The following is a 63,351-nucleotide window of genomic DNA, read 5'->3' on the forward strand; positions in this document are numbered from 1 at the left end:
ATTTTTAAAGTAGTTGAAATGACTCTTACATTTAATTGATAATTAATGTTATAACCATTCATTATTGTATTTAAGTAAAGCAAATTAATGATAATTAAATTACGTTACTCAAGAATGAAGTTACAAAATCATTTATTCTTATTACAAGTAAAACAATAACCTAATCAAATTCCAACCTCGATGAAATCACATTTATAAATAGATCATTGGATTCGTAAATCAAATAATACAAAAGAACAACATTGAACAATTAGGTATAGACATGCATGGAATTATGGAAGAATTCACACTAGAGCGTTCTTTTTAAGATTTCTTTCTTTTTTAGCATCTTATTAGCTTGCCACCACCTAATCGGTAGAAAACTACAAAGAAAAAGATAAGCATGGAGGAGATGGAAAAGGAAAATTTATAAGGTATACTCTCTTATTTCCTAACTTTTCTCTTTTTCATCATAAGGAAGGTAAACATTAAAATGATATTTTGTTAATTTATGCTTTTCAATTCCAGCTAGAGCAAGGTGAAGAAGGGTTTAGGACCAAGAAGTGATCGATTATGATAAATTATGAATAGTTGAATGGCGCCAAATTTGAAAAAAGATGTCTTATGAGGTTGCAAAAAATGGTGAGTATGGAAGAGTTAGTAAAAAATAAAAAGATAAAAAAAAGGAAATTCTAATGTTTGAAATAAGCGATTCAAATCAAAATTTCAATTTGGTTGTTGCTGAAAGTTTGTTATGATGAAATTATTCATCTTTAAGATATGAAATATAGTGCATGATTTTAATTTACACATTTTCAAATTAACCACATTAGATTAGTTTGGTTGCTATATATGTTTTTTAATTATTAACTTAAATAACAAAGTCATCTAATAGTTAGAATGCATATGGAAGAAAGTTTGATGGCTAATATTATCTTGTTTGTGCTTACTTTCATGTTCATAGAAATTATATATGTTCTAATAATATGAGATCACACAATATGAGATTCTACTATATTTGAATATACAAATTCATATTATGCTATTTATACAAATCTTCTACTATATTTGAATATACAAATTCATACTATGCTATTTATACAAATCTCACTTTTTTATATACAAATTTCACGTACAATGGACGTGTTACAAACTATTTGAACTAAAAAAAAAGACAAATTTGTAATTGTTGAACAAGAAATTTTGGTCAATTAAATCGTGTCACGTCATCATATCAAAATTGTGATGATTATATTTTGCTTGGATTTGGGTAGTCAAATTTTCTCATATCCAATCCAATTCAAGTCCCTGATGAAAGATTGGACCAAAGAAATAATGGGCTCGAGCTCGAGCCCACCAAACGCATGGGCCCAAGCCCAACAAGCAAATGGGTCTAAGCCCAAGCCCAACAATCAAATGGGTCCAAACCCACCTAAAGCCTATGAAATTTGTCTATAAATAAAGACTTTTGCCATTCATTTTGAGATCCTTGGTTGAGGGAAGAACTGAAACTCTGAAGAATTAAAGCTCTGAAGAATCAAAGCTCCGAAGCTCTAAAGAACTGAAGATTCAAATTTAAAAAAAGTTCTCAAGAAGTGCAAGTTCCTATCAACATCGAGATCATCGTCTTCTGAAAGATTGAATGAAAGATTGAAGACTTGGAAGATCAAGCTTTCCTTGAATTCCAAAAGATTAAAGCTCGAATTAACTTTCAACTACAACTTTCTGAAGATCGAAGATTAAAAAGTTTTAAGTTTAAATTATATTTGAGAGAAAATATCAAAGGAGTAAATACTAGAGATTGTATATTCAGTGGGATCGTATCTACCTTTCATCTTTTTCTAGAGATTGTATATGCAAAGTTTAATTCCACGAATTACATTTATTCTGAAATCTCGTGTGAATAGTTTGGCATGTCCAGTGGGACCGTATCTACCTTTCATCTTCTTCTCTTTTTAAAGAACATTTGAAGAAATCATGACATCTAAAGGCAACATTTCCAAAGCTCCAAGCGACATTAGCATGCGGCCAAATACTCGCAGCCACTTAAGGGAGACTCAATCATATGAGGATATGTCACCCTTTGACGTCGCAAAGAATATTTGGGCACAATTGTCAGAGCTACCAAAATGTGGAATTATAATAAAAGAAAATCCTGTGATTGACACACAAAATTCGTCATCTGAACACTCAAGTGAGGAGACGCTTCATCTAAATATAATGTCAGTTATGGTAACTAACGTCGATACAAGTGAAAATAGAATGGCGGAGTTTGAAAAGAAGGTGAACATGTTCATGAAGGCGGTTGAAGAAAGGGATTATGAGATTGTATCTCTAAAGAATCACATTGAAAGTCGTGATGCTGCTGAATCAAGTCATGCACATATTATCAAGAATACTAACAAAGGGAAGGCAGTTATGCAATAAAGTCAACCACAAAATTCGACCTCAATTGCATCGTTGTCTGTTCAACAGTTGCAGAAGATAATTGCAAACTCCATATGTAGCGACCTATTTTGTTCGATCTAATTTTGATGCTAATTTTTCACTTATCTATTTATTTTCACTTATTTTTAGTATTATTATTGTTGTTGTTGTTTTAAATTGATAAATGATGGAAAGTTAGGAAGCAAAAAGTAAATATTTATATATTTTGAATTTTGAAAAAAAAATCCCTAACTTTCATTTCCCTCCATCGTTTAGCTCCTTTACTATTGGAGAAGGTTTTTCAAATTTAAGTAAAAGAAAAGAGCATACCCTTAAGGGGCAAAATTTTTTCCTTTATAAATAACTTGTTTTTACATGGTGGAGGGTGTCCTTTTCATTTTGTAAAAAAAAAAAGAAAGAGAGTGAGCCCTAAAACAAAAGAGAGAACCACAAATCTCATACCCTAAGAAATTATTTCAAATAGAGCTTCTTCTTCTTCTTTAGCTAATTTCTTGAAGTTGGAAAAAAAACCTCCAATTTGAGAAAAAGCTAACATTTTTCTTTTCTCCATAACTTTTATTTTTTAAATTTATAACAAAAAAAACAAAGGTAGTATATTTGTCTCATTAATGTTCATGTCTTTTTTTTTAGTATTATTATGTTTTAATATTCTTTTTACTTTATTGTGTTTTTCTTTATTTATTTTCTTTATATCTATGTATTTTACTTTATTATGCCTTTAGTTGTTCATTTTTTAATATTTTTATTTTATTATTATTATTTTTATGTTATGTATTTTCCTGTTTTTCATGTATTTATTTATTTGTTGCTTAATATTTTCTTTTTATTCTATTATATTTTATTGCTTTTTATATTTAAGTACTTCCTACATTTTTTATTTATTTATTGCTTAATATGTTTATTTATTTATTTGCCGTGTTTGTTGCCTTTATATTCATGTATTTTATTTACTTATTTATGTTTATTTTTTTACTTCATTCCTATTGATATTATATTTCACCTTATTTATTGCTTAAATATCTAATTTTTTTTACTTTATTTATTGTTTTTATATTTATGTCTTTTTATTTATTTATTTATTATGTCTTCATTTAATTATTGCATTATATATATATATATATTTATTTATTTATGTACCTATTTATTTATTTACTTATTTATTATTGTTATTATTGTTGTTGTTATTATTATTATTATGTTATTTGGGGAGGGAGAAACTGCCCACTGTACATTTTATTTTATTTTTCTTTCTTTTTTCTTCTTTCTTTTTTTTCTTTTTTCTTTTCTCATTTTCTATTATTATTATTTTTCCTGTTATATATATTTTTATTTTGTTCCATAACTTTAGTTGTTATTTTTTTATATATTATTATTATTATTATCATCATCATCATCATCATCATTATTATTATCATCATCATCATCACTATCATTTACATATGCTAAATTTAACTTTATCTAGTCTATTAATCTTAAGTTTCTCTTATTTGTTTTTCTTTGCTTTAATATCTACATTTTTTAATCATTTTTATTAATGCATATGATATTTTTCCTTAATAATGTCTCATTTTCCTCCATTTTCTTCTCTTTTTTTAAAAAAAAACGATGACGGAATCTAGGAAATTTGGGAGTCCGATTTTCTAGAATTCTTGAGGTGAGGAGATCATTTCTTTGGAAGTCCGAGATCGATCTCCAATAGGTTTTCCTTTATCAAAATCTCAATATGTTATTCTATAGTTTCTTAATTTATTGTGATTACTTCTTTACTCTTGTTCTACTTATTTAATGTTCTTATTAAACATCATTTTGTTTCCTATTTAAATTTGTAAGCCCTTTCTAATTAAAATTTTCAAATGTTTTAAAAATATTTCTAATTTAAAATTCTTTAAGTTTTAAGATTTTTCAAAAAAACACTTTTTCATCCTTTAGAAAATTTGTCTCCAATGTTATAATTTTATTTCATGCCTTTCAAACTTTCAATAAGACATCATTTAAAAAAAAATTCAAACAACATTTTCAATTCATACTTGAAGGAAAAAGAAAAAAAAAAGAATATTGGCCACCGTTAAAGGGTGCTAACACCTTTCCCTTACTCATTTAACTCCTGAACTTAATTTTAGTTTTCGCAGACTATTTTTTTTATGATTTTATTTAAAAAATTGTTTACTCTATTTTGGTGTCCAATCTAACCGTAAAAATATGATTGGTGGCGACTCCTATTTTATTTTAAAACAAACCATTTTAAGGAATTCGGTTGCTCCGCGTCGTCTCGGACACAAGGCGACACCATCAAAACTCAATATGGTGGATCTGCTCAAAATGTCGAATGGATTCCAGCCACCCAAGTTCCAATAGTTTGATGGAAAAGGCAACCCAAAACAACATGTTGCTCATTTCATTGAAACATGTGAATGTTGGTACACGAGAGGATTTGTTGGTAAAATAGTTCGTCCAAACTCTAAAAGGAAACGCCTTCGATTGGTACACCGATCTTGAACCTGAATCCATTGATAGTTGTGAGCAACTTGAGACGGACTTTCTCAACCGCTTATACAGCACTCAGCGTATTGTCAACATGATGGAGCTTACAAATATAAGAAAACGAAAGGGAGAGCCAGTCATCGACTACATCAATCGAGGGAGAGCTCTTAGTCTTGACTGTAAGGATCGACTCACCGAATTTTCTGCAGTGGAGATGTGCACCCAAGGCATGCATTGGAAATTTCTCTATATTCTACAAGAAATAAAATCCCAGACGTTTGAAGAGTTGACGACTCGTACCCATGATATGAAACTGAGTATTGTCAACAGGGGAGTAAAAGGTTTATTGGTTCAAAAAATGTAGGGGGACAAGAATGAAATCAATGACACTAAAAAGATCACAAATAATGTCATAAATAAGTCTATGGTTGTTCATGCAACTTCATTGAAATCTTTCTCCAAAGGAAAAGAAATAAAAATTGAAAGAAAGCATGATGGCGGTGAAAAACGATGCCCAACTCTTAAAGAAAAACAGGAAAAAGTTTATCCATTTCCAGACTCTGATGTTGCAGATATGTTAGAGCAGCTGCTAGATAACCAACTTATTCAACCGCCAGAATTCAAATGACGGGAACAAGCAAGAAAAATAGATGATCCTAACTACTGTAAGTACCATCAGATCATTAGTCACCATGTTGAAAAGCGTTTCATGTTGAATGAGTTAATTCTAAAATTGCCTCGTGAAAAGAAGATTAAGTTGGATATTGATGAAGTAGCTCAGACGAATCATGTTGCGGTCGAGATAACTTCAAGTGTTCCACCATCAACACAGTTTTATGATCAAAAGAAAAGCTTAATTCAATTTGGGACTTTCGAGCCTATAGTTGTCAAATTCCAACAAAGGATCATGGTGATAGACTCCCAAAACAAAGAAGAGCATGTTAAGGATGATGGCGATGGATGGATAGTCATAACTCGTCGAAAACTAAATTCCATTAAAAAAAGAGTTGTCATTCCATCAAAACCATGCAAAAGGAAGTAACTTCTATAAAAAGAAGGAAAAACGAAACAAAAAGATGTGGAAGCCTAAGCCAATCAAAAGAAAAGACGATGACTTCCTCCGACCTCGACGGTCGATAACTTTGACAAAATTCCTCCCAAAAAGCCTCCTTGATGATCATCTAGAAGAAGTATTAGAAGTCAGCGCATGTCATGCTGTCGGCATAGTAGAAGTTGACAAGAGTTATGCATCTTCTGAAGAAGTCGACAATTCAAACGACATTAAGCAAAGAACTTTTGTCTTTGGTCGTATCAAGCCTTCAACTACTCGATCTTCAGTCTTTCAAAGATTGAGTATGACCATTGGAAGAAGACTAAAACCAATGTCTAATGTCTACTTCCACTCAAACTTTAGCTTTCAAAAGGCTAAATAGTATCTCCACATCAAAGAAAGATCGACCTTCAACATTTGCTTTGAAGGGATGAAAACCCTTTACAGCGGAATAATTACAGAAACCCAATTTTAATTGGAACCTTAAAAATACCAATACATTGGCAAAAAATTACAAAAATAATTTTTAAGGTTAAATATGGATTGAATAAAAATACAGAGAAGAAAACTCACGCTCGTTGACGACTCTGAATCTACCAATCACCAATTTTGGCACCACCACTTGGAAACCTTCCTATTCTCTGATTGAGATGGTTTGTGGGAACCAAAATTGGAAGAAGGGAATTTTTCTCTAGGAGAGAATTTTTTTCAGACAGAATGGAGTCTTCTTCTTCGCAGAACTCATCCGTTGTGTTTGTTACGCAAAGAATTCCCACTTCTTCAGACGGAAGAAGTGGGAAGTTGGAGATAATAAATGGGAACGTGCAAAACCACCCACGTTCCCTATTAACTTAAAAATAATTATTAAATTAATATATATATTAAACCAATTAATTAATTTAATTTAATAATTAATTAATTTAATTTAATAATTAATTAATTTAATTTAATAATTAATTAATTTAATAATTAATCAAATCATATTTAATTAATATTTTCATTTAAATCATATTTAAATGAATATCTCTCGCATAACCTATAGTTTTACTTTAATTAATTTAATTAAATCAAATTTAATTAAATCAAATTAAACTAAACTATTAATTAATTCTCCAATTAATTAATTTCTAAATAGATATTTAATTTAATCCATAAAAATTTCTCTCATAACCTATAGTTTTAATATGTATCATATACACATTAAATTTTAACATATAGTTTTAATATGAATCTAATTCAAATTAAACTAATATTTGAACTTATTCAAATATTTTATTCTCTCGTAATTTAATTTTGAATCATATCCAAAATTAAATTTATATAATAAAGTCTAATTAAAATATAAACTTTATATTATAATGTATCAATATACATTATATTAATTCCCAAAGTAAATTTGAACATTTCAAATTACAACCAATATAAATAAATCTCATTACTCTTTATGAGCTAGGAAGGGGACCTAATGGACTTACAGATCAGAAGCTACAACGATATGAGATTAATTAGCTAAACTCACTAACTACATTAATCAATATTCGTTAACTGTGTGTACACTCCACCAAAGACTCACAGCTGAACTCTTCTCACTGTAGATACATTTCTGTGTCCATGGATATAGACCAATACCAGTAAGTTAGTCCTTCACAAGTGTTCGTAACACCAGCTGGGTTACCGTTTTACCCCTAGGTTACCTCTAGTCCTTAAATACCAGTGCTCCTCTAATGAACAACCTATTTATGGTCCAACCACTAAACAGAAATCCCTCTCGTGCCATAGAGAGGGTAGGGCCCTTTGTTCAAGTCCTGGAAACACCATTTAAGGGAACATTTATCGACTTACCCTAAAGGTGGGAAGGAGTGAATTCCATCTTGTGTGATTATGTTCCCAGCTCCCCACTCGGTCTTGTCCCAAAATGATAAGCATATTGAGTCGGCAATTTGGCCACTCTCACTCGTACAGATCAAAGGACAATCCCTCGCAAACAGGAGTTCATAATACACTCAGGATTAAGACTAAGTCACCTAGGTCATCCTAATGAAATAGAAATCAAACTAGTTAACGCAGTTACATCTAGTGATTACTATTTCGTGGTCCAGTCTTATGCAAACTCATTGCATAGGATACCCTCACTCGCATCTTGTATACATGAACACATTGGATCAATGTGTTTGTATCAAATACAAAGTAAACCGTATCCATAGTGTTAACATGATAAGGTACCCAACCTTAACCCTATACTATAGACCCTTTAAGCTGATCTTAAACATTGATCCCCGTATGTCTCTACATACTGTTCAAGACTCATCAAACAGCTTAGGATGTTAGTTTATTGGATTTAGGTTATTAAGACAAAACTAATAATATAATCAATAACACTTATTGAAATTATAATAATAAAACACTTTATTAATGGTAGTCAATTGATTATATTTACTATCTACGAGTTTTAGGACATAAAACCCAACAAAATCCCATTTGGACTAAAACTCTAGTCCTTATGGGATGTACATAATAAAGTAATCCTCAAATATTAGAAATGGTAAAATGTACAAGTATATTAAATAAAACGTATATGTACAAATATAATAAACTAGGGCATCATCATACCTATTACACATCTCCCACTTGCCCTAGGTTACCTAATGTACATATCTCGTAGACCTAAACTTTCTAGATGACCCTCGAACACATTAGTCGTGAGAGTTTTCGTAAATGGATCAGCAATGTTGTGCTCCGAAGCGATCTTGGTGACGATCGCATCCGCTCGTTGCACAATCTCCCGTATCAGGTGATACTTCCTCTCTATGTGTTTCCCTCGTTTATGGCTGCGAGGTTCTTTAGAATTGGCTACTGCCCCACTGTTATCACAATATAGAGTCATGGGCAAGTTCATGTTTGGAACAACTTCCAAATCATGTAGGAACTTCCTAAGCCAAACTGCTTCTTTTGTTGCTTCACAAGCAGCGACCTATTCAGCCTCCATTGTAGAGTCTGCAATGCATCCTTGCTTGATGCTATGCCATACTATAGCTCCCCCATTTAGGATGAACACTGATCTCGATGTAGATTTCCTAGAATCCTTATCGGTTTGGAAATCAGTGTATCCTGTAAGGATCAAATCCTTAGCTCCATACAAAAGCATGTAGTCTCTCGTTCTCCTAAGATACTTGAGAATAATTTTAACCGCCGTCCAGTGGTCTAACCCTGGATTGGACTGATACCTACTGACTATTCCCACTGCATAACAAATGTCTAGCCTAGTGCAGAGCATAGCATACATTAAGCTGCCCACAGCTGAGCTATAGGGAATACGTCTCATATTCTCAACTTCTTGAGGTGTCTTAGGACACTGTTCCTTAGACAAGTGAACCCCATGCCTGAAAGGTAATAAACCCTTCTTAGAGTCTGCATCGAATATCGAACCAATATTTTGTCGATATAGGTTGCTTGAGACAGTGCTAGCGTTTTGTTCTTACGATCCCTTATGATTTGGATCCCAAGAACATATTGTGTCTCTCATAAATCTTTCATTTGGAATTGGGCTGCTAGCCAAGCTTTAATGTCAGTAAGATATCCCACATCATTCCCAATGAGGAGGATATCATCCACATAAAGTACTAAGAAAGCTACTTTTCCTTTGTTGATTTTCTTATATACACAAGGTTCATCAACGTTTTGGTCAAAACCGTAGGATTTGATTGCAGTATCAAACCTAATGTTCCAAGATCTAGATGCTTGTTTCAACCCATAAATGGATCGATTTAGCTTGCAAACTTTTTGCTCTTGACCTTAGGTTATGAACCCCTCGTGCTGAGACATAAAGATACTCTCTTCAAGATTGTCATTCAGAAAAGCAGTCTTGACATCCATTTGCCATATTTCATAATCATAAAATGTGGCGATGGACAAGAGAATCCTGATAGACTTTAACATAGCAACAGGAGAAAAAGTTTCCTCATAGTCAACCCCTTCCCTTTGGGTATACCCTTTTGCTACAAATCTAGCTTTGAAGGTCTGTACCTTCCCAGCTGAATCTCTCTTTCTCTTATAGATCCATTTACACCCTATAGGTTTTACCTCTTCAGGTAGATCTACAATCTCCCATACTAAATTGAAGTACATAGACTCCATTTCAAGGTCCATGGCTTTGACCCATTAGTCCTTATCTACATCATTCATTGCCTGTTTATAGGACAATGGATCCTCAAAACCATCATTTGGTATGACAACCTGAGTTTCAGTTAAACCCAAATAACGGTTAGGTTGTGATACAATCCTCTCACTGCGTCAAGGCATTCTCAACGATTGAGAAGGATGAGATTGACCTGATGTGGTAGTTTCATCAACTCTTGATGAGGGACCAACTTCATCAACAACCCTTGTTGATTCATCAGTAGCTTCATTTAATACTAATTTGCTTCGTGGTTTATGATCTCTCATGTGATCTTCTTCCAAGAAAGTAGCATTTGTCGATACAAACACTCTATTTTCTTGTAGATCGAAGAATAGACCACCTCTCGTCTCTTTAGGGTAACCAACAAATTGGCATAACCTTGAACGAGGTTTCAACTTCTTGGGATTTGTCACTAACACATGTGTTGGACAACCGCAAATTCTAAAATGACTTAAACTAGGTTTACGTCCTCTCCATAACTCGAAAGGTGTTTCAGAAACACTCTTCGAGGAAACATTGTTCAAGATATGAACTGCAGTCTCTACTGCATACTCCCAAAACGAGCTAGGCAATTGAGTGTAACTCATCATTGAACGAACCATGTCTAACAAGGTTCTATTTCTCCTTTCTTATACACCATTTTGTTCATGTGTACCAGGTGCTGAGAGTTGAGATTGGATTCCATGTTCTATCATATAGTCCTGGAATCTCAAATCCATGTACTCTCCACCTCGATCAGATCAAAGTATTTTAATCTTTTTACTTAATAGATTTTCAACTTCAGCCTTATACTCCTTGAACTTTTCAAGAGCTTCAGACTTATGCTCCATTAAGTATAAATAACCATACCTTGAATAATCATCTATAAAAGAGATGAAGTATTCAAAACACCCTCTAGCTTTTACATTCATCAGACCACAGAGGTCTGAATGTATAAGTTCTAAAGGCTCTTTGGCTCTATAACCTTTTCCAGTAAAAGGTCTCTTTGTCATTTTTCCTTCAAGATAAGATTCACATGGAGGTAATGAATCATCTTCTAACTTGTTTAGAAGTACATTCTTTACCAATCTCCCAATCCGATCGAGATTTATGTGACCTAATCTTAAATCCCAAAGATAGATATTGTTATTTGGAGAAATTCTTTGCCTTTTATTTTGAGTATTAGCAGTTCTAAACATCTCATGATTTAAAACTGCTTTTGCTTCATTAGATCTTAATACATACAAGTTGTTTTCAAGCTTAGCCGAACAAATATGTACACCATTCTTAGAAATGAACGCTTCATTCATAGAAAAATTAATTGAGTACATATGTTCAATAAGACAAGAAACGGAAATTAAGTTCCTTTTAATTTTAGGAACTATGTACAAGTTTTCCAAAAACATGAATTTATTTCCGAAAAACAACTTAGCATCTCCCAATGCACGAGCTGAAATGACATCTCCCGTTCCAACCTTGAGTGTCATCTCACTCTCCTCAAGCTGCTTGAAGGAACTAGTTTCTTGTAAAGAAGAACAAACATGGTTAGTGGCCCCTTAATCAAGTATCCAGGCATTTTGGTCATTTTTCACTAAACATGTTTCCAAGACAAGTAAATCATATTTACCTTCCTTTTCTTTCTTCTTAACAAGGTACTTAGAGCAATTTGTTTTCCAATGCTCATCAACATTGCAATGGAAACATTTCCCCTTAATGACTACCTTAGTCTTCCCTTTGCCCTCAACAGCAATAGTAGGACCTTTCCCCTTCCCTTCTTTCCTCTTCTGAATTTTCTCAGATCCAGAAGATGAAGGTGCAAACCTCCTAAAATGGGCAACATTTGCCTCTTATTTGATCTGAATGGATAGTTGCCCAAACATCTCTCTAAGAGAGTCCATGATCTGACGTGCAGTGACCATGATCTCATGTTTCTTGCTCAATATGTCAGACATACTAGCCAAGATGTGGAGGCGAGCCTCGTCATTGGCCTTTGTCCAGCGGTCATATGCATCTCTAACACTTTGGGATGCATATTTAGTGGAGAAAGGAGGACATTTCTCTATTAAGACGAAGCGTAGATCAGCGATAACTAGAATCATATTCAGTTTCGATTTCCACATCGCATAATTTTCACCGGTTAATTGATCTTTTTTAAGCAATGCAATAATTGAGGAAGACATGCTGGAATAGCAAACAATTGACCGTATTAGTTATCTTTGTCTTAACCCATTACATAAAACAATCCAATCAATTCAGCAAAAACAAACAATCAAAGAACCCTAATAAAACTAATGATTTAGTTTTTGCAACGATACTTCAGAAGTTTAGAGCAACAATCACCGAAGGGTGATCAATTACTCCTCTTCTGAATTGAGACAATCTCAACTAATTACTAATACCAGAATAACTCTTATTCCTATAGTTCTTAGCTATCGTTGTTCGGTCAAGGATTCATTAACTAACTTAATTCATCCCGTAAGTGTAACCCGACCATTTTCAGATCCCAGAGGTACGCTTCAACAGGCTACCATTAGAAAAGACAACTGTAAGTGTAATCCGACCATTTTCAGATCCCAGAGGTACGCTTCAACAGGCTACCGTTAGAAAAGACAACTGTTGAAGATTAACCTAAGAAATCCTATCCATTTCTGGAGTTTGCGATGTTCCGACTTATATGATCAAGCCCTCTGAAGGGATGGTCGCTCGAGGACGACACGCAGGCGGATCATAGAAATCTCACCGTACAACCTAATGGAGGAGACCGTAGGATACGTTGACACGCGTCCTTCTCCCACTTACTATGAACATTTCCCTTATTCACCTTGTTATTGACCCGTACAAACACTTTTCAAAGGGAGGCCACGTCCAGGGCGACACGAAGCCGAGTATGGATCTCACGTGTGAACTCTTAGGGACGTGAGAGCAAAAAAAATGATATATCATATATACCATTTTTCTCCCACTAAAATGTTCTATTAATTTAGGGTTTAGTTGCACTTAGCTAAATTCCGGCTAAATGAATCTAACTAAGTCTATTCTTATTATAACACTTATAATAAAATTTTACACTAAAGTTTCTAGGTGTATTAAACCATTTAATTTACCTAGTGACATCTTATGCTAATAGGAATAAGATTAATTCAACACTGGTTCCGGGTCAGTTCCCAGGTAGGAGGTGTTCCGTAAACCGTCAACTTAAGTACCCCCAGCCTTAGACAGAACTTTACCGGTGGAGTTCCCTTATAACCTTAAATCCTATTTGTCCTATTTAGTTTCACTAAACTAAAAATAAGACTTAATTCTAATCCTATTAGAATTAATGTGATCTTAGGTCTATTTAATTTTAAACAATTTAAAATTAAATCAAATTAATCCTAAGATCCTATGTTTGCATGCAACTCTTTATTATAGGTTGACGGTTTCTAATAATCAAATTGTATAAATATTATAAAATTAGTTAATTAGCCATATAATCATGCATACTATGGTTTAAATAATTAAAATCAAATTATAATTAAATAAAATCATATTACATGCATACATTATATTAATATAACAATTATATTAAACTATGGATGTAATATGCACAATGCAAATTAATTTTCATCTTTATTAATATAACAATTATATTAAATAAAATATGAAAATCAATCAAGCATACACAAGACATCAATTTAAATATTACAAATTATATTTAACTAAGTAATGTCATGCATCATGCTTATTCAATTTCATATATTTAAAATATCAACATATTTTAAATTACTCATGAAATTCACAATCATGCATTAAAACCATACATTATAACATTTATAACATATAAAAATGCATGAACATGCTTAACCTAAGGTGGGATTTATCTAATGACATCAATAAAGCATTTAAATAACAATTGAACCTATAAAATTGGCCCCTAGGATAAAATAAAGCAATAATTACACTAATAAAGCCTTAAAATATCCTAATAGTGCTTTCAAAGCTCCAAAACCGGCCTCAAAACCTTCAAAAACCTTCAAATCGGACCCAAAAACCTTGAACTAGTCAAAAACCGCTCCAAACCGACCAAAAATTGGTTGAATCGACCCAAAATAAGAAGAACCGGCTCAAAAATAGCCTGAACCGGTGCCAGATGGTAAACCGAAGCCGACCGAGCCGAACCGAGCCAACCGTCACTAAACCAAGCCATCGAGCCGAGCCACCGAGCCGCTGAGCCGAGCCGCCGAGTCGAGCCGCGCCTATTCCAACAGTGGCTGCTGACGTCACGCTGATGCACTGTCGATGTCATGATGACGTCAGCATGACGTCATCCCTTCTTCAACCTTCAGCCGCGGTTTTTTTTTCACTTCGGTTTCCGTATAGAATCGAAAAAACTCTCGTTCATGGCCTTCTGGTTGTCCGTTTTGGGAAAATTTGGTGTCGAAAAACTCAGAAGAACACCCCAAATCCAAAAATTGGACTCTAAATTACAGATTTATAAATTAAAATGCCCAAAAACGCAGGGGCCTTTACATTTTGATCTTATCAAAACAGTAAATCTATGGCCAAAATTACAGAAACATTCAATTGCAAAAAATAGATTCATAATGCAGAGATCTCACCTAACCAATGCAAATTTTTAAAATTCTCAATTAAAATTAACCTGGCTCTGATACCAATTGAAGGGATGAAAACCCTTTACAGGGAAATAATTACAGAAACCCAATTTTAATTGGAACCTTAAAAATACCAATACATTGGCAAAAAATTACAAAAATAATTTGTATGGTTAAACATAGTTTGAATAAAAATACAGAGAAGAAAACTCACGCTCGTTGACGACTCTGAATCTACCAATCACCAATTTGGGCACCACCACTTGGAAACCTTCCTATTCTCTAATTGAGATGGTTTGTGGGAACCAAAATTGGAAGAAGGGAATTTTTCTCTAGGAGAGAATTTTTTTTCAGAGAGAATGGAGAGTCTTCTTCTTCACAGAACTCACCCGTTGTGTTTGTTACGCAAAGAATTCCCACTTCTTCGAACGGAAGAAGTGGGAAGTTGGAGATAATAAATGGGAACGTGGGAAAACCACCCACGTTCCCTGTTAACTTAAAAATAATTATTAAATTAATATATATTAAACCAATTAATTAATTGAATAATTAATCAAATCATATTTAATTAATATTTTTATTTAAATCATATTTAAATGAATATCTCTCGCATAACCTATAGTTTTACTTTAATTAATTTAATTAAATCAAATTAAACTAAACTATTAATTAATTCTCCAATTAATTAATTTCTAAATTAAATATCTTATATTTAATTTAATTCATAATTTGAATCATATTCAAATATAAATTTCTCTCATAACCTATAGTTTTAATATGTATCATATACACATTAAAATTTAACTTATAGTTTTAATATGAATCTAATTCAAATTAAACTAATATTTGAACTTATTCAAATATTTTATTCTCTCGTAATTTAATTTTGAATCATATCCAAAATTAAATTTATATAATAGAGTCTAATTAAAATATAAACTTTATATTATAATGTATCAATATACATTATATTAATTCTCAAAGTAAATTTGAACATTTTAAATTATAACCAATATAAATAAATCTCATTACTCTTTATGAGCTAGGAAGGGGACCTAATGGATCTACAGATCAGAAGCTACAACGATATGAGATTAATTAGCTAAACCCATTAACTACATTAATCAATATTCGTTAACTGTGTGTCCACTCCACTAAAGACTTACAGCTGAACTCTTCTCACTGTAGATATATTTCTGTGTCCACGGATATAGATCAATACCAGTAAGTTAGTCCTTCACAAGGGTTCGTAACACCAGCTGGGTCAAATTATCGTTTTACCCCTAGGTTACCTCTAGTCCTTCAATACCAGTGCTCTTCTAATGAACAACCTATTTATGGTCCAACCACTAAACAGAAACCCCTCTCGTGCATAGAGAGGGTAGGACCCTTTGTTCAAGTCCCGGAGACACCATTTAAGCGAACACTTATCTACTTACCCTAAAGGTAGGAATAAGTGAATTCCATCTTGTGTGATTATGTTCCCAGCTCCCCACTCGGTCTTGTCCCCAAAATGATAAGCATATTGAGTCGACAATTTGGCCACTCTCACCCGTGCAAATCAAAGGACAATCCCTCGCAAACATGAGTTCATAATACACTCAGGATTAAGACTAAGTCACCTAGGTCATCCTAATGAAATAGAAATTCAACTAGTTAACGGAGTTACATCTGATGATTACTATTTCGTGGTCCAGTCTTATGCAAACTCATTGCATAGGATACCCTCACTTGCATATCGTATACATGAACACATTGGATCAATGTGTTTGTATCAAATACAAAGTGAGCTGTATCCATAGTGTTAACAGGATGAGGTACCCAACCTTAACCCTATACTATAGACCCTTTAAGCTGATCTTGAACGTTGATCTCCGTATGTCTACATACTGTTCAAGACTCATCAAACAGCTTAGGATGTTTAGTTTATTAGATTTAGGTTATTAAGACAAAACTAATAATATAATCAATAACACTTATTGAAATTATAATAATAAAACACTTTACTAATGGCAGCCAATTGATTATATTTACTATCTACAAGTTTTAGGACATAAAACCCAACATGCTTTTGATCGTCTAAAGATGACAAACGATCAACAACAAAGAGAGATGAAAACTTTGAAGACAAAATCGTTTCATGAAGAAAACAATGACAATAAGATTCATAGTCGTGTCTTATCACAACAAGAAATCGAGATTCTCCCGACGGAAAGAAAGGCGCTAGTAGCAAATTCGTCGGGAATGACACAATATCCCAACGCACACTTTCACACGTCGGGATACACATTTTTTCCATGCTATGATATAGACATCGAAAACAGCGTCAGGAATAACATGTTATCCTGACGCGACATGTATGCGTCAGAAACAAACCATCGAATTTTAGATATCATTAATTTTGTCAGACATATATTTTCGACGCATGTTGCATGGCATCGGGGAATGCATCGGGAGTAAAGCGCTCTACCGATGCTATAATGGTGCATCGAGAATGGCATCGGGAGTAATGCAAAATTCCCGATGCCATTAGTTATTCGTCAAAAATGGCATTGGGAGAAAGGGGATCTCCCAACATTTTCGTGTTGCATCGGGAGTTCCCTATAAATTTGATGTTTAAATGAAGGAAAAAAAGAGTCAGCGATCGAAAAAGAAAAGAAGCCCTATCCGTCGAATTCCTCTCGTTCCCTCACCGTAGTCCTTCTCCCGTCATCTGTCGCTGCCACACATTGAGGTAAGTTTTAAAATCCTTAATTTTTAGGTTTATTTAGATAGTTTAGGGTTTTTTCAAAAAAAAAAAGTTATTTTAAAAAAAAAATTTAGGAATAAATTTTTGTTTGTGAAATGAAAATTTTGAATATGTGTTGAATTGAAATTTTGAGGGGGGGTTGAATGGAAAATTGAAGTAGGGGGTTGGTTGAATTTAAATTTTGAAGTGGGTGGAGGATGAATTAAAAATTTAAAGTGGGGGTGGGGGTGGACGGGTTGATTGAAATTTTGAAGGGGGTGGAAGGATGAATTGAAAATTTGAAATGGGTGAGGTTGAATAGAAATTTTGAAAGGGTAGGGGGTTTGAATTGAAAATTTGAGGGGGAAATGGAATTTGTTTGTATCAAAAATTCTGTAATTTGTGTTAAAAATTTGTTTTGGTTATCCTATAGTTATGGTAGTCTGTTTGTGTTGAATAACTTTGTTGTTGATTTAGGATGGCTATCGTACAGTTATGGTAGTCTGTTTGTATTGAATAACTTTGTGTTGTTAATTTGGGATGGCTATCCTGCAGTTATGGTAGCTCTTTTTGTTTTGAATTTGTTTGTATTTGTGAGGGTTTGAAGGGAGTGGTAGTAGGATAGCTTATAAGGTAGGGTTGTTGGAAGGGGTGGGTAGGATGCGAAGATTGAAGTATTTTGTTGTTAATAATTAGGTTGTGTTGGTTATCCTACAGTTATAATAGCCTCTGTAGTTTGAAGTTAGTTTTAATGAAAATTTTGAGAGATTGTATATTCAGGGGAGTAAGTTCAGGATGTGAGCGGAGAGGGATATGTTTCTGTTAGAATTAGTAGGGCTTTGCACTTAGAGTATTTTTGGAAAGAATAATATAGAAGATTTTATTTCCTAAATATTTCCTAGATCTTTTCCTTTATTACTCCTATTGTACTCTATTTATTCTCTCCCTTTGTACCTATTATATTTATTCATTAGAGAAATAATAAAAACTAAAGTATCATGGTTTTTCTCCCGATTCTCGAGTTTCCACGTAAGCCTCGGGTTGTTGTTAATTGCTTTCAATATGGTATCAAAGCAAAGCAATAATAAACCCTAGAAAATAACCTAGGAGAGACCTAGATCGAAATTGAACCCGTCACTGCCGCCGCCGCCGGGATCGCCGTCACCGCCACCATGGAGAAACTGCTCCAAAACCTACAGAAACCGTTGATCTACCCAACGGGAGTGGTTTTGCAACCGTACGTGCCATCATCTAACCAGAAGGCCTCACACGCCGCTCTTGTCCGGTGCGTGGACCTACATGTCGTCGCCTTTTCATTTCATCACCCACTAGCCATCTTCAGGGGGAGAGTATGAGTGAAGAGTCTAACAGCACCTTTGAATTTATTGAGCCTACTCCTGGTTCTGTATATGACGTTGATCCTCATCCCATAATCTTACCCACAAACCAAGTTCCCTGGAAAATATATTACAGGAGGAATCTCAGAAAGGAAGTTGGGTCCCCTACTAATCAATGGCCAGCGCCAGTCCAAGACTTCGAACCTCCTCGAGACCAAGGTATGGAAAATCCTACAGAACCTTGTACTAATAATACGATAAGTGAGAATGACAGGTCTGATGTTGCTGTTCTTGAAAATATGAAAGAAAAGAACCGTGGTAATGAGATTGAGGTTAGAATAGAAACCAGTAACGATGAAGTTGAATAGGGTCACACAAGGAAACTTGATGAGTATGATCCCTCTCTTGACATTCCCATTGCTTTGAGAAAATGTATCAGATCCTGCACTAAACATCTCATTTGCAACTATGTTTCCTATGATAATATTTCTCCACATTTTAAAGAGTTTACAGCAAGCTTTGACTCTACCATAATACCGAAAAATATCTACACTGCTCTACAGTGTCCTGAATGGAAGAATGTTGTTATGGAAGAGATGAAGACTCTTGAAAAGAATAGAACTTGGGAGATCTGTGCTCTACCCAAGGGACATAAAAATGTAGGATGCAAATGGGTGTTCTCTCTCAAATACAAAGCAGATGGTATGCTTGATAGACACAGGGCAAGGTTAGTTGCAAAAGGATTTACTTAGACCTATGGTATTGACTATTCAAAAATATTTTCTCCAGTTGCTAAGTTGAATATTGTTAGAGTCCTACTATCTGTTACTGTGAACAAAGATTGGCCTATATACCAGCTGGATGTTAAGAATGCTTTTTTGAATGGAGACCTTATAGAGGAAGTCTACATGAGCCCCCCGCCAGGATTTGAAGCCCAATTTGGTTAGCAAGTGTGTAAACTCCAGAAATCCCTATATGGTCTGAAACAGTCTTCGAGAGCATGGTTTGACAGTTTCATTATCTTTGTAAAGTCCTGAGGGTACAGTCAATGACACTCTGACCATACTTTATTTATAAAGGTTTCCAAGACAGGAAAGATTGCTATTCTAATAGTTTATATGGATGACATTGTTTTGACTGAAGATGATCAAACAGAAATCAGTCAACTAAAGCAGAGAATGGGTGATGAATTTGAAATCAAAGATTTGGGAAATCTGAAATATTTTCTTGGAATAGAGGTGGTCAGATCTAAAGAAGGTATCTCCGTGTCTCAAAGAAAATACACCATTGATTTGCTAACCAAGACAGGTATGTTAGGATGTCGTCCTACTGATACTCCTATTGAATTCAACTGTAAACTAGAAAACTCTGATGATCAAGTTCCAGTTGATAAAGAACAATATCAGCACCTTGTAGGTAACTTAATTTACTTATCCCATACTCGTTCTGATATTTTCTTTGTTGTGAGTGTTGTCAGCCAGTTTATACAGGCTCCCTATGAGAAACATATGGAAGATGTTAACAGAACCTTGAGATACTTGAAAAATACACTTGGTAAAGGGTTGATGTTTAGAAAAACAAATAGAAAGACCATTGAGGCATATACTGACTCGGATTGGGTAGGATCTATTATTGACAGAAAGTCTACCTCCAGTTATCGTACCTTTGTTTGGGGCAATCTTGTAACTTAGAGGAGTAAGAAGCAAAGTGTTGTGACCAGAAGCAGTGCTGAGGCTGAATACAGAGCTATGAGTCTGGGAATATGTGAGAAAATTTGGCTCTAGAAAGACTTGTCAGATCTTCATCAGGAATGTGAGACACCATTGAAGCTTTTTTGTGATAATAAAACCGGTATTAGTATTGCTAACAACCCAGTTCAACATGATAGAACTAAACATGTTAAGATTGATTGTCATTTCATCAAAGAAAGACTTGACAATGGAAGCATGTGCATTCTGTACATTCCTTCAAGCCAATAAGTTGCTGATGTTCTCACCAAGGAGCTTCTCAAACCACACTTCGACCTTTGTGTTAGCAAGCTGGGACTCATTGATATTTACTTCCCAATTTGAGGGGGAGTGTTAGAATTGATAGAACTTTGCCCTTAGAGTATTTTTGGAAAGAAAAATATAGAAGATTTTATTTCCTAAATATTTCCAAAATCTTTTCCTTTCTTACTCCTATTGTACTCTATTTATTCTTTCTTTGTGTACCTATTGCATTCATTCATAAGAGAAATAATAAAAACTAAAGTATTGTGGTTTTTCTCCCGGTTCTCAAGTTTCCACGTAAGCCTCGGGTTATTGATAATTGCTTTCAATAGTTTCTAATCAAACATATTTATGTTTTAGGGACTTAATCGATGGACAAGGGTTGGATGATGATGGATAGCATACTAACGCAGGGAAAAAAGATCATATTTTTCCCCAATTACAACTCAACTTAATTTAGTGATTAACATACATACTAAACACAACCCCAATTATATTAAATTAGGGTTAAAAGAAATACTTACCTTTGTAACTTCTAAAAGCTCCAAAACTTCTCCCGAACACGAATCGGACCACCAGTAGAATTGACCCACTATTCTTTAAATTTGGAACCGAGTTGTGTGATCCATTCAAAGTAGGAAATTTGAGAAAGAGATTGAATTTGGAAGTAGCTTTTGATGTGAGATTTGGGAGAATATGTTTATTTGTAATTCAAAATTACAAAAATTGCAAAAATCTTTTTTTTTTCAAGTTGAAAAATGCCCCTTAAATAGACTAATTACATGCAAAATTGCATGTAATTAGTTTATTAAATCTTAACATCTAGCATTCCACTAACATTTAGTGGAATTAATCACCATTCCATTATCTCGTAGTGGGTTTGGTGTCATCACCATAAGCTTCCACATAGCCCATTAAGAGTTAGTGGGATTATCCAACAAAATGTTGGATTTTCCCACTAACTTTAATCAAGAGGCAAAATGGTCATTTGACCATTATAGTCAAAGTCAAACTTTGACTTTTTTAAGTTAAAAGTCAATATTCTGACTTTTTACCATTTTGTCCATCTTGACTAATTTCGACCTCTCGAGTATGAATCCGCCTTCATTTTTCTGAAATTCAAATCACATTTGAATATAAAACCGATCAAAGTTTGACTCTTCAAAGTCAAAAAGTCAACATTTTGACTTTTCACAACTTTGACCATTTTCATCAATTTTGAGCTTCCTAATATGAATCCATATTCATATTTTTAACATTTAAATCACATTTAAACATAATGCCCTATAATCGACAGCTATATCACATATATTTATCGGTTTCTCTCTCTCTACCTAATTCAAACAATTCGAATTATTCCAATATATTGTTCTAAGTTAATTCTATATGAGCTAGCAGGGGAACCTAATGGACCTATAGATCGTGGGCTCCAACAATCCGAGATTAACTAGCTAAGCCCTTTTAGACCGAGCTAATCAACATTCGTTGACTAACGGGTCATTCCACTAAAATCTCATAATTGCACTCCCCTCACTATAGATATATTTGTGTCCATTTGATATAACCATGATCAGTAAGTTAATCCTTCACAGGTTGTTCGTAACCTCGGCTAGGTCAAAATACCATTTTACCCCTGAGACTACATCTTGTTCCTTAAGTCCCACTAATCCACTATTGAGCATTTGGTCTAAGGTCCAACCTATAAACCGAGTCCCTCTCGAGCCAATGAGAGGGCGGGATCCCTTGTTCAAGACTTGGATTCAGTCCTTAAGAGAACAACCTATCTACTAACCCTAAAGCGGGTAGGAGTGAATTACGTCTTGCACCCTATGTCTCTAGCCATCCATTCAGTCTTACCCCTGAAATGAGAGGCTTATTGAGCCAGCATCGTTGAGCTGCCCTCACCTATGCAGATCTAAAGATAATACCGTTTGAACAGAAGTTCATAGTTAGCTAAAGATTAAGATTAAGTTACCTAGGTCATTATAATCGAAATAGTCAGTCTATATAGTCAACGATGTTATAACTTAAAAGTTACTATTTCATGGTTTCAGTTTTATACAAACTCTTTACATAGGATGCCCCAACTCCCATGTCTCTACATAAACGATTTAGGATCACATCGTTTGTACTAACTACAGAGCGGGCCCCATTCATAGTGTTTCCAAAATAAGGTGTCCAACATTATTCATACACTATAGACCATTTGGGCTATAAACTCGAACTTGATCCATATTTATGTCTCTACATAAAGTTCAAGTTTACACTAGATAGCCTCGGGACCTTAGTTATTTGATTCAAGATTATAGTATTATATTTTCTCTAATAAGTCCTCAATAAACACTTTATTGAATAGAATGTAATTTTAAACTATAAACTACGAGTTTTAAGACATAAATTCCAACAGATGAAACTTAGGAATAAGTTTTCACTTGAGTGTAGAGAGGGAGTGACCCAGTTTTTAGAATTTGTCAAGTTTCACGTTGATGCCTACGAACAATTAAGGTGTCCATGTAACAGATGTATGAATTTAGATTGGAACTCACTAAAGGGTGTGGAACGACATTTACTGACTATTGGAATATTTCCCTACTACACATAATGGGTGTATCATGGAGAGTCATTAAGCTTTAGAAGTATAGAAAACTTTGAGGAAGGAACTAGTAGTAACCTTTTTAATGAAGGAACTAGTAGTAGGCAGTTTAATGAAGAAGATGATATGTTTGGTATGATGAATGATTTACAAGCCCCGATTGAACAGGAAGAGGAAACAGAGGAACGTCGTTTGGAAGATGAAATGCCGATGAATATTGGGGTAGATATAGATGAAGCACATAAAAAGTGGTACCCCGGTTGTTCTGAATTTTTGTCGTTGAATTTTTTGGTTAAGTTGATGTATGTAAAGGTTCTAAATGGTTGAAGTAACAAGTCGTTCAACATGTTGTTAGAACTCTTAAGAGCAGCGTTTCCAATGTGTAGTAGTACTATCCCTAGTTCATTTTATGAAGCAAAATGAAAACTTCGTGACTTGGGCTTAGCGTGCAAGTACGACTATGTATTGTATTGGAAAGAGTTTGCTAATTTGCAACATTGTCCTACATGTGATGAGGCTCGGTACAAGGTTAATCATAATAGAGAGAAAATTTTCGCATAAGGTATTGCGCCACTTTCCTTTGGTACCGAGATTACAACGCTGGTTTCTATCGTAGGAAGGGTCTGCTGACATGAGATGGCATAGGGATAAACGTGTTGAAACAGATGATGTGTTGAGACATCTAGTTGATGCAGAAGGATGGAAGCACTTTGATTCTGAATTTTCTGATTTTGCTTCTGATCCACGAAACGTGTGCTTGGGCTTGGCTTCAAATAGGTTTAGCCCATTTGGTAAAATGAGTACCTTGTATTGTATGTGGCATGTTGTGTTACTTCCTTACAATTTGCCACCATAGAAATACATGAAAGAGACAAATTTCTTCATGTCACTGCTCATACCTGCTCCTAGATCTCCTGGTAAAGAAATCGATGTATATCTCCAACCATTGATTTGAGGAACTGAAAGAGTTATGGACTTTCGGGATGTGTACATATGACTCTCTTACAAGTCAGTTCTTTCAACTACATGCAACCTTGTTTTGGACGATTAATGACTTCCCGACATATGGTGAACTATCAGGGTAGAGTACAAAGGGGTATTAGGCATGTCCTATAAGCATGGGTGATAGATCGTCGTTCGGGATACGAGGTAAAATATCTTTCATGGAACATAGACGCCATCTTCTAGAGAATCACATGTGGCGTAGAAGTAGGCTACACGATGGAAAGATCAAGCGTAAGGCTCCGGTGGTGATGAATAGGCAGGAAATCTTGGAACAGCTAGATCAGTTGGAGTTTCCAATTATGAGTAAACATCCTTCAATGAAGGATAAGAAAATAAAAATAGCTCTTAATTGGACAAAGAGAAGTATTTTTTTTAACTTCCTTATTGGTCGAGACTATTGTTACGTCACAAACTTGACGTCATGCATATTGAGAAGAATATTTATGACAATTTGGTTGGTACGTTGTTGAACATCGAAGGGAAAACCAAGAATACCACGAATGCTTTGTTGGACCTACAAGATTTGAAGATAAGAAAGGATTTACACCTTATAGAAGTTGGTAATCGATTGGTCAAGCCACACGTGAGCTACACGTTGACTAGCAGTGAACAAGTTGAGTTTTGTAAGTTCCTAAAATTATTTAAGTTTTTCGATGAATTTGTTTCCAACATATCGAGATGTGTGCATGAAAGAGAGAGAAAAATATTAGAACTTAAAATGCACGATTGTCATGTTTTATTACATTGACTGCTACCTATTGGTATTCGATCATTCTTACCAAAGAATGTGTACACTGCTATTACCAAATTATGTAATTTTTTTTTGTGAGTTGTACGCCAGAACGATAAGAGTAAGTGATTTGGACAGATTGCAAGCAAACATCATAATTATACTTTGTAAGTTAGAAAGAATATTTTCACCTACCTTCTTTAGCGTTATGGTACACGCAGCTATTCACTTACCATATGAAACAAAGGTTACTGGTCCGGTCTCTTACAGTTAGATGTATCCCATTGAAAGAAGTCTACGCACTTTAAAACAGTATGTTAGAAACAAAGCACATCTTGAGGGGTCAATTATAGAAGCTTATGTGATGAGTCAATTGCAGAAGCTTAGGTGTAACTACTTAATGATGAAGTGATTTAATGACTGAACCTAAACTGTCTAATCGACTATGCTTAGAGCCGAGACTGTTAATTGAGCTATATTGTGATGTGACTGTTGTAGACTGTTGAGACTGAATTTAGAGAATAATTGTTGGCCTTATCTATAGGGTAGCGTACTCTGCAGGCACGGTGTCCTATGGGATCACCCCATGTTGTGTATCCTTCAGGAGCACTAGACTGATATGTGTATCCTTCGAGAGCACTAGACTGATACGTGGATCCGACGGGGACATTAGACTGATATGTGTATCCCACGGGATCACAAGACTGTTATGTTGCAGGGTACCCTTAAGAGGAAGCTAATCGTTGTTTTCCTTAGTGGGACCAGTAATGGATCCCTTACTGGGTATATTTTTATACTCACCCTTTTGCTTAACTTTTCAGGTAAGGGTTATTGAAATTTATGTCCTAAAACTCGTACTTTGTTATTTAATTCAATAAAATTTATTATTGAATGCTATAATCTTAAAACCAATAAATTAAGGTCCCGGGGCTATTTTACTAAGTTTGTCAATACACTTGAACTTTATGTAGAGACATAAACATGGATTAAGTTCGAGTTAATAGCCTAAATAGTCTATAGTGTATGAATAAGGTTGGGCGCCTTATTTTTGAAAAACACTACTGATGTGGCCCGCTCCGTAGTTAGTACAAACAATGTAATCCTGAATCGTTCATGTGAAGACATAGGACTAGGGGTATCCTATGTAAATGGTTTGCATAAGACTGAACCATGAAATAATCACTTTTAGTTATAACATCGTAAACTATAAACTGACTATTTCAATTATGATGATCTAGGTAACTTGATCTTAATCCTAAGTTAACTATGAACTTCTATTCATTCGGTAGTATCTTTAGATCTGCATAGATGAGGGCAGCTCATCATCGCTGGCCCAATAAGCCTTCCATTTCATGGATAAGACCAAGTGGATAGCTAGGGACATAGGGTGCAAGATGGAATTCACTCCTACCTACTTCTAGGATAGTAGATAGGTTGTTTCCTTAAGGACTGAATCCAAGTCTTGAACAAAGGGCCCCACCTTCTCATTGCCCTGAGAAGGACTAAGGTTTATAGGTTGGACCTTAAACCAATTGTTCAATAGTGGATCAGTGGGTCTTAAGGAGCAAGATGTAATCTTGGGGGTAAAACGGTATTTTGATCCAGCCAAGATTACGAACAACCTGTGAAGGATCAACTTACTTATCATGGTTATATCAGGTGGACAGAAATATCTCTATAGTGAGAGGAGTGCAACTAAGAGTCTTTAGTGGAATGACTCTTTAGTTAACGAATGTTGATTAAGCTTGGTCTAAAAGAGTTTATCCAGTTAAATCTCGAATTGTTGGAGTCCATGATCTATAGGTCCATTAAGTTCCCCTACTAGCTCATATGGATTCAACTAAGAACAATATGTTGAAGTAACTCGAATTGTTCAAATTAGGAAAAGAGAGAGAAACTGACAAATATATAAGATATAAGTCGGTAGATATAAACTTTAAGCTTTGTGTTTAAATATGATTTAAATAAATATGAATATAGATTCATATTTAGAAGCTTGAAAAGTTTTGAAACGGTCAAAGTTGTAAAAGTCAACATGTTGACTTTTGACATTGAAAAACAAAACTTTACCGGAATTTATATTCAAATTTGTTTTGAATTTTAGAAAAATGAATGCGGATTCATACTCGGAGAGGTTAGAATTAGTCAAGACGGATAAAATAGCAAAAAGTCAAACAGTTGACTTTTGACTAAGAAAAGTCAAAGTTTGACTTTGACTTAATTGGTCAAATGACCAAATTGCCCTTTGACTAATTTCCTTATTTAACTAAATGTTAGTGCAAAATGTGGCAGCTTATAATGAATTAGAAGCCATTAATTTTATTAATAGTTAATGGATTAATTAGGTGTTGAGATTATATGAAATAAATTGCATGTATTTTGCATGTAATTTTTCTATATAAACTTCTCATTTCAGAATGAGAAGATGATGATGATTCTCATAAAATTATCTAAACGATACACCTACCTCCATCCTTCTCTCTAAAAGATTTACTTTACAAAAACGAGTCCCACAACTCGATTCTTGGTCCTGAGATTAGTAGGTCAATATAGTGGTTGTCATATGCTCGTGATCTACAGGCAGAGAAGTTTTTTGGAACGAAGAAGAAGTTGAGAACTACAAAAGTATGCTCATCTTTTACTTTTTACATTATTCGTTTAGGTCTATCGTTTAGTAGTTGCATGTTAATTTCTAAATCTTTTAGATGCATATAGAGTAAAGCATGATCCTTTTCTTTCGCTGTTGCATGCTCTCTATTGTTTTTCCCATCAAGGGCATTGTACAAGGCAGACCAACGTGGGGCAAGAAGATTTCATTTTGAGGATGTTAATTTATTATTATTTTCATTTTGAGGATTTTAAATTTAAGTTTTGGTTAGAACATTCATTCATTTGTTTCATTTGAAATTTCGTAGACTATGTTTTGAAACTTTTGAAACTGATTTGAAATAGGATCCGAAGATGATTTTTATTATATCTTGAGTTTTAATGAATTTTGAATAGGGTCTTTATTGAGTTTTTATGATTGGATGTCGTGTCTTAATAGTAAGTAATGACCTCAACTTAGACTGAAAAGTTGGGTCGTTACAGTACGACCCTTAGGTGCATCAAGTGTTCGTACTATATCACAGGATAAGAAACGCCTCTTCTATTGGTACATACTATACAATGTAAACGAAATATCGAAGTATCGCAAGTAAGCATTCCTCATTTTTGTAATTCTTAGATATAGTTGTTGATCAGTATTTGTTATACATTGTTATTTACATAAATTAAACTCATCCTCATCCCCGTCAGGAAATATTTAAGGCTAATATGCTGACATGCTCAAAATGCTATGGATCTGTATAAAAGATATGAACGGGCATTCCATAAATGGTTTTAAGCACAGGTATATAGTAAGTTTTAGTGTGACATGTATACACTAATGTACTTAAGCACGTGAAATGTCTATAATCGTAGTCACATTGATTTCAGGTGTTAGAACTGCGTGAGTCTGAAAATCTATCTCATGATTTCTTCTCACTTGCGATGAAACCATCATTTAACATTCGTTGTTACAATGGATGCATCGTGGATGGATTGAGATTTCACACGTCTCAACTGGATTCTCGATGCACTATACAAAACAGTGGACTTATGGTCATTAGTGAAAGCAATGTAAGTGAAAGTGGCGACAATAATTTCTACGGTGTTGTGGACGAAGTGTTGCATGTTCAATATCTGTTGGGAAGAAATGTATGGCTATTAAAGTGTCGGTGGTATGACACAGACGTAAACAAAAGTCAAAGAACTCACGTTGAACTAGGGTACAAATCTCTCAACACGTCTCGTATTTGGTATGCAGAGAAACCTGTAATTCTTGCGACTCAAGCACATCAAGTTTTTTACCTAGATAACCCAAAAAATGGTAGCAATTGAAAAGTTTTACAAGTCGTTCAAAATAAGCGTATATGGGACATGCCAAAAGTGGACGATATTGAGAATGAGCACCAATGTACTAGAAATCGTTGTGAGCTATCGAGTGGATGACCACATCGAGGATGACACTCTATACAAGACTGACATTGATCCTACAATTGTTGAAAGACTGGTTATGCATCATGTCACTAACGACTTCATTGACGATGTGGATGAACACTTGTCACATGCAAGCGACGATGACAAATTATAATGACGAACCACACACCCACATATTTATGTAGTTTATATATTTTGATTATAGCTATGTGTTCGTATTTGCTTGTTAAATGTTTGTTTTCTATGTCCACATGCATTATCTTGTCGTCATACCCACGCAATAATTTCTTCGAGATTGACGCTATGTTCCTCGAGTTTGCAGACCATTTAGATAACCTTTAGGGAGGGTTGTCGTCGGTGGATGACAATTCGGGTGAATATAATAATGGTATACATTTTAACATAGGATTATTTCATTTTTTTTTCTCTAACATTATATGTTCTTATAATTTATTGGCAGAGTCATCTTCTCAACCACCTGCGACTCTGACTCCTAGGAGACGTGCGCAGTCTCGACTCTTAGAGTTGGAGTGCTACGTTGCAACCAATGCGTGCATTCTGATGGCGATTTCCCTTGACACAAAGAAGTCTATTTCTCCATATGTCGTTCACTTCAACCAGGCAATAAGCGTGTGTGTGAAAGAAATTTTCCGTCTGCTGCCTTAAGTGGGCGAACATTGGCAGAAAATACATTGAGGTCGTCAAGGCTAACCTCCAGGTAATTAAGTTCACTACACATTTAGGATTTAATTTGAAACATATTTGAGTTAACAAAGAATGTGCTATTTTTGTAATGTGTAGTGGTTTTTTGTGTTTGATTTCAATGATCAAGCAATGAATAGGTTGATTGAGTATCAGATGCTCAGCACCTTTAAAGAGCTTCAGGATGACTGTCGCAGACAATTCAAAAAGTACACGACCCCAAGGAGGCTCGTGCCAACCCACCAAACCTACTGGTGGGACGTGATGAGGATTGACACTTCCTCTGTGACCACTACATCAACCGTGCATTCCATGTGAACAGTTGAACCATTTGTCATGGTTAATTATGATTTCAATTTTTAATATGTATAAGAAATAAACAACATAATTGTTTTCATGCAAGAGCAATCACGAACGAACAAGACTACTGGACAGAAGCAGCCTTACAACCATAGCAGCGAGTGAAAGTCGTTTCTACAACGACAGCACGAGCTCGCAGAGCAAAGAGAGGATTCTATCGATCGTGTGAAGTTGTTCCAAGAAACACATGTTCGATCTGGGATGTTCGTGTCGCAGGCCGTAGAGGATCTGCATGTAAGTTATCGAAGCAACATGTATGCCTTTATTAATTGTCCTCTTTGATAATATATTTTTGACTTACTAACTTAGTTTTTAAATTTGTTGCAGAATCAAATGTTGGAACTCCAGTCTCAGCCTACCCCAGAGGGTAGTCAACAACTCTCTGAGGATGAGATATGCGATCAGGTGTTGGATAGACAACCAGGCTACTAAAAAGGTCTTGGTTGGGGACCCAAGTCGAAAGCCCGCAAGACGACAAGTGCGAGCAGTTCCTTGATGTCATGTTCGCAGTCCACATAAAGAGAGATTCAATTACAAGCTAAGCTTGATAAAGCTTTGGAACAGATTGAACAGATTGAAGAGCAGATAAAAAAATCACCAAGTGTTAGCTTCATAAGTGGAATAAATGTGAAAGCAGATACAAGACATGACTGGGGCATAACAAGGACCACTACATGATCCCTAGCTTTGCGGTATGTATATATATTTCCATTATTCTTAAGTTTTTGAAATGACAGTAATGATATGGATATATATGTACTAAACTTATCCACTTTTGTATCATTGTAGGACTCGCAATGTAGAATGGCGTACGATCGTTAGAAGACATACAACTTTCTTTGCGCTTTTTTCTATTATGAACATTATATTTTTTGTATTATGAACGCTATTATATTTTTTGAACTTTTTTGTATTATCTAAATTATCAATATTTCGTAATTTACTAATTTATTTTGAATTTTCTTTGATTTAGTCCAAAACGAATGTGAATATTTTACAAAATAGAGACTTGATTCATTATAGTTTATCTTAGAAATAAAATAAAAAATACATATAAAAGGAATTTCCGACGCAACAAACGTCGGGAATACATTGCACACAACACGTCGGGATAGTGTTTTTTCTGACGCACTAATTGAAGGGATAAAAAGCCCTTTACAGCGAAAAATTACAGAGACCCAATTTTAATTGGAACCTTAAAAATATCAATATATTGGCAAAAATTACAAAACTAATTTTTTATGGTTAAACTTGCTTTGAAGAAAATACAGAAAAGAAGAACTTACTCTCGTTGACGACTCTGAATCTACCAAACAACAACTTGGGGCACCACCACTTGGAAACATTCCTATTCTCTAATTGAGATGGTTTGTGGAAACCAAATTAGATTGAGGAAATTTTTCTTTACATAGAAAATTTTTTTCAGAGAGAACGGGAGAGCAACTCAGTCTTCGCGGAACTCACCTCTCAAAATTTTTGTTACGCAAAAATTCCATATTCTTCAAACAGAATAAGTGGAAAGTTGAGAGAATATATGGGAACGTGGGAAAACCACCCACGTTCCCTATTAATTAATAAATAAATATTAAATTAATATATATTAAAATAATTAATTAATTAAATTAAATCATATTTCATTAATATTTCATTTAAATCATATTTAAAAATTAAACTAAACTATTAATTAATTATCCAATTAATTAATTTCTAAATTAAATATCTTATATTTAATTTAATCCATAATTTGAATCATATTCAAATATAAATTTCTCTCATAACCTATAGTTTTAATATGTATCACATATACATTAAATTTTAATCTAATTCACATTAAACTAATATTTGAACTCATTCAAATATTTTATTCTCTCGTAATTTAATTTTGAATCATATCCAAAGTTAAATTTATATGATAAAGTCTAATTAAAGTATAAACTTTATATTATAATGTATCAATATACATTATATTAATTCTCAAAGTAAATTTAAACATTTCAAATTACAACCAATATAAATAAATCTCATTACTCTTTATGAGCTAGGAAGGGGATCTAATGGACCTACAGATCAGAAGCTACAACGATATGAGATTAATTAGCTAAACTCATTAACCACATTAATCAATATTAGTTAACTGTGTATACACTCAGACTCACAGCTAAACTCTTCTCACTGTAGATATATTTTTGTGTCTAAGGATATAGACCAATACCATTAAGTTAGTCATTCACAAGTGTTCGTAACACTAGCTGGGTCAAATTACCGTTTTACCCCTGGGTTACTTCTAGTCCTTAAATACCAGTGCTCCTCTAATGAACAATCTGTTTATGGTCCAACCACTAAACAAAAACCTCTCTCGTGCATAGAGAGGGTAGGGCTCTCGTTCAAGTCACGGAGATACCATTTAAGGGAACACTTATCGACTTATCCTAAAGGTGGAAATGAGTGAATTTCATCTTGTGTGATTATGTTCCCAGCTTCCCACTCGGTCTTGTCCCCAAAATGATAAGCATATTGAATCGAAAATTTGGCCGCTCTCACCCGTACAAATCAAAGGACAATCACTCGCAAACAGGAGTTCATAATACACTCAAGATTAAGACTAAGTCACCTAGGTCATCCTAATGAAATAGAAATCCAACTAGTTAACGGAGTTACATCTAGTGATTACTATTTCGTGGTCCAGTTTTATGCAAACTCATTGCGCATAGGATACCCTCTCTTGCATGTCACATACATGAACGCATTGAATCAATGTGTTTGTATCAAATACAAAGTGTTAACAGGATGAGGTACCCAACCTTAACCCTATACTATAGACCCTTCAAGTTGATCTTGAACATTGATCCCCGTATATCTCTACATACTGTTCAAGACTCATCAAAAGCTTAGAATGTTAGTTTATTGGATTTAGGTTATTAAGACAAAACTAATAATATAATCAATAACACTTATTGAAATTATAATAATAAAACATTTTTTTAATAACGGTTAATTGATTATATTTACTATCTACGAGTTTTAAGAGATAAAACCCAACACTAATGATGTCAGATATCATGACGTCGGGAATAGGTATTTTCGATGCACAGGTGACATCGATAACGAGGACGTCGAGAATTACGTATTGTCGATGCATCGGTGGTGTCAGAAAGGTATACGTCGGGAGAAGGTTACTCTCGATCCCTTGTTCATGACGTGTCGAGAATTGTTCTCCCAACGCATTTCTTCCGATGATGTTTTTGACGTTGCCTTTTGCATCGGAAAATCGTATTCTGACGTTTTTAGCACTTCCGCCGATGATTATGTGCATTGGGAGTCCCCCCAATTCTTGTAGTGTATCACGCATGAAGAGGAAGTAATTTGTTGACATAAATACATAAGGTTAATTCCTTGACCGTGAAGTCAAGATTTATTATATTCACCAATCCTACAAACAAAAGAGATGAACAAATCCTTGATGAAAATAAGAGTTGATAGATATGCAACGCTTCTTATCGCAAGAGTCTAAACTGCATGATACTCCTAGCCCACAAGAGATTAAAAAATGGATGGCAAAAAAAAATTTTGAACTACGTTATGACTCGATCCCTATGTTATAAAAGAGGTACGTAGGCAGCTAAAAGTTACTTTAAGTTCAGTCGCACGCAAAAGAAAAATATATATGTTATGCTTCATTGTGATCTCATAGTAAAAAGTATGGAAGCAATACAAATGAAATTCAAGAGTAGTTACACCAAAATTAAAAAAAAAAATCATTATCATTCAACAAAAGTATTGCATTTACAAGAATTACAATAAAAAGAAAAAAAAGAATGGGGGCAAATGAGACAAAGTCAAAGCTTCCACTTGAAGTTCTTAAATTCTTCGCATGCAGTCTCCATACTCTTATGAACCATAGCTAAGGCTTCGGTGGCTTCTTACGCGATAGCAAGGGTGTTTAATGGTCTACCCTCTTAAGGTGCAACTTTGCCCCTTCTCTAAAATGTCGACCAGCGAACTCTACTCCTCTCTGATATGTTGCAAGTGAGGATCTTCATCTTCATCTTCTCACATGTGTCGCAACCGAGAGGATCTTCATCTTCATCTTTTCACAGGTGTTGCGACCGAGAGGATCTACATCTTCATCTTCTCACATGTGTTGCAGCTGAGAAAGTTATCATCTCAAATATGTGCAACTGAGAAGGTTGTCATCTCAAATATGTTGCAGCTAAGAAGTTCATCATCTCAAATATGTTGCAGCTAAGAAGGTTGTCATCTCAAATATGTTGCAGTCGAGAATGTCATCATCTCAAATATGTCACAGTTGAGAATGTCGTCGTCTCAAATATGTCTTAGTCGAGAAGGTCGTTGTCTCAAATATGTTGTAATCGAGAAGATTGTCATCTCAAATATGTTGCAGTCGAGAAGATCATCGTCTCAAATATTTTACATATGAGAAGATCGTCGTCTCAAATATGTTACAGCCTAGAGGATCGTCATTTCAAATATGTTGCAGCGAGAAGATCTTCACCTCCAATGTGTTGCATCAAGAGGATTATCATCTCAAATATGTTGCAGCTGAGTGAACAATCATCATTATCTTCAATGTGTTACAGCCAAGAGGATAATCATCATTATCTTCAATGGGTTGTAGTCGAAAGGATCTACATATTCATCTTAATTTTCTCACATGGGTTGTAGCCGAGAGGATCTTCATCTTCATCTTAATTTTCTCACATGTGTTATAGCCGAGAGGATCATCATCATCTCTTCAATGTGGCACGGTCGAGGCTATCATCGTCTTTATCTTTCAATGTTGCTGGGTGCAGGCGATCTTCATCCTTAATGCGGCGCGACACAGGCGATCATCATCTTTAATGCAGCGCAGGCGATCATCATCTTTAATGTGGTGAAACCGAGATGATCATCATATTCAATACGGCACATACGAGACGATCATCGTCTTTAATGTGGTGTAGTCGTAAGTTGATAGGATCATCCTCTTCCATGTGTTGTAATCGATATGTTGGTGTAGTCTCGCTTTTCCATCTTCAATCAAGCTTGGTGCAATCCATCTTCAAGTTTGCTCAAGTGGTGCCCCATCTTCAAGTTTGCTCAAGTGGCGCTCCATCTTCAAGTTTGCTTAAGCGACGCTTCATCTTCAAGTTTGCTCAAGCGACGCTCCATCTTCAAGTTTGCTCAAGTGCTTGCTCATGTAACACCCTAGGTAGGGTCACTCATATTGAAAAACATTAGATAAGTTAGTAGAAAAAAAGTGAGTGAAAAAGAAAAACTAGGGAAAAAAAGAAAAGTTAGAAAATGAAAATTAATTAAAAAGAAAAAATAGTTAAAAGAAAAAGAAAATAATTTGACATATTAACTGAGTCAAAGTCAAAAGCAAAGTCACTTGTATTTTTTGTTTCAGCTTATCGCTTTTTAGACTCACCCACCCATACACGTGCACGAATCTCGAAAAGAGGCATTTGTTGAACAAGAAATTTTGACAATTAAATCGTGTCATGTCATCACATCAAAATTTTGATGATTATATTTTGATTGGATTTAGGTAGTCAAATTTTCTCATATCCAACCCAATTCAAGCTCCCGACGAAAAATTGGGTTAAAGAAATAATGAGTTCAAACCCGCCAAGAAAGTGGGTCTGAGTCCCGGCCTACTAGGCGAATGGGCCCAAGCCCAAGCCCAACAAACAAATGGGTCCAAGCCCAAGCTCAACAATCAAATGAGCCGAAGCCCAAGCCCAACAGTCAAATGGGCTCAAGGCGCACCTAAAACCCATGAAATTTCTCTATAAATAAAGACCTTTGCCATTCATTTTGAGATCTTTAGTTGAGGGAAGAATTGAAGCTCTCAAAAAAGCTCTCAAGAAGTGCAAGTTCTTATCAACATCGGGATCATCTTTTTTGAAAGATTAAAGACTTGATAGATCAAACTTTCCTTGAATCCAATCTTTCAAACTTTACTTGAATTCCAAAAGATTAAAGCTTGAATTAACTTGCAACTATAACTTTCTGAAAATCGAATATCAAAAAGTTCTAAGTTTAAATTATATTTGAGAGAAAGCATAAAGGAATAAATACTTGAGACTATATTTCACATCACCATATAAATCAATATACAAAATTCAATTCCATGAATTACATTTTTCCTAAAATCTCGTGTGAATAATAATCTCTTTAAAAAAATAAGAGAGAAACAAAAAAAATGAAAAAAAAATAATAAAAAAATATATTTAGAGGCAAAGTTTTAAATGAAGCGTAAAATGGCGTAGTCTAATTTCATTAAAATTAAGAAAATATCGACAAAATGTTGATATCCAATAAATACTTTTCAAATATATTTAAATTAATAATAATAAAAAAAGGTATCTACACTTTTTAAAATAAGTTAAAATTTGTTAGCATTATAAAATATCTTGCTGATATTTTTGTCATATTTGCTAGACCTTTTTTATCCTACAAATTATGAATATAAGGAAATAGGGATGAAAAAGAGTCCATATATATACATACTTTTTATTAATACATCTATAAGTATTCTAACCAATAGGTTATCATATCTAGTTGTGTACATCTCTTCTTGCTATTAATCTAAAAAAAATACTAAAATATTTTTTAAAAGAAAGAGAAAACTAACTTATATCATATGACAATTTATAATTGAACAATTTAATAAGATGTACATAAATAAATAAACGATTTCAAAATGAAGCTGAATATTTTTCAAACTAATATTCGATATAGAAGGGATGAGAATTTTTAGCCAAAGGCGTCGCTATAGGCGGAAGCTACTACCCACCAACTCATAACTAATCAGTCCCATTTGAAAATTGGTAATTTATTTATTATTCACAATCAGTATTCCATTTCTCAATATTAAATAAATAAAAATTATTGTCATTTGTCAATTAACCTTTCAAACTAATTTTCCTTTGTCTTAGTCATGGGAAAGTCGTGATCCAAATTTTGGTTTCAGTATAAAAAAGTATCATCCACTTTTTCTTTTTTCTTTTTAATCTTTTGCCTATGTCCCATCTAACTCAAATTATCAAATGTCATAAATTTAATCAAATATAAATGTAACTACTAATAACAACACCCAAAACTAACTGAGAGAAGAACAACCTAATTATTAATCTAAATAAAAATTTTATAAATTTCATGACTTTTACAAATATCTGTTCATATTTTGATTTGGGTCCACTTTGCAATTATATGGAGGGAGTTGTTAGTAATGGTTTTTCTTTTCTTTTCTTTTCTTTTTCTAATTAATATTTTTGTTTAGCTTTTAGAAGAAGGAAAAAGAAAAGAGTGATGGAAAAAGAAGATAAATTGAGTGAGGCATCTACCTATCCATCTTCAATGGCGGATATTTCGAGATCGCTCGGGTCCAGATGGGTCGTATTCTTCTCCAATCTCTTCTTACTCGTAACCCATTTCTTTCTTTCTCATCCCTTCTTCTCTGAGCTTACAATGTTCTCTTCTTTCATCCTAACCTCTTCTCTCTAACCTCTTCTCTTCCCCCCCCCCCCCCCCCCCCTTCTATCTCCCATTCCCCTTTCTATTTCTCGCTTCTGCCTTCTTTCCTCTTCTTCCCAACCCTCCCCATGACTGTGGCTGTCGCTATGGCTTCTTGGACCTCTGGCCTTCACTCCACTTCCACCTCTTGGACTCTCAAATCTTCTGAACCCCGTTTTGTTAATGGGGTTTTCACCAAAACCTCCATTGCTTTTCACACCAAATGCTTCTGCCTCCACCAAGCGGGAAGGTATTCCTTTCAATTCCTTGAATTCCTCTGCTTTTCTGCTTAATTTTACATATCTTTTTGTCAATTTCGATTCAAGCTGAAGATTTTTTGGTTGTTGCTTCATTGCATGTAACAATTATACGTTTCTGAATTTCTTGCTATTTTATTAGTTTAACTTCTGGAATTGAACCAATACTTCTCTGTTAATTAACAAGTGGATGTGAAATCTGCTGAAGTAGATAAATTATGGGTATATTTTGAATATTCCTCCTCTTCCAGCTCCGATATTAATAGGATTTACGAAGCCCACTACGTGAATTGTTGATTTTAATCAAATGGGGGAGAAAATTACAAAATAAGGATTAGAACGCAGTAACTTCTGCTTTCGTACTATGTTAGTTTGTTATTAATACCAAATGCTTTAGCTAATTGGTTGTTAGCCATTGCATTTTCAGCTGTCAAGGGTTTTGAGGAGTTGAAGATTATTATGATTTCTTTCGCTTTGAGAAATGCATCTTGATTTCTTCATTGATTTATGCTAGAGGGTTTCTTTTATTTAGTTTGTGTGGATGCATTTCATTTTTGTGAAGATATGTTATTAAGTTTGCTACTAATCCTTCTTCAGATGGTCTTCTTCCAACATGAAGAGCATTCCACGAGCATCATCAGCTACAGCTGTTGAGGTACTAAAGGTATCGATGCATATGATTTGAGATTGTTGCATGCTTTGTTCTTAATTTTTGTTGGACCTCTCTCTCTCTTGGGAGTGGTTGCACAACAGGATGGAAGTAATGGTGATACTGATACAATTCCAACGCCCATAGTTATAATAGACCAGGACTCTGATCAAGATGCAACTGTGGTGGAGATAACCTTTGGTGATAGGCTTGGAGCTCTTCTGGACACGGTAAGAAGCTAATTGTTCTTATTACCAAAGTCACCGTTAGCATTTCATTCAGTAGAGCTTCTTTCTATGTTATGATACTGAAGGATAAAGCTTTCTGAGCTCTCTTGTTTCGTTGTCATTTCCTATAATCCCCATTAAAAATGCATTGGTTATAGATGAATGCTCTGAAAAACCTGGGGCTGAATGTTGTCAAGGCGAATGTCTTTTTGGATTCTTCTGGAAAACACAACAGATTTTCCATCACAAAAGCGTAAGTGTCGGCTTATTACGTTTGCATGCTTCATGACTATCTTTTACACTACTGAATGGAATGTTGTCATAGTTGTGGGTTACTAGCATTTTGGATATGGTCTAAAATTTTTATTAGAATAATAAAAACTCTTGCATTTGATCATTGATCTTTACTATATACATGGATATGCTAGTTGGTTTGAAGGTGAAGTTGGAACAATCTGTTAAAAAAATGATAAACACTCCTTAAATCTCTGTGTGCAAAACAGAACAGACCATGTTCAAGTAAAAGGTAGTAAAAATTTACTTTTTAAAATTCTTTGTAGTATATCAATATGATAGGGGAATGGTGCATCGGCCTAGGCAACCCTTCAGTTATATGGACCTTCCAAACATGAAAACTGATACTTCGGATTAGAGTTGGACTTGAAGTTGTTCCACGGTGATTTTGATTTTTTGGTTGCTTTGCTAATATACAGAGATACTGGAAGAAAAGTAGATGATCCAGAGTTGCTCGAGGCCATTCGTTTGACAATTATAAATAATTTGATTCAGTATCATCCGGTATGCTCTTATCAATATTCATTTCTGTATCTCTATTTAGAGACCTGTTTCGGTATGTCCCTAAATTTAAAGTTGGTGGCTCAGGAATCAAGTGCTCAGTTAGCAATGGGAGCAGCCTTTGGAGTCATGCCACCGCAACAACAGGTCTTGATTTTTCTACATACCACATCCAATGTTTCATGATAGTCTGATAGGACAGTGTGTAATCTGCTGAACATTTTCCCTTTGTGTCAGAAATAAGAATATGCTTTCCTGTTTCCTTCTCGATACTTTTCATATCACTTGATCTAACTATTCGCTTTAACGTTTAATATTCATCATTTTGTAGCTTTTGTATTTCTATTGTTACTTAATTGTGGATCCTTTTGATAGGTCACTTGATTGAAATGATGTTTGCTCCTCTGCCTGATTTATCATGTGTTATCATTTCTCAGGTTGATGTGGACATTGCCACACACATCAACATACAAGATGATGGTCCTGATCGAAGGTAATGCTCGTCTTGTCCGTTTCTTCTGTTAGCAACGGGGGAAAATAATTGGCATAATGTGAATGATTTTCACAAATTCACTTACAAACTCATCAATCCTACATTTATAAAGTGAGTGCAAACTTTCAACCCTTTTTCCTTTTTGCCTTTACAGCTTACTGTATGTAGAGACAGCTGATCGACCAGGATTATTGGTGGATCTTGTGAAGAGTATTACCGACATAAATGTTGCAGTTGAATCTGGAGAATTTGACACCGAGGTGACTATTTTCATTGTTGAATTTTCAGACCTTAAGAGTTACTTAATTTCCATGGTAATTGCAACTTTCTTTTGTCCTGGCTACAGGGATTGTTGGCTAAGGCCAAGTTTCATGTCAGCTATAGGGGCAAAGCCCTCATCAAGCCTCTTCAGCAGGTTGGTATACATTTAGATTACTAGTTATGATGTACAATATTGTTGGTTACTGAAACCAATGGAGGATTTACATCGGATTTTACAGGTTATTTCAAATAGTTTACGATATTTCTTGAGGCGACCTACAACAGAGGAGGCGAGTTTTTGAGCCAAGAGAGGTAAACCAAAACCAGGATAATTAAACTACAAGAAATATTGTCCATTCGTGGTGTACCATTTACACCCTGTTGTTGTTGTACCATATCTTACCATAATGCTCATTCATACTAGATTTGAACCTCAACATTAACATTGTGAATTCACAAGAATATTACGTTTGAGTTTGTTGTTCAATACTCGACCATGTCACGGTGAATTTGACTTCCATCTTTTGATACTTTCTCCGATCACATTGCAAGATAAATCTTAAAGCGTCTAGTTTTGAACTTGGAAATAAGGAACAAAAGTGTATGCTAAATCTTATACATGTGTGTGTGTGAAGCTTCCAAAAGATTACTTGTAACTTGTAAGATAGATTACTGTCATTACCGGCAGCCTAAACATATGCTGCTGAATAAAATCTTGATTAAACAGTTGCAATTTTTTTCTCTCAAGTAAATTCTTTTTCGTTTCTTTCTTCGAGTTAAATAAAAACTTCAGCTATAAGTTTTTAGAAACACATTTATATATTTTATTATTATGTTAGATGATCATTATTATTATCGGTCAACAAATTTCAATATAAATTAATATTGTGAAACTATATTCATGATTGAGATTTATTAATTAAAAGTAATTTAATTGTAATAGATCCAATACTTTAAATATGTGAATCTAGCAAGATGATTTATACAATTACCTACGGATCTAAAAATACAAAAGAAGAAAAAAATGTAAAAATAGTATTAGTGGGTAATTAATATACACATATACGAGTCGAAACTCGAAATAAGTCACCTTCTTTATATATTATGTATATATAGAGCTTGGTCTTTAGATAGTTGCATACAAGTACAACAAATTCCAATGTAAAATACAACTTTCTTGTTTTCCAAATGAACAAGTAAACAACAAGAGGGAAAATTAAAAATTAAAATTTAAAAAAAAAATGAAGAAGAAGAAGAACTTACATCATCATTAGCAGCATTGAGTGTGTGTGTGTGTGTTGTGAAATTAAGAAGAGAGAGAGAGAGTTAATTAGAATTTGGAAATGCAGCTGCCAACTTTGCCCTCAACTCCTTCCTCAAGATCTTTCCCGAGGGCGATTTGGGAATTGCGTCTATGAAAAACACCCGGTTTATCTTTTTGTAGAAAACTACCTGCACGTATTTTTTAATTTTAAATTCCTAATTAATATTCCACACACACAAAAAAAAAATATATATATATATATATATATAATTAATCTTTTAGCATAAATATTGCATTCTCCAACTAACATCAATTTGTAATATCTTAATTTTGCAAGAATGACTAGAAATATCAATAAAATGTGATGTCAATATAATTTCAGAAAAAATTATAAGAAGCAGTTAATAATTTTAAAAAATAGAATTCAAATTTGTTAAGGAAAAAAAAAACAGATACCTGTTTTGAAATAAATTGTTTAATTTCATCTTCAGTGGCTTCAGAATTCTTCAATTTCACAACGAACGCGACCGGAACTTCTCCAGCTTGTTCATCTTTCATTCTGCAATATCAATCCACACAAAATTAACCCAACAATCATCACCCAGCCGGAATCCAAATTCAATTCATTATTCTTACGGAACAACGGCGGCATCAGAGATGACCGGATGAGTCAACAACAGAGCTTCCAGTTCCGCCGGAGCCACTTGAAATCCCTTGTACTTAATCAGTTCCTTCAACCGATCCACAATGAACAGCTCGTCATCTTCGTCGATGAATCCGATATCCCCGGTGTGCAACCACCCATCCTTGTCGATTGTGGCCGCCGTTGCCTCCGGATTGTTGAGATAGCCTTTCATGATTTGATCGCCTCTGATGCAGATCTCTCCCGGCGTGTTACGAGGCAAGGAACTGCCGGTTTCGGTGTCGACGATCTTCATCTCGGCGTTTCTGACGACGGTGCCGCAGGCGCCTGGTTTCATCGGAAACGGTTCCTTTGCAAATGCTAATCCCATTGTTAGTACTGGACCCGCCTCCGTCATTCCGTATCCCTACAATCATCCAACGGTTATTATTGTTATGCCACGTGGGCAAATATATTTATCTTAATATTAAATATAAAGTTTAACACTCGGAAGTTTAATGTTGTAATTTTATGGAAAACGTAAGTTATTGTAAAGTTTTCGGTTATGATAGACAAATATTTACAACTAAATTTCATCTTCTAGGATACTTATTAGATACTATAAACTTTTCGGTTTATTACACTTATGATTTTTAAAAATTGTTTAATAAATTTATTTCATTTGATAATAATTTCGTATTTTGATCTGTTTTTTAAAATAGTAAACCACTTTGTTTCAAAATATAAGTAAAAAGTGGATATTAAGGGTGGTGATGGTGTTTGTATACTTAATTATATAAAAGTTAAAACTACAAGGAAAACTAAAATTCTAAATTTTTGTTTAATAATTTTTCCAAATGTTAAGATATTCTAGAAATTATATAATATATTAGATATAAATTTGAATTTTATGTTTAAAAGAAACCTAACCTTTTTTATTATTGTTGTTATTGTTATTATTATTATATAGGAGCCTCGTGAATTGTTAAAGATGTTAGAAAAACAGAAGAGATTTAAAGGGAGTGATCCTAGAATCTTATAAATTACTTTTATCATTGATAAAATTATTGTCAAAATGTTTTTCATCATTTAATCAATAGTGTAAAAAAAAAAGAAAAAAGTGTTTAAAAATATAAAAAATTGGTGAAAGGTTTTAGGTGAAAAGTTTACCAACTTGGTTTTGCGTTTTGTTGTTGGTGGGCTGTTGTTTAGGTGGACGAAACCTTTCAAAAACAAATTGGGAAATGAAAATAAATAATTCTTAATAATGAGAAATGAATTAAATTAATTTTTTCTTTAATAACTAAAGAATTACACGCAGACTTTTGCTTTGACTTCTGTGTCATTTCGTCTCCACTCAAAGACTTTCTTCACATCAAGAATTTTGACTAATTATCCTTCACATCTACAAAATCTTAATTACATTTAATAACACCACTAACCTCCACCCATTAAACCTTTAGATTTTTTCATCTATTATCTTGTTGCAACTCATTCTAAAACCTAAACAATTTAAAATATATATATTTAAAAGAAAATTAGTAGATTGTACAAGGATGAAAATCGGGTTTTTTGAAAATACCAAACGAAAATTGTTCTTTATATATACATATTTGTTTCTTATTGTTCTTTAACCAAACCAGTGATTAAAAATTGAGAGTATAACAAATTCAATATATATTTTTCTTACATTTACTGTTAAGATACCACATTATAATAGTTAAAATTCTTAATTATTATAATTCACCGTGATTGAAAATTTTCATTATTTATAATATTTACTATTTTGTAAACCTATCTAATATTTTCTGTAGTTTTTTCTTTTGTTTTTTGAAACTTGATTTTTAAAAACAAAAAAACCAAAGGGTTGTTGTTAAAGTTCTTAAAATTATAAATTTGTATCATGATGATATACCTGTCCAAGCACAGCCTTAGGAAACTTGGCTCTTACGGTATCTTCAAGCTCCTTCCCAAGCGGTGCACCGCCGGATTTAATAACTCTGATCGACGAAAGGTCATACTTCTCTAGCTCCGGCGACTTTGCAATAGCCAGAACGATGGGCGGCACGATGGGCGCCACGGTAACTCCATATTTCTCCACCAATTGCAAAAGCAAACCGATCTCAAATTTGGGCATAATCAAAATGGTACTTCCAGCTCTTAATCCACACAGCAAAACTGAATTCAAAGAATAAATATGAAACAACGGCAAAACACACAGAATCACATCCTCATTTCCATAATACAGATTTGGATTTTCCCCATCCACTTGCTGAGCCACACTCGTAACCAAACTTTTATGTGTAAGCATCACTCCCTTTGGCAATCCCGTCGTTCCCGACGAATACGGCAGCGCAACCACGTCATCTGGGTCGATTTCCACCCTCGGAATCTCTCTTTCGTCGGCTTTAATTAGATCACCGAACCATAAACAACCATCGTGAGGAGAATCGACGGTCATGATTTTAACCTCTGGCAATTCCTCTGTTATTTCCTTCAACTTTTCGTAGTAGAACGATTGCGTTATGATTAGTTTTGCTTTTGATCCTTTTGCTTGCTTTGCGATTTCTGCTGCCGTGAAGAAAGGGTTTGCGGCCGTCATGATTGCGCCGAGGTGGGAGGCCCCGAGGAAAGCGAAGACGAACTCCGGTGAATTTGGGAGGAGGAGCATGATTACGTCGCGTTTTGTAATGCCGAGTTTGTTTAATCCGGAGGCGACCTTGCGTGCAGTGAGATCGACGTCGTTGAAGGTGAAGGATTCGCCGGTAACGCCGTTGATTAAGCAAGTTCGGTGGCCTATTTTGGCGGCGTTTTCTTGTAGGCAGTAGGAATGCAGAGGAAGATGATTTGGGATGTAGATGTCCGGTAGTTTTGACCGGAAAATAACGTCATTCTCAACTGTTTCAATTCCCATTTCAACGCCGAATTGAAGAAGAAGAACAGATAACTTTCTTTTTTCTTGAAGGTTTATTGTTCTTCTGAGTTCGAAGAATGGAAATTTGAGTCGGAGATATAGGGAGTTGGATTGGGGATGGGACAAAAATTGGGGGTTGGTGAAGGGGCTAAACGGTAATTTTGAAAATTTTATTTATTGTTTTGTATTTTTAATCATTAGTTTTCAAAGTAATGGGCTGAGGCTCTAAAGATGCATGAAGAAAATTGCTTTAGTACCCATTCATTTCATACGTGTTTCACTCTAAGGGATTTCATTAATCATCAATTAATGTGTAATAATGCTAAAGATATTACGCATTATTTTTATTTTTATTTTTATTTCAATCATAGCGCTTGCCTTCTTTTAAATACTTACTAAATGTCTATATATAAGTAATTAAAAAAAAAAAAAAAAAAAAAAAAAAAAAAAAAAAAACATTGATCAATTTAAGAATTCTAAACTAACACATTAAATTTGACCGTTATTACATTTACTATGATTTACTTTTTTTTCTCCAAAATATGTCCAAGCAGAGGATTTATAGTTTATGTTCGTATTGGTATATTGTTTTAAATACTAAAGTTTTTAAAAAACACATACAATAAATACAAATATTTCAAGCATGTTTCAGTAATTAGCCATGACATCTCCTTTTTTGTAGAGATAAATGCAATCCATCTTAGTTGAGAAAAAATGTTATTTAATATGTAATACATTGAAAATATTAGTGCAATGAAAATGCAATAAAGATTGTAAAAAATAAAATAAGAGAAAGTGTGTATGGGGATAGAGGTGGAATTGTATATTAAAAAAATAGGATGATAAGTAAGAGAGAAAGTGCATGAGAAGCAATATTTGAATGAGAGTATAAAATATGTGAAGATAATCCATTAGAAAAATAAATTGAAAAGTGAGATCTTGGTAAGAAAAAAGTAGATTTAAGATCAGATATTAATGAGATAAAAAATATACTTTAAAATATTATTTCAGTAACTGTAGTTTAAAATTTGTTCAACAATTGCTTTTTATATTTTGATTTACATATAAGAATTGTTATCGATACAAAATAAAAAAACTATTTACGAAATATAACAAAAATAATTTAAAAAGACTATGAAAGATTTAATGAATTTTATTATATTTTATAAATAATTTCAATATTTTATTCTTTTTTAAAAAATTCATGTCTAAAAGAATTGTTACAAAAATATTTTATATATTTTTTTGCTTTAATCTATATACTTCAAAGAAAGCTTTTTATTTTACTGTATTTTAAATTATTTTATTATTATTATTATTATTAGCATTTTCATTCTAATTTTTTTAGAAAAATATTTCCATATTATATCATTTTTTACGATTGAAATTATAATTATTATATAGAAAATATTCATAAAAATAAATATGAAAAAGATTAAATTTAAGATTTATTGAAATTACAGTTAATAAAACTAAGCATTTAAAATAAACAATATTTTATCAAATAATAATTATTATTATTATTATAATAGTAGGGTGTTGTATAAGGAAAATAAAATGTGTGATACAAATTCCAAGGTGAAATATTTTAGGCAAATGTGAAAGAATTTAGGAGGAAGAGTACTTCCTTTTTCTCATATCCTTCTCCCAGATGAAATTTGTTTTCTTTTTTCTTTTTGTAAACCAAAATTAAAAATTTTATGACCTTACAGATGAAGGGTTAATTCAACCTCTCCCATTAAATAAATAAATGAACTAAATGTTAACTGGCATGACCTAAAGTTAAAACTGCAATTATGGTCGATCAACTTTTTGTTTTATTTTGAAATTTAATTTAATTTAAATAATGTTCTGCAAGTCCAAAAACATTTTTAGTTTTTCATCTAACAAGGTTTGAAAATGTCTAACATTGTCTTTAAAAATTGTACTTTTACTTGAGACTGATTTAAGAATATCTAATTCTTGATTTTTTTTAACCACAAACTTATTTAATAGTTTATAAAATTTTGTAAAAACACCACATGAAAATTTTGAGTTTATCATGTGGTTGGATTTAAAATAGTGTAAAAAAAATCTAGAGTTCTATTGAAGAGACTGTAATTTATAATAATTGGTCAAAATACCTCTTTCAATCTCATTTTACTACACCTACTCCCGAAATGTCCAAACCTGTAAATTTAATGAATTCATAAAAAAAATTAGTTCAATAATAATCTATTTTTAAAAAATAAGACGCAATATAGATTAATATATTTTCAAAATTTATGTATAAAAAAAAAAAAAAAGAACACTAATATCTACATATTTTATTTTTGAAAGATCAACAATAATTTAAATTCAAACACTATAATAAAATAGTTAATTGATATTTTTAAATTCTTTTAATTGATATTTTTAAATCTTGATAATCCTTAAGTTGTCATTTTTAGGAGCTTGTAAGTTCCATCAATGTTTCTAATTTTGTAAAAATAACTCATAATTTATTGGTTTATGCAGAGTGTTTTTTTTTTTTTTTTTTTTTTTTTTTTTTTGGTTCAACTTTTGTTCTCGAAAGAGATTGATGTATAGTGGTTGAGTTGGTGTGTCCGAGTTAAAAAAAAATTGAAGTTGAAAAAAAGAAGAAAATGGAAAGGATGGAAATTTGGAGTTGAAGAGGGGAAAATGTTTGGTGAGAAGATGGGGTTGGTGAGAGTGGGAGTTTTAGGTGATGGTGGGTCCAAATGGTTAGCCTATTGGTTGCCCAACTTTTTATCAAAGTGCGTTTAGCGAAACCCTTTAAACCCTACCCTTTCCTTTCTTTTCTTTTTTTTTTTTTTTTCCAAATATTTGATTTTAATTTCCTATACCAAATTCTTAGGCTTTATTATTATTATTATTATTATTATTATTATTATTTTTTTATAAAATATTAGTCCTAAAGAAAATAGGGAAAGGAAAAGAAAAAAAGAAGAAGAAGAAGAAGAAAAAGAAGTGGGGGTTCTTCATCTTCTACTTTATGTGGGTAAAGCTAAGAAATTATGAAGATCCATCCATTCCCATTTTACCTACTACCAAAGGTGGTTGGTCGTTGCCACGTGGCCCTCAATTCAATTTTCCTCTATTAAAAAAAAAGAAAGAAGAAAAAAGAAAAAAAGAAAATACACCATTTATCTCTATCTCATGTCTCTCCTACTTTTGTGGGCGTTTTTGGGGATTATAGTGTAATAATATTATTGTTGATTTGGGGGTGTTGGAAATTGGAATGCGTGAATTTTATAGCAAAATAAAAATAGGTATTGTAAAGTGTGAATAGTGAAAAAGAGAATAGAGTAATTTTGATATTACAAATCCAATCTAATACTCAATCTAAATATAAATTTAGGATTAAGTTATATTATAACCTTCATTTGTTAGAGGGTCTCCAAATATCTCATTTATGTCTTATTGAGATGTTTGAAGCATTGCCCTGAGTTGAAATAAAAGTTTGTGAAATTTGTATAAAACAACTGCTCCACCAAACTTCTCTATTGAAGACTATTTATTATTGATGTTTGGACACTTATTAAGAAATTGAGCCTTTACCTATTTTTCTTTTCCTCATTCCAATGTTTTAAATACCTTCTTTCCGATCATTATTGATTAAAAGTATAAATGGGTTGGGTTAGATTAAGTTAAAAAGAAATTTTTTGTTAGTTAAATTGACAATCCAAATAAGATTTTCAACTCAATTCAAAATTCAAGTCAGATTGGATTTGGTTGTCAGATTATTTATTTATTTTCTTATTTTAAATATATTTTTTTTATTAATTTAAAATATTTAAATTTGTTTACAACTTGTATTAATAACTAAAATTTCATAGAACTCTAGCATTAAATATTAAAATTCAACCTATCGATTATAAACTTCAAATAAGCTTTACAATAATATGTATAATTTATAATACTTATAAGTTATAATATATATTTTAATAATATTACAAATTTTTGGTTGGGTTGGATCAATCCGAATTTTAAAAATATAACTCGAATCCAATCCAATGCTGCAGAAAAAAAGAAGAAGAAGAAAAAAATCAATTCAAGCCAATTCAAAATGAAAACTAATCTAACTTAACCTCTATAATTTAGATTGGGTAGTCCAAATCATTCGGATGACCAACTTTAGGAATGGTTATCTTTGAGCAAGATGCTTGTGAGGACCACCATCAATGTCGAATTATGTTCAGATTTTGTGGTTGATGTTGCAGTTTCAATTAAGAAAAACAATTATATGTGGACAGCCGCGAATCTAAAATTTAATCTTAGAACTCAATAGTAAATGCAATTTATGTTTGTACTAAACATAAGAAAATTTACTTCTTTCTTTAGTCCTCAACCTCAAGCTTTCACAAATACGTGTGATGGGTTTTTACCCAAACTTTTAATCATTTCATCCCTAACATGTACGAATTTTAAGAATGAGTTTTTAAAAGATGCAACAATTATTGTAAATCACAAGTTTATTAGAAATATTTATGAAGTATCCTAAAATTTTATATTCCATTAACGATATAGACATTAATAGGCTTCAACAAGTGTCTATTAATATAAGATTTTATCAATTATAGAAGTCAGTTAGTTAGTGATATATTTGAAATTTTACTATATTTTGTAAATATTTTAGTTCATCTGGTTATATTTTAAAATATCATTTTTTATATATTTCAAATAATTGTTGGCCTCTTAAGAAAGAAAAATAAAATTTGAAGTTTTTTTAGGGACACCGTCAAACATATCATAATGATTCAAAATATTTACAAAATATAGCAAAAATTTTACTATATTTTATAAATATTTTTTAGCAATTTTTTTTTATTTACAATCATTTTCCATTTTTTAATCTCTTCTACTTCTAGATCTTTAATTCACGTTATCATCGGTTAATTTTAGAGGAAGAAATGAATAAATGAGAAAGAGAGGAACTATATATATTTTTTTTAAAATTTGATTATTGAGCTTAAATTATAGACTTACTATGTTGCATTTTAAAAAAAAAAACCATCTTCAGTTAACCACTAAATGATTTGAATTAGAAATGCATGATTTGTAAAAGAAAAAGAAGGGTTTGGCAAAAAGAAGACAAATAAAAGAAGTTACAAACTTGATTCATATTCCAAAGCATAAATACTGTTCTAAACCTAAAGCTCTTTGTTTCACCTACTTTGGAAGTTATGACATCAAAGCTAAGTAATTATATTGCTTTTTAGCCAAAAATGAGTGGTTAATCAACTTCACCATCTTTGTCAATTTATTTATTTTTCCCCCCTCTCTTTTCTTCTTATTCTTTTATGTGTTATGAACTCATCTTCTTACATAGAAGAGGAGATGTGACAAAAAGAAAGAAAATGGGAAAATAGAAGATACTTAAAGTTTTTATTTTTCATTTTTCAAATTTATAATGCTATATCATTATTCAAAAATGCAAAATAGGAAACTTACTTTAAAAGTATTTTAAATATATTATTAAAATACCATGGACTAAATGTATATATAATTTGAAAGTATATAAATTAAATACACCCGTTCTTATATTTTAAAACATAAAAGACTAAATACATGTGTTCCTCAAAATATAGAAATAATAAGGACAAATTTCTATAGTTATAATTTTCTCAAAATGGAAAGGCACAGCTTCAAAATGAGATAAAAGAGAGATGAGAAACACAATAAAAAAATATATATATATATATATATATATATATATATATAATATAATATAATATAATATAAAATGCTAACTCATCTTGCCATATAATCATGTTGCCATCTCAGCATTTAGTTAATGAAATTTAATGATTTTATTAATATATAAACTTTGTAAATCTATTCTTAAACTAAAATGACAAATTTGAAACATTTAAAGGTCGTTTGACCTAATGGTTAATTTTGTAAATCATTGTTTGGATGAAATGTCATGTTTTAAGGTTATCATAATCTCACTTCCCTCTCTCTCCTTCTTAATTTTTGTTCAACTCCTCCATAGTTTTATTATTTCCTTTATTTTTTAAATTATACTCTTTTATTTATCAAATATTAATTTTTAATTTATTTTTTTTACGAAATTAATTTTAATTAGATATTAATTGTAAGTAGTTTATGCATTTAACCCTCATATTTAACTTTTTTTATTTTATTTTATTATTTCATGTCTTTTATTTGTCTTTATTTGTTTTTCACTTTTTTAAATATTTTATTTCAAAACTAAGTATATCTAAACTATTTTTGATAAATTTAAGTTAAATGATTTCTAGAAAAATGAATTTTATTAAATTTATAAAAAAATCAAAACAAAATCAGATCCGACGATTTAATATTAAATTAAATACTTTTTTAATCATGGAATAACCTAAAAAAATATATAACAAATATTTTAAAAAGTATTTAAACTTTTCATCTATAAGAATTTTCATTTAAAAAAATCAATTAAACGGCGAGATTTGATTTAAGATTTATTTCAATTAAATTTTGAATCTAAAACTTTTACCAAATTATGCTCATACTTTTCCAAAAGGGGTCTTTTCAAAAATATAAAAAAAAAATACCAAAATATTTACACTCTATAGAACAATTTCAAAAACGAAAAAAGTCCAAAGGCCCACCGTGTAAAATATCAAAAATGTCCCGTCAATCACGTCAATAACATGTACGTAATATATTTGTGATCGTTTAAATTTGGTCATTGTTTGATACGCGATCGTTTAGATATGGCTACAATTTATACGCGATCGTTTAGATATGCTATAATTTATACGCGATTGTTTAGATATGGCTATAACTTATACGCTATTGTTTAGATATGACTAAAATTTATACGCGATCGTTTATCGTTTAATTTTTTGGTACACGATCGTTTAGATTTGAGGACCCAAATCTAAATGATTTTTTTAAAAAAAATTTGGTACACGATTTTTTTTTAATTTTTTGGTACACGATCGTTTAGATTTATTTACACGATCGTTTACATTTGCCTATTCCAATTTAAATGAATTTTTTAAAGATTTTTTATACATGATATTTTATTTTTTTTACACGATCATTTATATTTGACTACTCTAATCTAAATGATTTTTTTTTTAAGATTCTTTAAACACAATCTTTTATTTTTTTTTATTTACATTTGGCTACTCCAATCTAAATGATTTTTTTTCAAAATTCGTTCTTTTAGATTTTGCTATTTTGTTGTACACAATTGTTTAGATTTGGTTACCCAAATGTAAACGCGTAAAAAAAAAAAAGACGATGGAAAGAAATCGCAGCGAAAGAAAAAGAGAAAAAGTAGAAAGACGATGGAATGAAATCGAAGCGAAAAAAAACGAAGAGGAAAAGAAGAAAAATGGAAGGGCAAACTTGGAATATTTAAAAAATGGTTAATTTTTTGGGCTTTGTTACGGGTCGTAAATAGTTTACACCTTTGTTACATTTATGTAAGTTTCCCTTTCCAAAATGTAGTATTTTCTCTTTTTTTCTTCCTTATTTTAATATCTTCATTAATTGATTATTATTTTGTTATTTTTTTTTAAAAGCAGTAATTTATTCAACTGTAATGATTACTCAAAAAGAAAGTTGAAAATTTCATGTCGTATTTAAAAAAATTAAGGCAAATTGTTTTACGAAAACTAGGATGATTTGTTAAATTAAATATACAAAATTCGTGTACTAAATTTAGAATATGAATTCTTTTAAAAAATTATTATCGCGTAACGATTACTTAAAAACGATTTGGCAAATTGTTTTATAAAAACTAAGACGGTTTCGTAAATTAAATATGCAAAATTTGTGTTTTGGAATTAGAATATGAATTTTAAAAAAAATTAATAATTTATTCGCACGTAACGTTCATGTAAAAAACGTTGAAAATAGACGTCACAATTAAATAAATTACTAATTTTTTAATAAAAATAGGACAATTTAGTAAATTAAATATACGAAACTTGTGGGTTGGATTTAAAATACGAATTTTTGAAAAATGCATAAAAAATTAACACTACCTATGCAATTCTTCCCCAAACACATCTTATTATAACACTACCTACATAACCTTTCATTCAAACATATACTATCATAACTCTAACCTTCCATAACCCAATCCTTCCTCCAAACGGCCCTTAGGGTATTCCTAAATTTTTTTTTTTAAAAAAAGTTTCTTTTCCGTAATTTTCCAACCCCCCCCCCCCCCCATTGTACTAAAAAGGAAACTCTATTTATTAGTCTAATAACGAAATGTAAATTCGCAAAAATGTTGCATGGGCCGTACTTAAGCCTGGCCCTTTTCGTGAATCAATTGGCCCACGTTTCAGTATTGGGCCTACAACTGGGACCATGCAGACACTTCTTTTTTCAAGAAGTTATTAGCAGAGTATCTAATTAAAGAAAAAAAAATAAAACTTTAATTATCTGCCTATGTTTTAATCATTTTGTTTTTTTAATTTTTTTAATTTTTTAATTTTATTCCCTTCATTAAAATAATTTGCAATTTGCAATTTTAGATAAAATGATGGAATTATTAATCAAATTCCAAAAACAAAAATAATTTATAAAGTTACTTTTTTTAGTTTTTAAAATTTGAGTTAATTTTTTAAACTATAGATTAAAAAGAAAGAAAAGAAAAAATAGAGGTAGAAGACTTAATTTTGAAAAAATATATTATCAAAATTAATCTAATTTTTATGTTCCACTATACTCTTGAAGGAATAATGAAATATTAAAATGAAGAAAAGCCACTTTCTTTTGAACCCATTTTAGAGGTTTATATAATCATGAGAACCTACACCAATTTTTTGACCCTCTAGCCATCCATCACTAACAACTTAGGAGAACCTTTTCATTTCCGGATGCTACTTTTTTTTTTTTTTTTTTCTTTTTTAATCATCAATGCAAATAGGGTTTGGTTTCAAGAGAATGGTGATGGCATTTTTAGGCTTATAGGCGTTTGATATTTGAATTTTAAAAAGTTGGTAATAAATTCATAACTTAGAGTTTATTATAATAGTGGGTGATTATACTAATTAATTTATAGGTTAATAATAAATTGTGTTTGATATTCTAACTATCTTAATCTAGGTAGAAAATAGTAAACAATTTTAAAAATCGAAAAAAAGACGATGGATCGAAAGTAATAAATAGTGTTACGAAGAATTTGAAATAGTTATATTGTAACCGATAGTAAATCAACTATTATAATTTAAGACTCAAACATGATAATTCACTCCACTTGAAGTAAGAGGCCAAAAATTAGAAAGTCCATTGTTTCCAATATTTGATAAGATTTTGAAGTTTTATTTTTGTCTAATGGGTATTTCATCTATTTGGCATTCACAAACTAATTGACATAAAATTCAAAGTTTTGTATTAGGCTAAAAACTTGAATTTTATGTCTAATAGATTCTTTAAATTTTAAAATTATGAAATATATTGGAGATCTCAGAAATTAAAAGTTTAGGAGCGTATTTAATATTTTTTTTAAAAAATAAGAATTTAGAATATTAGACACAAAATAAAAAATTCAGAAATGTATTAGATATCTTGTAAAGTTCAAAAATCTATAAAATACAAATATGAAAGGTCATATACTGAATCGTACTCGACTATTTCCCTTTTGGATGGGAAAAAAAGGTAGTTTGACCGTATGATATTAATTTATTTTTTAATTAAAGAATTAGGAGTCTTTTCAAAAATATAACAAAGCGAAAAATTAAAATATTTACACTGAACAATTTCGAAAATGGAAAAACCCCCAGGACCACAGTGGAAAATATCAAAAATGTCACATCAACCATGCCGTCAATAACACACGTAATATATTTGGTACACAATCGTTTAAACTTGACTATTGTTTGGTCCACGATCGTTTAATTTGGTTATACGTTTAATTTTGTTACACGATCATTTAAATTTGGTTACGTTTAGATTTGGCTACCCAAATCTAAAACGATTTTTTTTCAAAATTTGGTACACGATCGTTTAGATTTGGCTAAAGGATTTTTTTCAAGATTCTTTTGGTACACGATCGTTTAATTTTTTAAGATTATTTGGTACACGATCGTTTAGATTTGACTAAGATTTTTTTAAAAATTCTTTTAGTACATGATCGTTTAGATTTGACTATTCCAATCTAAATCATTTTTTTTCATAATTCTTTATACACGAATTCTTTATACTTAACTATTTTTTTTTATATATGATCATTTAGATTTGGTTCCAAGGAAAGAAATAAAGAGAGAAGGAAAAAAAGAAAGACGATAGAAAGAAATCGCAACAAAGAGAAAAAAGACATAAGGGTAAATCAGTAATATTTAAAAAATGACTAACTTTATGGATTTTGTTACACGGACGATAAATATTTTAGTAGTTTGTTATATTTATAAAAATTAACCAAACAATTATATTTGTAAAAAAAAAAAAAAAAACATAAGCTCAAAAATAGTTGATAGTTACACGAACTATAGTTATTCAAATTTAGGTTTTTCTTAATTAAAGTTTTGATCTTAAATACTACCGTGTAAAAGAGATGAGAATTTAATTATTTCGTACTTTCCTTTCATAACATAAATTTGTCTAATTTTATTTCTGTTTGCTCTGACCTTTTTTAAAGTTATTTGCAAAAAAAAAAAAAAAGTTTCTAAAAATTTATTCCATCTTTAATTAAGTTTGATTTAAAATCATCCACTATAGTTTTTCTCTTGACTTTTTGTCCATTATTAATTTTGAAAATAATTAGAGGGTGAATTAATCAAATTGAAGAAAACTCATTTAAATCAAAATGTTTAGAATTAAGAAACAATCCAAGTAATATATATTTCCTCTTGTTTGAAGATCATATACATAAATATACATACATACATATACATACAAGTACAAATAATATGTTATTCATTTAATTATTTAATTAAAAAAAGTATAATTTGATGAGGAAAATCATCCCTGGCCACATGCCAAAAAAGCCAAGCCACCATCCTGAATGGGAATTAACAATAATTAATAAGTGTTCAAATGATCTCATTTTATAAAGTATGATTGAGATTATTCAAATTAATAGTACCAAACAGATGAAATCAATGGTGGTTAGCCAATAAATTAATTGATTTTGTTTGATATATTATTGATTTAGAATCTTTAAAAACCCACCTTGTGAGTGGTTGTATGAGGTCAAGCTGACTAAAGCTTTGAGCCATTATTATTCATATATAAAGCATAGCCCATTAATAATAATCTTTTCCTTCTTTTCCTTAAAATTAAATACTTTAAAATGTATTTTAAACATACACTTAAAGACGTCTAAATGTACGTGATTATATTGAATGAGTCTCCTACCTGAGGAGCTAAGTAAGTTTATTTGACGTGTATTTCAAATGAGAAGGGCAAAGAATGTTAATGCAACAAGAGAGGGAATCGGAGCCTAAATATATTTCACTTAGAAAAGGTTTTAATGAGATCAACCACTTTATAATATTTCTAACAAATAACTACTATTGTAAATTTTTTCTTTTTTAATCGGATAAATTATCCTCAAATATAAGTGATATTGCATCGAACCGAATTAGGCTTGAGGGGCCTTTGTCAATCTCCCTATTCAAATGTATAGGTTGATTAAGGAGAAATTGCTAGAGAGTTCTGAGTAGGAGATGTACTAATTTGAGTAAGAAATGCTGATAAGGGAACATATATTTCTCAATTTACATTTTCAGAAGTATTCCTCAATTTGTCTTCTTGTTTTACCTATCGTCGTAAAATTGTATATGATTTGTGTTGTTACATATATTTTTCTTTTCTTTTGTGGATTTGGTAAGTTGAAATATTTATTTCTTTATTTTATAATTTATACGTAAGAATTTCAAAATTTTCATTAATTTATTACTGTTGTTGCACTTCGGTCTTCAATGCAAAAAATTGTCCAAGTCCGGCAAATAATGATGAAAGAAACGAGGCAGCAACTGAACAAATTGTTAAAAAAAACACAAAGACTGCAAAACAGAAACTGGATTAGTGAAAAGCTGAGTTGCGGAACACGCTCTCTTTAAGACGTTTCGCGGTTCTGTTCTGAATTGTGCAAACAGAATTATGCCCCGTTGTCCCCATGATAAAACAACCCTTTTTCGTCAATTAGTTTTGCACAGAAACTAATTGGAACTGAAACACTAAAAAAAGAACAGCTCGAAAAACTTTTAAGAGAATGAAAATTTGAGAGAAGATTGTTTGTTGTGTGTTGTGAGAATGAGAGTGAGGGATCTACTTATAGTGGTGGAGGATTAGTAACGATCAAAATAATTTAATTGTAAAACGTTACAAATTTATTATAATAAAACTTTTAACGGTCAAAAAATTAATTTTGTAACGTTTAACGGTCAAAAAATTAATTTGTAATAAACGTTTCATAATTCCTTATAATTTTTCATCCAATAATCCCTCACTTGAAAATTTTTTACTATCAGTCCCCCACTTGAAAAATTTTTAAAAACATTTTCATCGAGCAATGTATGTCTCTATAATGTTGTGCTTAAGTAAAGGTATCTGGTTGACTTGAACCTTTACGTAGTGACAATAGTTTAGAGTATTGTAACGTAACTCGTAGTTTTGAACTTTACTTCTAACGCTATTGCACACACAACATTATTTGAGTGAAGTTCTAAAATAGCCTGTGCTTTATGGCCTTGCACGTATATCCTAGTTTAGTGAATGTTCTAGGAATCTGCCTAAAATTCCATAGGAAGCGACCCTCACTTCCACATTCACAAAGGTGAATCTAACAAGAGTACTCCTGTAGCTAGGTACCCTACTTGATATCAAGTATAAATTTCATTAAGAACAAAGTTCAGCCTCATCATACGCTTCAGGATGTCATGCTAATCACTAAACCATAAGAATGAGACTTTTAAATATTTAGCATGATTCTTATCATATTACTTGTGATTAGTTATTACCCATTGAACTTGTTTCTTGGGATCTCTAGTCTTTCAAGTTGGGTTTACCTCACAATAATTTAAGTTTTAATAGGCTTGAGTCTCATTCTTTCTGAGGTTTTAAAAACCTTTTCTCTAGCAAGTTCTTTCGTCAAAGGATCGGTCAAGTTATCGTCAGACCGTACATAATCCATTATCACTGCACCAAAAGTGAGCAATTCTCTAATGGTAATGTGCTTACAACGTATCTATCGTCTCTTACCATTATAGTAACGGTTTTGAACTTTTGCGATAGCTGCAGTACTATCACAATGGATTAGTATGGCTGGTATCGGTCTTTTCCATGTGGAAATCTCTGAGAACAAGCTTCGAATCCAGCTTGCTTCTTCACTAACAGCAGCTAATGCTATCATCTTTAACTCCATCGTTGACTGGGCTAAGATCGTCTGTTTCTTGGATTTCTAAGCCACAGCTCCTCCTACTATATTAAAAATATAGCCACTTGTAGCCTTTAAGTCATCTGAGAGGGAGTTCCAATCAGCATCGCTGTAACCTTCAAGTACAGCGGGAAACTTGTTATAATGTAATCCTAGGTTTTGGGTTTTCTTAAGGTATCTCATTACTCTCTCTATCGCATTCCAATGTTCTAGACTGGGTCTGCTGGTAAACCTACATAGTAATCCTACGACGTAAGCTATGTCTTGTCTAGTGCAATCATCATACCTCAAACTACCTATGATACTAGCGTACTCGGTTTGGTTAACACTGTCGCCAGTATTTTTGAATAATTTCATACTAGAGTCATAAGGTGTACACGTCGGTTTACTATCGAAGTAGTTGTACTTCTTTAGAATCTTTTCTATGTAATGAGACTGATCTAAGAAAATTCCATTTTCAGTTCTTGTAATTTTGATGCCTAAGATTACATCAGCTTCACCTAGGTCTTTCATGTCAAAATTTACATTCAACATAGATTTTACATCATTTGTGACGTGCAAGTTTGATCCAAAGATTAACATGTCATCTACATATAGGCATATGATAATACATAGCCTACCTTCAGTCTTATAGTAGATACATTTGTCACTTTCATTTACTTTGAATCCTTTTGACATGAGTAAGTTGTCAAACTTTTCGTGCCACTGCTTGGGAGCTTGTTTTAGACCATAGAGGGATTTATCTAGTTTGCAAATTTTGGATTCTTGGTCGTGAACTATGAAACCTTCAGGTTGTTCTATGTAAATCTCTTCTTCTAAATCACCATTTAGGAAAGCTGTTTTAACATCCATTTGATGGATTAAGAGATTGTTTAGGGCAACTATATATATCAACACTCTAATAGAGGTGATTCTAGTGACTGGAGAAAAAGTATCAAAGAAGTCTATGTTTTCCCTCTGCTTAAATCCTTTTGCTACTAATCTAGCCTTATACTTATCTACTGATCCATTAGGTTTGAGTTTCTTCCTTAAAACTCATTTGCAGCCTATAGCTTTACATCCAGGGGGTAAGTCAACTAGGTGCCAAGTTCTATTGGATTCAAGAGAGTCCATTTCATCATTGATAGCTTCTTGCCATATATTGGCATCTACTGATGATAATGCTTTTGTTAGATCTTTTGGATCTTCTACGTTGTACATTTTGAAGTCTTCTCCAAAGTTTTTTACTGTTCTAGCTCTCTTGCTTCTTCTAGGTTCAGGATCTACTTTCTTGTCTTGGGTTTGGATCCTAATTGAAGGTAGACTATTGGAACTTGAGCCCCCACTAGTTTGACTATATAGGCCCCCATTATTTCTAGATTTAAAAGGAAATCTGTCCTCGAAAAAATCTACGTCATTCGATTTTATAATTACTTTTTTTTCTAAGTCATAGAATCTATAGGCTTTACTATTTTCAATGTATCCTATGAAGACACATTCATAGGCTCTACTTGCTAATTTTCTTCTTTTTGGATTAGGTATTCTAACATAAGCTAGACAGTCCCAAGTTATAAGATAAGTCAAGTTTGGTGTTTTATGTTTAAGGACTTTGTATGGTGAAGTTTTACTGTTAGATTTAGGAATCCTATTAAGAGCATAATTAACAGTCTTAATTATTTCACCCCACCAAGATGGTGCTGCTCCTAACTCAAGTAAGATAGCAACTACTAACTTAGTTAGAGTTCTATTCTTTCTTTCTTCTTTTCCATTCATTTCAGGAGAATAAGGCGCAATAGTTTCATGTATTATTCCTTTTGAGTTACAAAATTCATTGAAAGCAACTGAATCATATCATATTCAGTTCCCCTATCACTATGAAGTCTCTTAATTCTTTTGTTAAACTGGCTCTCTATTTCAGTTACAAAGACTTTGAACATTTCATAAGCATCACTTTTATTTTTAAGCAGATAAATAAAAGTGTAGTCAGAACAGTCATCTATAAAGGTAACTACATACCTTTTACTGTTTCTAGTTAAAGTGCCATCAAATTCACATAAGACAGAATGAATTAATTCTAAAGGCTCTATTACTCTAGTTACAGAGTTATGCGAGGTTTTAGTTATCTTAGCTTGACTACAACATGCACATTTCTCAAAATCATGCAGAGATAACTTAGGTATAAGATTTAACCTACTCATGTTACTAATTAATCTTTTATCAACATGACAAAATCTAGTAGCGTAACTTATTAATTTAAAAGAACTCAACATGTAAGCAGAAGATGCAATCTTATTAATTTCCATATTCAATTTAAACATGCCATCAGTAGCGTAACCCTTCCCTACAAATACATTGTTTTTAGTTAAAGTAAACAAGTCTGATCCTATGGTTTGTGTGAATCCAGCTTTGTTGAGGAGATATCCGGAGACCAAATTCTTTCGAATTTCTAGAGTATGCAGAACTTCCTTCAGCACAAGCGTCTTGCCGGATGTGAATTTTAGTTCTACTTCTCTAATACCGGCCACCTTTGGTTGTGTGATGATCTCCTAGAAGGATATTTCTATCCTTAACTTCATTATATTTTCTAAAAAGACTAAGGTCGTGACAGACATGGCGGAATGCACCGGTGTCTAGCCACCAACCTTCAGACTCCCCAATCACATTAACTTTAGATATCATAGCTACTAATTCATCTTCTATTAGGTTCGCCTGCACAGCAGAACGACTCCTGTTTCTACAATTTCTAGCTAAATGACCAGGCTTATTACAATTATAACAAACAATTTGTACCGTACTTCTAGACTGTGGGTTGTTTTGTTTGTTGGATTCTCATTTCATCTTGTTTCCTTTCGGCTTCAGGTCCGGTTTCAGAACTGTAGTGGGCTTCTTTCTGGGGATAACGTTCATCTCCTTCTTTTTTATCATGCTTCCTTGCTTCCTCCTCTATCCTTAGCCTCGTGATTAGACTTTTCAGTGAGAACTCCTTGATTTTGTGCCTTAGGGTATTTGAGGTAATTTATCAATAATAACAGCAACTTGAAATTGATCATCGAATGGCATACCTTCACTGATAATCTTGTGTGCTATTTTCTAGATTTCATGTGACTGTGCCTCCACGGATTTGTCATCAGTCATTTGATATCTCAGGTATCGGCTGACAGCGTACTTCTTCGACCCCGCTTCTTCAGTATCGTACTTCTTTTGTAGCGCGTCCCACACTTCTTTTGCAGTAGTCATGGTACTGTAATAATCATATAGTTCATCAGTAAGACCATTAAGAATTAGGTTCTTACATATGAAGTCCGTTTTCGTCCAGGTGGCGAGGTTCTTTAGTTATTCTTCTGTAGGATCTTTTTCTAAAACCTTCGGCTTTTCAGTAGTACAAGCAGTGGCCACCTTCTTCAGAGTGAGGAAAAATAACATTTTTTGTTTCCACCTTTTGAAGTGTGCTCCTTAAAAACGGAATGGACGATTGAGAGCAAAAGACATCAAGTCGGATTGGATTTGTCCGACCATCACAACAGAAAAAATGTCTTAAAATTGTTGTTGCACTTTGGTCTTCAATGCAAAAAAATTGTCCAAGTCCAGCAAATAATGATGAAAAAATGAGGCAGCAACTGAACGGATTCTTAAAAAAAAAAACAAAAACTGCAAAACAGAATCTGGATTAGTGAAAGGCTGAGTCGCGGAACACGCTCTCTTTAAGACGTTTCGCGGCTCTGTTCTGAATCGTGCAAACAGAATTATGCCTTGTCGTCCCCAGGATAAAACAATCCTTTTTCGTCAATTAGTTTTGAACGGAAACTAATCGGAACTGAAACACTAAAAAAAGAACAGCTCGAAAAACTTTTAAGAGAATGAGAATTTGAGAGAAGATTGTTTGTTGTGTGTTGTGAGAATAAGAGTGAGAGATCTATTTATAGTGGTGGAGGATTAGTAACGGTGAAAATAATTTAATGGTGAAACGTTACAAATTTATTATAATAAAACTTTTAACGGTCAAAAAATTAATTTTGTAACGTTTAACAGTTAAAAAATTAATTTTGTAACGTTTAACGGTCAAAAAATTAATTTGTAATAAACGTTTCATAATTCCTTATAATTTTTCATCCAATAATTATTTTTTAAATTATATTTATCGTATATGATTCGATTTTAATTCTAAGTGAGTCAAGAAATATATTTGTACGCATGATCTCATTTGATAAGCCTAATGTTTAACGTGGTTATGATATAAGCATATATATATATATATATATATATATATATATATATATATATATATATATTTAAAAGTAACTTTTTAATATATGGGGCCTAAAATATCTTATATTTGGAGCAAAAGCCCTCCACCAAGAGATTAAAAGAAAATTAAAACTTTCCCTCTCCTCTCTTTTCAAAGTTTGGCAGCCAAAAGTAGAAAAAGAATGATACTTACTTCCATATTCTCTTATTCTTTCATATTAAGGTCTCTACCATCAAACTTATGCAAGAGCTCTGCTTTATCTAAATTTTCATTTAACGTTTATGTTTAATTTTTTTTTTATAAAATATAGTCACCATCAATCAGTATACACAATCTAGTTTTTTTTTTTTAAAAAAAAATTTACATTTGTGTTTAAAAGAAGATTAAAAAAATATATATTATCTAAAAAGAAGTTAGTCGTCATGAAACAATCGATGCTAAACTGATAAATATAGGTTAAATTAAGGAGAGAAACTTAATTAAAAAAAGAAAACAATTGCAGTCAAACCAATTAAAATTGACAAAATTTAATTTAACTAAATCAAATCAAATCAATGTTTTTGTCTTTATTTCTATTATATGCTTGAACTATAACTTTTTTTTTC

At 32.5% G+C, this 63,351-nt stretch overlaps 2 protein-coding genes across 5 annotated transcripts; one reads left to right on the forward strand and one right to left on the reverse strand.

Annotated features, from left to right (window-relative positions):
- Nucleotides 1-37,485: 37,485 nt before the first annotated feature.
- On the forward strand, nt 37,486-40,860 carry LOC103501217 (ACT domain-containing protein ACR11). 4 transcript variants are annotated; one of them, XM_008464734.2, is made up of 10 exons: nt 37,486-37,941; nt 38,546-38,603; nt 38,702-38,827; nt 38,983-39,077; nt 39,538-39,622; nt 39,707-39,766; nt 40,057-40,112; nt 40,267-40,372; nt 40,459-40,527; nt 40,613-40,860. In XM_008464734.2, exons 1-10 carry the CDS (start codon nt 37,781-37,783, stop codon nt 40,673-40,675), a joined length of 879 nt encoding a protein of 292 aa, XP_008462956.2. In that variant the 5' UTR covers nt 37,486-37,780; the 3' UTR covers nt 40,676-40,860. The 4 variants fall into 4 exon arrangements, with proteins under 4 accessions (XP_008462956.2, XP_050939723.1, XP_050939722.1 ...); XM_051083766.1 differs by having other exon boundaries at nt 37,542-37,941; nt 38,546-38,612; nt 40,459-40,531; XM_051083765.1 differs by having other exon boundaries at nt 37,546-37,941; nt 38,546-38,612.
- A 576-nt stretch (nt 40,861-41,436) lies between these two features.
- Nucleotides 41,437-45,239, reverse strand: LOC103501216 (4-coumarate--CoA ligase 1-like). The gene is made up of 4 exons (XM_051083764.1): nt 44,175-45,239; nt 42,274-42,686; nt 42,094-42,196; nt 41,437-41,825 (listed from the first exon to the last, which is right to left on the reverse strand). Exons 1-4 carry the CDS (start codon nt 45,171-45,173, stop codon nt 41,700-41,702), a joined length of 1,641 nt encoding a protein of 546 aa, XP_050939721.1. The 5' UTR covers nt 45,174-45,239; the 3' UTR covers nt 41,437-41,699.
- Between the last annotated feature and the right edge of the window lie 18,112 nt (nt 45,240-63,351).

This window comes from Cucumis melo, chromosome 4 (genome assembly GCF_025177605.1).
Source record: "Cucumis melo cultivar AY chromosome 4, USDA_Cmelo_AY_1.0, whole genome shotgun sequence".
Lineage (NCBI taxonomy): Eukaryota > Viridiplantae > Streptophyta > Magnoliopsida > Cucurbitales > Cucurbitaceae > Cucumis > Cucumis melo.

What these genes read in the sequence shown, in the direction of transcription:
- LOC103501217 (XM_051083765.1), top strand. Translation starts at nt 37,781, where the DNA reads ATGACTGTGGCTGTCGCTATGGCTTCTTGGACCTCTGGCCTTCACTCC. An exon ending in CAGCTGTTGAGGTACTAAAG is followed by an intron (nt 38,613 to 38,701) that starts GTATCGATGCAT and finishes GTTGCACAACAG; the next exon opens with GATGGAAGTAATGGTGATAC. An exon ending in TCATGCCACCGCAACAACAG is followed by an intron (nt 39,767 to 40,056) that starts GTCTTGATTTTT and finishes ATCATTTCTCAG; the next exon opens with GTTGATGTGGACATTGCCAC.
- LOC103501216 (XM_051083764.1), bottom strand. Translation starts at nt 45,173, where the DNA reads ATGGGAATTGAAACAGTTGAGAATGACGTTATTTTCCGGTCAAAACTA. An exon ending in CTAAGGCTGTGCTTGGACAG is followed by an intron (nt 42,687 to 44,174) that starts GTATATCATCAT and finishes GGATGATTGTAG; the next exon opens with GGATACGGAATGACGGAGGC. An exon ending in TCTGATGCCGCCGTTGTTCC is followed by an intron (nt 42,197 to 42,273) that starts GTAAGAATAATG and finishes TTGATATTGCAG; the next exon opens with AATGAAAGATGAACAAGCTG.